At 52.5% G+C, this 71,469-nt stretch overlaps 3 protein-coding genes across 3 annotated transcripts; 1 reads left to right on the forward strand and 2 right to left on the reverse strand.

The window, feature by feature from the left end:
* Positions 1–14,843: 14,843 nt before the first annotated feature.
* On the forward strand, positions 14,844–16,143 carry ALG2 (alpha-1,3/alpha-1,6-mannosyltransferase; the record flags this gene model as incomplete). The annotated part of the gene is made up of 1 exon (XM_005856299.1): positions 14,844–16,143. A coding segment is annotated over exon 1 (1,087 nt), but the record flags the coding sequence as incomplete, so codon positions are not given.
* A 16,035-nt stretch (positions 16,144–32,178) lies between these two features.
* On the reverse strand, positions 32,179–33,137 carry NGA_2073700 (fumarylacetoacetate hydrolase domain-containing protein 1). The gene has a single exon (XM_005856298.1). The coding sequence runs from the start codon at positions 33,055–33,057 to the stop codon at positions 32,386–32,388; it is 672 nt and encodes a 223-aa protein (XP_005856360.1). The 5' UTR covers positions 33,058–33,137; the 3' UTR covers positions 32,179–32,385.
* A 4,868-nt stretch (positions 33,138–38,005) lies between these two features.
* Positions 38,006–38,279, reverse strand: NGA_2058200 (conserved protein with yshh some fused to polo; the record flags this gene model as incomplete). Its single annotated transcript, XM_005856297.1, has 1 exon — positions 38,006–38,279. A coding segment is annotated over one exon (274 nt), but the record flags the coding sequence as incomplete, so codon positions are not given.
* Between the last annotated feature and the right edge of the window lie 33,190 nt (positions 38,280–71,469).

Below are 71,469 nucleotides of genomic sequence, written 5' to 3' on the forward strand. Positions count from 1 at the left end.
CAGCGCTTGCCGCTCTGGCTCTGAGGATGTATGAGGGAATCCCGACAGGTAAAGGCCATGGGCAAGTATGTCTGTAGCAGGGAGATCGCGTACAACATCTGTATGTTTGAAGAGAGGAGGAGGGGAGGCGACGTGAAATCAACAGGATTGCCAAAAGGCTTTCAAACCTTTACAGTAATGCGTAAATAATTAATGCACCACGATGCTCTTCCATTAAGATATAAGTACTTAGCAATGACGAGATTTTCACAGGGAGTGATGGAGATGCTCCATGACTCCATTATGTAACCCCTGTCCTTCTCTGTCAGCATTCCACTGGAAGTATAAATAACATGCCTGAAAGGTTTCCCAAATCGACCCCGTAGCGGCTTAAAGTAGGAGATGATGTTACCCGCGCCTTTGTTTTCTGTGCTTGAGAAGATATCTGTGTTGTTGGCGAATGACGATGTTGTACAGGTGTTCTGGGATGCTCTCTTTGTTCTCTTTGTCCGGGAGGCTTGCTCTCAGATGCCGGCAGTGTTGTCGGAATCGAGGCCCATCTTTCGATTGCTTGACCCCTTCTAGTAAATCTGTTCTTCGATGCTTGACCAGTCTTGTCCAAGGATAGCTTGGAGAGCTCGGCAGTGATGTCGGGCACTGTCGCGTCCTCATCTTCCCACGTCGAGGGCGAGGATGCAGCGCCACCTTTGCCTTTAACAGGCTTTTCATTCGATGATGACTCATTCGGACCAGCAGGAGTCTTGCTGCCTTTGCTGTTCGCATAGCTCATGACGCGTAGATGTGGATGCCGCGTGAAAAGCGAAACCTTGTGCGGTCCTCCTCAGATGTTGGTGGCAGCGGCATCCAACTCGATGCTGATCCTCAAGCACAAAACGAAAGGGTTTTTGTGTCATTTAAGTCATAAGTTTCCGGTCAGATAGGGTCAGTGCGAGGGATCACCATGGGTTGCACGGATACTAACGCGGACCGCACGACGCGCGCGCAGTCGACACACACATATTAACCTCCCGGCGTGGCGTTCAGCAAGCGGAAACCGTTACCACTGGGCCTACGTTCCCACTTTTCGTGCCAAGATTGGCAAATACCTTACCAAATTTCGCGTCCTTTTGAAACTGTCACACTTAGAAAAGCCTGGGATATTTCGTCGCCTGATTTTGTGGAGCATTTGACCCCGCGGCTTATTTATGTCCACTATATATTCATGACAATGCGGTGCCTCTGGATTGGAAAAAAGGCATTGCACTAGCGCGGCCCCAATCACCTGCGGCGGCGCGGCGAGGAGTAGGCGGATCCCGAGAAATGGATGATAAAGAAGCGCCCTGTCGTCCCTCGATCCGCTCACCCCTTTCGCCGCAAACATCCCGTGCTTATGAGTCTAGCAACTTTGAATACCACGAAATGCGACCGCTGATGCCAATCCTAGAAAGCTCTTCCGAGACCATGTTATCCAGTCCAAGTATCGACAAGCCACAAACCGTGGCTCACACTGCCGAAACATCTTCGAACACCCTATTATCAAGAGACAGTGCTACGAGCGTGAGAAAGACGGGAGATGTAGAGGGAGTGTTTACCGATGTTGCCGATTCGAGAGGGAAAAAAGCTTTACGCAATGCTCGCCGTAAAGTAATAGCTATGGGACAAATAGTGAAAATTTTGAATACTATACAAACGGAGGACGGAGCTGGCAGCAATGGGGACGTAGTGGGCCTAAAACCATTCTCTCCACCCGACAGAACACCTGTTGAAGAACAGAGAAATGCTAGAAGTGGTACGAACGGCGGAAACAGAATCGATAGCGCTTTAAATTGTCCACATGAGACTGTTTTTGGGAAGCGCCAGAGCGCAGTGGGTGTCATGTTGGAAGCGTCCTTGAAGCCTTACGGTCCCTCGCCCTCAAGCCCATCACTTCCTCCCGCCCCGTTATCCACCCCTTCTCCTGCCACCACCTCCACCTTTGCCAGGCTGGCGCAATTGGCCGTAGCAGCCAGCTCTAGCAATTCCCAGCCCGAACTTCCATCAGGAGGCCTATCGCGGAACCCAGGTGCTGGATTCTCGCCGGGGACAGGAGCGGCAGCGGCTCGGAGGAGGTCGAGCATTGTTGGGGCCTCTTCACACAGGCCAGGGTTGGGAGACCACCATGCGGTTTTGCCCGGTAATGGGACGGGAGTCATTCCTCCGCATGGGTCCAGCAGCGCTCCCGTGCGACGTATGTCTACGAATGCCGGTGGGGCTCGGAGACCGTCCCTCATCACTCCCGTCGTCCCACCTTCGAAGAGGAGCTCCGCCGTAAAACAGAAATTCACCGTTACTGAGGAAGTTCTCCGGCAAATAAAATCGCAAAACCGCAGCGGGTCGCAGAATTTACGAGTCTGGTCGCCTCGAGCGTTGAGTGATGCGAAGAGCAGCTTGACTGAGACGGAAAGCCTAGTCAACTCCTACGTGGAGTTGGTCTGCGAAGACTTGCGGACATCGGAAAAGCGGAAATTTCTGGCTGAAGAACAAGAGAGGGCCACCTGGATCATCGATCCAGGCGCCCAGTGGCGCATTCGGTGGGATGTGATGATGCTTATATTTGTCATTTGGACGAGCTATAGCGTGCCTTACCGCGCTTCCTTCTCCACCGACAACGGGGCAACAGACATCTGGCTCGAGCTTTGCATTGACATTCTGTTCTGCCTGGACGTGATTTTGAATTTCTTCACAGCTTATTACGAGACAGAGGGTATCCTACAAACAAATTCTGGGGCCATAGCCCGACGCTATCTCCGCGGATGGTTCATCGTGGACGTTGTCTCCTCCATCCCCGTGAGCGGTTTCTCGGCTTCTTTGTCCCCGTCCTTAGCTCGACTCTTCCTGGCCCTCAAATTCGTGAAGCTCGTGCGGCTGGTTAGGCTCATGCGCTACATGGATTCGAAGGAGGTCGCCATGTTTTTCACCCCCTCTATGCTCCGTCTGTTTACTACTTTCGTGCTCTTGACATGGATTTGGCATGTTATCACGTGCATGTACTGGTTCATCTCCACCTCTCAGGGGCTAGGCAGCACGGAGTGGACACCCAGTTTCGACCACCATTACAATACCGACCTTTTAAACTATTTTTTGTGCTTTGGCTGGACCGTGCAGACTACCTTCTCCATCAGCCCCTACAACCCACCGGAAAAAATGGTCGAGGCAATTTTCACGATTAGTTGCTATCTCATCGGGATTTTCTTGAACGCGTACGTAATTGGAAGTGCTGGGTCGGCGCTTCAAAGCATGGATCACGACAAAATTGAGCAACGTCAGCTCATGGACCGCATTATTACCTACATGAAGAAGAGACGCCTTCCTGCGTACTTTCAGCGGATCATCTTGGACTTCTACAATTACATGAGCGCCAAACATTCCGAGGAAGGCATATTGACGGACCTGCCTCCCGCAATCCAGCTTCGTCTCTCCCTTCTCCTTAACCGAGAACTTGTGAAAAATATCCCTCTTCTGAAGCAGTTGGAACTGAACACGATTATCGGTCTGATGCAAACTTTGCAATCGACAATGTATATGCCAGGAGAGCACGTCTTCAAGGAAGGAGATAAAGGGGAATTTCTCTATTTCGTCAAGAACGGGCAACTGGAAATAACATTGGATAACGTGACAGTCATCAGGTAAGCAGGTGGAAGGGACTGTGTGATTGAGTGACTTATTCTGCAGCTCCCCTCATCCCGTTTTTTTTTCTTCTGTGCCTCTCCTCGTCCGTCTTATAAGGACCTTTTCGAAGCGTTCTATAAAATAGATGTGCACACGCTGTCGCAAATTCGTTGAGTATTTCTTATCCGGTCCCCTTTCACTTAACAGCAACCTTCAAAGGGGGGACATGTTCGGGCAAGTCGCTCTTACAACCGACGGTAATCACGACTTCAACGTCCGAGCCGCTGTCTATTCCGAGGTGCTCTCCCTTCCTCGAGAAGCCTACGAGGATTTGAGCGCAGAAAGCGAGAAATTCATGGAGCTGGTAGAAACGGAGGCAATCAAGCAAGAGCAGTTCATTGTCAAAGCGCAAAAGAATTTACAACGGCTGGCAAAAATGAAGCGGATGGGAGCCACGACGAACACAGGAGGAGGTGGCATTGGGGGACTTTCAGGCACTACGAGAGAACAGGTGAACAGCGAGGGCAAAGGTTTTGCCAATAAGGCGACTGTGCGGAAATCGATGCGGAAGACCAAGACGCTTTCCAGCGTAGTGAGCATGTTTACGAACACGGGAAGCAGCAAGGTGGTACCCAAGGAGGAAACAAGCGAGACACTGAATTCTCAAGAAAATATGTAAAATGTCACGTTCTACTCGCGTATGTGGACCATGGAACAAAATGCACATAGGCCCCCACCAAAAGTAGAGACTTTGTTTGTATCAAAATCTTCTCTCAAGGCTTGTGCCGGAGGAAACCGGTGGTATACGAAGGACAATGCGCTCAGGCTCTGTTAACGGAGTGAACGTGGGGGGCAAAATTGAATGAGTATCAATGCTTCTTTTGTGCTCCCAAGCATAAATGACTCTGATTGCGTTGAAACTCTAACATACTCACTTAAGCATGCTGTATCTTTGAAGATGGGCTTCGAGTCATCGGAGGCCTCAACGATCTGCGAGAGGTGCGCTTGCGGATCGTCCAAAGGAGTGTCTTTTTTCTCCTCCTCAGTACCGTTGACCTTCCCAAATGACGAGAACTGCGAGGACTTCTTCATAGGATGTCTCTCGTCGGCTGGCGCCTGATCTGCTTTCTGGGTGTCTGGGCAGATGTTAAAATATGAAAGTGTGAGAGGGCACCGGGGAAGGGAAGACGACGGGCGGGTTTGAAAGTCTCCATCGCTGGTTGTCAGGGCCTCAAAAAGGACATCGACAAGGTCATCGCGGAGGTCTAGCGCGAAAGGACGTGTATCTCCACGGTCACCTTGTCCCTGTGGTGTCATGAACGTAAAACCCTGTCGAGCGTACCCCCCACCCGGGCTGCGGGCCCTCCTGCGGCTGGCGGCCTCTTCGGCGAGGGCGACAGCACGCATGGTCCTGAGGCAGGCTAGTGCGTACATAGAATGCTCTCTTGCCGCGCCATTTGGATGTGGTTGGGCTTGTCCATGTGGATGGTTGCCTGCGAAACATGAAAGTCGCGGGGACGGGCATGGTTGTGTCATGAGCTATCCTCTTCTGCTTGGTAAGGAGGTCATCCCTGCCTTTATTCATCTTCGCATTACTTCACAAGGGCAAGACCAATTACTCATTACTCACTGCATTCTCATTGAAACACACCCCGATTGTTGTTGGCGACAACAAAGCAAAAGATGCCTAAGTCTATGAGTGACCGGGCGGGGGATATGCTTCTGGGCGCGACATTCGCAGCGAGCTTGGGTGCCATAGCTTTCTTGCTTAAATTGCGCAAAGGAAATGGAAAGGTATGTCGCCGCGGTCGAGTGAAAGCGAAAGAAGATGGTGTCGATGTTGCCTCGTCCGGGAAGTAGGCCTCGGTCGTCGTGTCAAGAGGGAGTGGAAGGGAGTGGTAGGGAGTCGAATAGTCGATGTATTGTCGGAGGACAGACTTGCAGGTGCTGAGGGCGCGAGAGTCATTTGAAGCAATGGATTGGCTTGTTGTGAATAGCGCAATACATTATAAATCATGTGACTTTCACATTACTTTCGAAGTAGCGCGTTTTATTCTCACCACGCAAGGCAATTTTTACTCCGTATAAAGAGGAGACATAGATCACTTACCTGTCTTTACCTTTATTTCTTTCCGACAGGGCACCGACGAATCGGTGAAGAAAGCCATTCTTGAAGCGCTAGATGAAGCGCGGCACTCACACCCCAACATCAAGCTTCCGCACCAGCATGAACGGAAGATGCAGGAGCGTATGCGCCTCCATGCTGTTGAAGACGACTTGCACAGCGAGGGACCCGAACGCCGCAAGGTGACCGTGCGCGTCCCGGCTACGTCCGCAAACCTTGGGCCAGGCTACGATACGATCGGGATGGCGCTTGACATGTGGAGCGAGATCACGGTGGAGCGGGCGGACCGCTTTGAGATCGTCGCCGAGGGGGAGGGGGCCGACGACGTGCCCAAGGACGAAAGCAACCTGGTGGTGACGGGGATGAAGGCTGCCTTTGCTGCGGCCAAAAAACCTATGCCTCTCCTAAAGTACCACTGCATCAATCGGATTCCGTACGCGAGAGGGCTGGGATCCTCTTCCGCTGCCATTGTCGCAGGCTTGATCGCTGGGCTGGTTTTGGCAGGGCATCAGCTTCCCTGCTGGGGCTCGGAGGAGTTGCTGCAGCTAGCGGCCTGCATCGAAGGACACCCGGATAACGTCGCTCCAGCAATATATGGTGGCATTCAGCTGGGCATACACACGGGGGAGAGGTGGACGAGCGAGCGCGTGAACACCCCCCCTGGGATCCAGCTTGTCCTCTTCATACCGGACTTTATCGGCAAGACGAGCGATGCCCGGGGCGTGCTCGACTCAAAGGTGGAACGAAAGGACGCCGTGTATAATATTGGTCGCGTGGCTTGGTTGGTGAACGCGCTTTCGACCTCGAACCTAGACAACTTGCGCTTTGGGGTCGAGGACGCCCTCCACCAGCCTCAGCGCGGGAAGGCGGTTTATAAGCACCTGTACCCATTAATCGAGGCTGCCAATGCAGCAGGTGCCAACGGCTGCTTTCTTTCAGGGGCGGGTCCCACAGTCATGGCCATCACAAGCGGGGCTTCAGGGGATATCTTTGCTCAGCGGCTCAGTGAGCGCGTGGATTGGACGGTGGCCGAGGCCATGGTTCGGACAGCAGAAGCGGTGGGGGTGAAAGGACAGGTGTATATCACTAGTCCAGCCGAGCACGGCGCGCAGGTTGTGAGTGCCGAGCCGGCTTTTTCGAGTAAAGTGGTGCGATTCAAAGGGGATGTTTGAGGAGTAGGCGAAAGGCGTGTCTCACGCAAGCGAAGGAGGATGAAGAACAGGCACAGACAGTGGGATGGCTGAATAGCCCAACGGTTTAGAAAGATAGATATGCTTGTGAACGGTGCGTGGATTTGCGTGTATGATCGAGGACGTACTTTTTGGACAGCATGTGCGCGACCAGCGGTGGATGGGGCACTTCCAACACCTAGAAAAATAATGGAGAGCATGGCACACGCGCAAAATCGCCTCTATGAAGCTGAATTGGCGGACTAACTAATGAAATTTACGTATTTACGGACCCCCTTTAATATCGCAATAATCAATCGTCCGCTTTCTTTGCGTTGACTGTCGCCGCTGTCGTCACAGCCGCCCTAGGCAATGAGACATTCTTGGGTATGCATTTGGTCGTGCGTGTTGTAGAGTCCGCTGTCTTTGCCTTCAAAAATTGTGCAAAGTATGCACTCGTGAACCGCGCATTTGGAGCCTCATCCAAAGCCACATTACCAGGAGCACTCACATAATCTTCGCGGGTCACAAAACGTGTCTGAGTCACAGCCATACGACCGCCGTGCTTCCGGGCGAAACCTACAGACTCTCGCAAGAACATTTCCCATTGCGGATCGTTAGGGTCGTGAAATATGGGATCCAGTGTGAAAGAAAAGCCTGGGTTTTCAAAGCCCTCGCCAGTTTGGCTGAACCACCCATGTGGTTTCTCTGGAATGCGCCTCACAAAATATGTTGCAGCAGCTGCAGGCTCAAATCCGTTGTTAGATTTTTTAAAAGCTGACCAGAATTCCATATATGCCTCAACGATTTCTTGAAACCTTGCTTGAGGGTATTCAAACCACGTGAAATCCAAACGAGGGCCCAGGGTTGCATTTCCAAGCGGAGTGGGCAAAGGTCCGTAATGGTTCACCATTTTATGCTTGTATGTCGTCCATTGCATGGGCGGTTTTCTTGCGCTCTTTTCTGTCAAAGGTACAGCTATTAGTCCCTTTGCAAAGGATGCTCGAGTGGTATTGACTATGACACCGAGAGTGACTTCGTCGGTTTCGACGGCTCCTGGCGGAGCTAAGACTCGCGTCTGCACGAAACTATAATCTGGATGCAATAAAAGCCAATAATTTGACGTCGGTGAGACTTGAAATGACATGTTTGCAAATGCTTCCAGGATCTCGGCTGTTGGTATAACCATGTTCGTGAAGGTCAAGAGCTTGGCAGGTCGGACTAACAGCTCTACAATAACGACTACACCTAGCAATCCCTCACTCGATTTGAACTGAGCCAGTGCCGTGGCGTTTTTCGCGTCGCTCAACTTGACAACGTCGCCTCGATGATCTACATAGGTCACACCTACAATGCTTTTGTACAGGCTTCCTGTCAAAGCAGGGTCTCCGACGCCGGAATCCTTACTGATGCTGCTCGTCAAGCTTCCCACTGTGGCATCACCGATCTCTGCTGCAAAACTTAAGTCTATCTCATGATCGGCCAGCCAGGTGTGAACTTGGATGAGTGTTACCCCACCCTGAACGACGACAATCTGACGGCCGCTAGAGTCTTCTCTAAGGGCTAAGATCTGATTCATTCCACGCATGTCTACGATGGTACCATTACTTACAACGCATGCTGTCACACTGTGAATGTTGCCGAGTGCGCGTACAGGACTTGGGTATTGTACAAAATCTCTAATAACTGATTGAATGTCAGAGATACTGCTTGGCCTTACGACCCGACTAACTCGGAATTCATAGGCATACGCCCAATTATGGAGATTGACGGCCTCTGACTGCGGAAGGCTAGAGGCAGAAAGAGGAAGACTACTAGGGCTGCTGTCACCTAGAGTCTGCGCTGCAGAAACAATAAGCAGTGTGCCTAGTAGCATAGCAACTATATGATTGGTCGATGTCATGCCTCCAGGGGCAGTGCCGCGGAAATAGCTGTGATATATAAAAAGGGCATTACGTGCCGATCACTGCGTCGGGGACATAACATTTGATCCCCAGCTTAAAGAGGTCTAGAAACAAAATGCTTCAACTTTGTCCGAATCATCTTTTGTAAAAAATCATGAACGTAACCGGGAGGCATATGACTTGTTTTGTACGCAAGCATGCGAATGAAAAGGCTGAAAAAAAAATTGGGAACGTGCTTTTTTAACCTCCTGGCTCCAACCGCCGCGGTGTGCCTGGAGCCGGAGGCGGCGAGCGCGTGATCCTAGAAAAAGGTACCAGTGTAGTAGAGTCAATTTAATCAATAGCTTGGCCATGTCTGGTGTATCTTCCTCCACATACCATCAGGTATCTTTTCGAAATGTATGCACCCCCTTTTGTCTTTCCCTTTGTGTATTTAGTAGCGATCGACGCGAAATCATGGGCGGTATCGCGCTCTCCTACTATAGTAGTCCAGGTCATGGCCCGGCTGCTGGCGTCAACAGACCTTTCCAAGAAAAGCATTCTACTTTCCCAAAACCTGTTTCATGGCAACAGATACTAACTTATATCATCAAAATGCTTCATGTGAAGCTGCTCAGGGGTAACGAGTATGGCGGCGTCAGGGGAGATCATTCTTGAAAGAGAGAGCCCCAACACATGCGCCGGTGGGATCGAAGCAGCCACGAGGAATCGCTGCAAAATCAAGCTCGATGCCTTCACAGGCCCACCTGCCTGCCCTCGAGTCCTGCACATATCGCCATCTGTTGCAACGTCAACCACTAAAGCCCCCGCCTCGCAACTGGACGCCGCCGAGAAGTGCGCGAATCCGCCTGCGTTGCACCGCCTGCATCTACTTCCCGACCGACCTACCATCCGATCATGTCAAACTGGGATAAAGCGGCCACGCTCACCCAGCTCCGGTCATATACAGGATGTATGGGCCTCAGTGACATCAGGTGCACCTGTGAAAAGCAGCAATTTGGAGACAGGGTTGTACTACGACGCCATCCACCGGCTTCATTATCATCCAGACAGAAAGCACCCGGAAAGGCCTGAACGTGTGGAAACTATATTGGCACACCTGGCGAGCCGCGGAGTGCTGGATAAACTGACTGTTCTTGGCCAGGCAAACGCGGTGGAATACGGTGTCATGGCGGGGGTGCACAATCGACATTACTTGCGGCGTCTTCGACGATGGGAAAATCGGGGCGCGGCGGCAGTTGAGGGAAGCCAGCAGGACAGGGACCAATTGTTGACGAAATTGCAAGATGAAGCAGAGCAATTTGACTCAGTTTACCTGAACGCGTCTTCCGTGACGTGTGCCCGCAGGGCAACAGGAGGCTTGCTGCTTTTGGTGGACCGGGTGGTGGGGACTGTGGGGTCCACGCGTTCTCCCGAGGGCCTTTGTCCCGCATCCACCTTATCCGATTCTGCACGTCCACATGCTTTCAACAAGGTTTCGGATAGCACCATACACGAACGCAGCACCGACGTCTCCCACTCCCCGCCCCGCCTCAGGAACGGGCTCGCCCTGATCCGCCCGCCGGGTCACCACGCCGAGTCTCACTCTGCCAGGGGCTTTTGCCTCGTGAACAGCGTGGCCGTCGCTGCCAAGCATGCACGAGAGCATTTGGGGTTGTCCAAGGTCCTGATCTGTGATTGGGACGTGCACCACGGCCAAGGGACGCAGGAAATGTTCTGGAAAGATCCATCCGTGTTGTACTTCTCAGTACACCGCCATGATCACGGACGCTTCTGGCCTGGAAGCGGGTCTCCGGAAAGGGTAGGGGAGGGGGAGGGAGAGGGATACACCATTAATGTGGCATGGAATCAAGGAGGCATGGGTGACGCGGAATACAGGCAAGTTTGGAAGAAGATATTGTTGCCCGTGGCGCGGGCCTTTGCACCGGAGCTGATTCTGGTCTCGGCGGGTTTCGACGGGGCCCAGGGAGATCCTATGGGGGGCTGCGAGATCACTCCCAGGGCGGGGTTTGGGACCATGGCGAGGATGCTGGTGGAGGGCGTCCCAAGCGCCGAGGGAAGGGTGGTGCTGGCGCTAGAGGGAGGCTACCGTCTGTCCATCTTGGGAGAGTGTGTAGAGGCCTGCCTGGAAGCTTTGACGGGCCCGAGTGAGGGGGGGGGGGGGAAGAGGACCTGCTGGGAGAGGATGACTTGAGGGATGGAAACGACGTTGTCATTCTTGAGGATGCTGCCGAGGCTATAGAAAAGACGATTGCTGTGCATGGGAAATATTGGGCTTGTCTTGAGAAGGAAGGGAAGGGGCTTAAGAAAAACTGATTCTATTAAGTCGGATGTGCATCTGACAACATGCATGTGCATGAAAAATTGTAGCTTGTGACTGCTTATTACGTGTTGTAGTAAGATGATGTGTTCTTGCCCCCCGGTACGGGCTTGGCGCCGTAGGCGGGGTTGTAAATTTTATTGTAGCGCCTCAAAATACAACGGGATGAAGCAATTTTGCAAGGGAAGAATGGGAATGGGAAGTATGGACGTAATTTTGGCTTGTGGATGCATAGATTTTCACTGGCCTCGATACATGCTTCCCACAACGTTACGTGTGAAGACCCCCACCTTATGGACCCCCATCATGGCTTTGGCGTGGGCCATCGCCCTTTTCTGGATCCTTCTTCTTTTCCTTTATTTTTGATATACCCCGTTCGAAATCTACCGACCCCCTTCAGGTTCCGGCCATTCCTTGGCGGTGACCGGACAATCCGTCACGGGGTCCCATCCTTTCTTGGAGCCGATGCCGTCGATCGCAGCTTGTGTGCACAAAAGACTTTCTGCGTGGAAGCGTGTCGCCGTCGATCCCATCAAGACGTAATGACCCGATGGGCGCTGCGTGTTCGGATCAAGGGTGGTGGTGGGGGCAATAATGACAGCTACTTGCGCCATTTGGAAATCCCCAGCATGTGCGAAAGGATGGGAGCCTACCGGAGCGTGCGGTAGAGTGGGTGGATCCAAGATCGGCATGCCCAAGGCGTCCTTGACCAATGTATCAAGCAATTGCGGGCACATATCCAACACTAGATTTCGAAGCGTCCACAGCGGGGCGGTGACATCTCCTGTTTTGTTCTTTTCAGCCTGATATTTCTTCCCTTCCGGGAGTAAGGCCAAATCCCATGGAAACAGCCACCCAAAATATGTAACGTTCTGTTCTCCGTACATAAAACCTGACACTACCGTGCATGTCTTCAGACCACTTGGAATCCTAGCATTCTCATTCAAATGTCGCCGGAAAGGGATAGGCAATGCTGCGTAATGAATATGAGCTTGATGCTGGGTTCGAAGGTCTGCTTGGTTGATACCGATGGCGACATTCGTCCGGCCCATCTTGCCTGGGATGACAGACGAATTGAATAATTGAGCTCCGTCTGCGCCATGACTTTTGTGAACTATCGGTTTCAAGTATTGGGAAGGATCCATAGCTAGGCGCCAGGCTTGTTGAAAAAGTGATGCGTCTGTACGCGTATCTTCAATACCACGATTGGGGGCGGGAGGAATAAAGAGCCAATGCGGTGTTTCTTCTGAGTTGTCCAGGCTACTCTGTGCTCGTAGAAAGGTTAAGCCAGCTTGGGTGTTTTTATTTTCTTCGAAACATGTTTGGTCCTCGCCGTTCTGTGTCTTGTGGACTGCATCGCAATGCTCCGTGATCAAGCGATAGAGTTTGCAGGGCCGACAACAGTATACACCGAGATCGCTTTCATTGTAGTTATTACCCTTAGTACGAACATCACAAGTCTGCGCGAATGACTTGAGCGATGGGAATGTGTATTTAAAAGGGAGAAAATAGGAGTCGTTGAATGTTGGAATGAAGTAGCAAGTCTGCAAGCATGTCTGTAAGAAAATATCGAGTTTGTATGGTTTGAGAGCGAAATAGGAGTCTAAAAACCTTTAATTCCCATTACAACTAATAGTGACATTCAATAAACAATGTAAGAAGAGATTTATGAAATGCATTACCTCCTCATGCGAATCAAAATAAATACTCACCCCGCACTGTAAACCCCAATTCTCCGGTAGACAGTATTGAAATTCTAGTGGCCATTTTATTCCCCTGTCGTTACATTGAACTTCATTGGAAAAGGATCCAGTGTCAGGCAAAAAACTCCTGCAAAGGCTGCTAAAAGAGAGGCAGGGACGACACAGCAGGAGGAACAAAGATGAGCAAAGAGCGAGGTTTCGGAGTTCTTGTCTCTTTGGACGCAGCATCAACCGCCTGTACGAGAAAGGAAAGCCAAGATGGTATGCGATCATTATTTTTCATTGGTTTACAAGTCCTATCTCATCAAAAAATGTAAAACGAGATTCAAGGTGTAGGCTGAGGAGGAGGATGCACGAAGGAACAAGCAGCTCAAATTTGAAAATTTAAATTGCTGAAACAAGATCATTGGGATTTCTCGTATCTCAAGAAGGCGTAACACCAAACCCAGACATGATCTCTACCCTCTCAAATGATCCAGTAAAAGAAAACCAAAGATAATAGATTAATTTTGTCTTTATGTTCTTATCATCGAAAATTTGTCAAGGGATTGTCTACGATAGCGGGACCCTCCACAAAACTATTATGCACCACAAATCGTTGGAAATGGGAAAAAGAGCAGCAGAAATCATTCGGACCATTAAAACAAGCCTTGATGACACCAGAAGTATTAGCTTGTCCGGATATATCAAAAGGTTATACGCCATACACTGATTCAAGCGGTTTTGGAGTAGGCGCCATTTTAGAACAAACGGACGACGACGGAAACAGTCGAGTGTATGTTACGCATGCCGATCTCTCACTCGGGCTGTAAAGCAATACACTCCCACAAGCCATTGTCAATCGTATGGGCAGTGTAGAAGTTCTATCCATACATTTTCGGTCGACACGTAACAATTATAACGAACCATCCCGCAGTATAAATTTGACAAACAAGTGAAACCTGACTCGCTAAAAAAAATGATAGTGTAGTCGTACCACGACAAGTCGATGGCCGAGCTTTTAGTTTCTATAAAAACTAATAATCGGATCTCCCACAAGTATGTATGGTAGGGCATGTCAACAAAAACCAATCAATATTGCAACAATTGCATTACGGGCAATTCTCGGAAAAACCCCTCAAAGTGGGAAACGCTTTGAATTAGGTCAACAGCCTACAGTCTGGGCACCTTTCTAGCGAGTGTGGTGCGGCTAGTTGTCTATAGCTGCTTCGCAAAAGAGGATTTGACAGTTTTCCACTATTCACGGTCTCCCTCGCAAATTGGGTGGAAGAATTTCCGACAAAACAGCAAACAGCATCGGAGACAGCAAGAATTAAACTTAATAATATTATTTGAAGGCACGGTTGCCCACAAGAAGCATTATCAAACATTGGATCCCATTTCCGCAACGCATAACTTAATCAGCTAACTAGATTTATGGCAAAGAAAAAGATGGACCAGCCCGTGTCGACCGCAAGCAAATGGTCAAACGTATGGGCCAACCAGACTTTCCTAAACATGCTGTCTATTTTCGCTGATGAGCGAAAACAGAACTCGGATACATAAATACCATCTTTATAATTCGCATACAAAATAAGTGTTAATGCAATTACCAAATACTACACGATCGGGATCCTACATTACCCATCGATATACTATTCGACATCCGCAACTTTTATACACTAGCAGTCCGCATTAATTCTTTGGAGGCCACATCAGTAAATCTTAGTGATCGAAACATCTTGAAAGACGTCGTGGCGGCGTTTCGTCATCAAGAAATTAGAAATTAAGTCATATTAAACTAAGAAGGCGAAGGTTGTACAGGTATGCAGGTGATGAGGATAAACCGCAACGCCAGGTTTCCAACGCAAAGAAAATAAAACACACACATAAATCAACTCAACTCAATGAAAATCATTTACGCCTGGAGATGCAAAGACGTAGTGCTCATAAGTCAGGCCCTGAAGATCCCCTTCCCAAACACTTGTTTTGGCGAGATCGGAGCTCGCTAGAAAGGAGCGAGGCAGTGCTCGACTTTTTCGTGCAGAGGAACGGGCCTTGTTCAAGCGCTATGGAGGGCATCGTTAACCGACACATTTAAGCCTTGTCCTTCCTACTATGCATAACTCTGGTAGCGCTCCAATCAAGTTTCAATCGCTTCTAAGCCCTCCCCATACACCTTGTAGGGCCGCTCGCTCAAAAAGTGCAGCGACTGTCGAGCATTGATATATGGCCAAACTTTCATGCGCTCCTTCAGATGCACCATCCGCCGATCCACCTTCTGAAACGCTCCATGTGACTTTCCTCCACCTGGATCTGGGAATTGGGGGGGCGGAGCAGCTTATTGTGAATGCTGCCGTGGCCTTGCAGCAACTGGAGCATCACGTCACGATATGGACCACCCACCATGACGCCTCCCATTGCTTTGGTGAGACCCGGGGCGCCGGGTCATTGGCTTCCCACATCCATGTTGCCGGTGATTGGCTTCCTAGACATGTACTTGGTCGCTTTACGGCCATGTGCGCGGTGATCCGTATGCTCTATTTGGCATTGGTAGTTTGGATATCGACGTTGAGCTTGAGGAAATCAAGCTGCCGACATTCAGAGCGCAAGAAGGGACAAATTGATCGTCGCGTTGATGTTGTAATATGTGACGGCGTTTCGGCCATGGTCCCTTTACTGCGTTACGTTTGTGGCTTCCCAGTGTTGTTCTACTGCCATTTTCCAGATAAACTTTTGTGCACTAACAGGGCCTCGGTTTGGAAGCGATTCTACCGCGCCCCGTTGGATTGGCTGGAGGAAAAAACAACTGGTGCAGCAACCCTGATAGCTGTCAATAGTCTCTTCACTGCAAAGATCTTCGCGGAGACATTTCCTCGTCTCCTTTCTCGGCACCCTGCTCCTGCTGTCATACACCCAGCCATTAATTTAGGAAGATTTGTGCCACCTAAAGCGGGAGCGTCCGCGTTCCCCACACATGACGCTACTCAGGAAGAGACAAAAGGAGCGGTCCGGAAAGAGGATGCGCTTCGTCCTTTCGTCTCCCTCAATCGTTTCGAGCGCAAGAAGAACATCGGCCTTGCCCTAGAGGCTTTGGCCTTGCTGCGAACCCGCCTCGAGACCGATTGGGCCGACGGACACGTGAACGGCTCAAGCTCCCTTCGACTCGTCATTGCCGGAGGCTACGACGAGGCGGTGCGGGAGAACAGGGAGTACATGGACGACCTCCAAGCGCGCGCCTCTGCGTTAGGGGTGGCAGAGAGCATTTCATTTCAGCCCTCGATTTCAGATTCCGAGCGGGCCGCGTTGTTACAAGATGCCCTGGCTGTGTTGTACACTCCAGACCGGGAGCATTTTGGCATCGTGCCATTGGAAGCCATGTACGCGGGCAGCCCGGTGGTAGCGGTAGCTTCCGGAGGGCCGTTGGAGACCGTGGTTGACGGGACCACGGGGTTTCTGTGCCAGGGCGACCCAGAGTGCTTTGCCAATGCCATGTATAGATTTGTGGTCGACCCGACATTGAAAGAAACGATGGGAGCAGCGGGCCATGTCCATGTCAAAGAGAAGTTCGGATTGGATATGTTCGCAAAGACGTTGGAAGGGGCAGTTCTGGACACGAGGAGGCAGGCACAAAGAGAGAGGGATGATGACCAGGGGGAAAGAAGGGAGATAATGATTTCAGTCACGGGAATAACGATCCTTCTGCTCGCATGTGGATTATATCACGTTTTCCATCTGTTATGACGATGGAAATAAGAGAAAGCGAATAAATACGCATATTTTAAAAACAAAATAGCGCTTACTTGCAGATTCAATAAAATACTTCGCTTTTTTCAACTTGTGTAAATACATCAGGTCCTTATGCGCGCCAAGCGACATAACGTGGTGTACAAATTTAAAGCTTGCGGCGAAAACTATTCCGCAGACGGCAAAAGGATCATGCATAAACGTAATCCAGCTTATGTTGCACGGAGGGACGGCAATGAACGACGGCAATCATTACGCCGTCCCCCGTTTTAATGCATGATGATCCTATGTCGGGCCCCGGGCATTGCCACTGGATTTATCGATTGCGCGACTGTCTTGGGACGTCGCATTTGAAATTTCATCGAGACAAGTATTCGTTCAAAGACGCGCGTGTGCCGAATGTGCTGTATTTCATTGCAGGGATGCAGTGAGACGGTAGTCGTGTGGGCCAGTCCAACCTACGATCGAATCGTTGGGCTGGGGTAGACAAAAGGAGACATTGTGCATCGACACTTGTTCCAATCTTTCCTGCCTTACCCACGCCAATTCGACAATATCTCGCATATGCATACAGGCACTCATGGCGTCGGCGCTTTTGGCCAAGAAAGCGCTGCGTCAAGCCCTGGCTGTGGGAGCACACAGCCAAGCAACAGTGGGGAGACGTTCAGGAGCAGTAATCAATAGTACTGGGAGCAGCCGACGCACACTCGCTTCGGTGAAGGATGTGACCGTCAATGTGACATTTATCAACCACGAGGTAGGGTGTATGTGTCGGGTGGCAGAGTTCTTTGCTTACACCAGGCCGAATGGAAATGGGGAGAGGACCCGCCCTTTTTTCTGATTGTTACCGTTGTCACGTAGGGCTTAAGGATAACGGTGCCGGGCCGAGTAGGCCAGAGCCTTCTGGATGTGGCGCAGATGCACGATATTGAGCTAGAGTCGGGATGTGGAGGCGGTGGGGCGGTACAGCAGAAGAAGCATTCTGAGCGGTGGACGGAGGATTTATTCGGGCGCGGTAAGTCCGAGAGTATTCTATATAGATGGACAGCTATACCCTACCTACAGATTTTCGGGGGGAACGTCGGAAGAAGGCTGTCCGTGGATTTTAGAGACACTCAAGAGGGCGAGCTTAAGCCCCCTCTCAGTGTTTGAGAGGGATCGCTGCGGCTGATTTCCTCTTGCAACCACCTTTTCTTGTGACAGGCCCTTGCTGTCATTTTTGCCACGTAAAAATCCCTTCCCCTTGGATCAATACCATTCATGACAAGCAACCAGCAACCGAGAAGGAGCACGAATTGCTGGAAGAGCACTGGCAGGAGGAAGCCACAGACAACTCCCGGCTTGGCTGTCAAGTCATGCTGACGAAAAACCTCGACGGCATGCAGGTCTTCATCCCCGATGGACCGCCTGCGGACTGTCCGTAGAGAGATCATTACAATTTGAGAGCTGCCACAGGCGGGCTGCGGGAGAGGTGCTGCTCGCTCAAGGTCGGCAACAAACAGGTTGAAACCGGGATTTGATGCAAAGTAGGTTTCGCGATATCGTTGAAGCGATCATGATTATGAATGGTAATGCTGCCGACAAGATGGAGAGTCTGTGGGCCAGGCCATGAATAAAAAAGAAAAAGAAGTGCACATTTTTTGGCAGTGTCCGTCGAACATATCGTTAACCGAGGGACTGGGGCTGAAGGATTCAGACTGATGCCTTCCAAAGCCAACATGTCCACGAGACCCATTTTCGTTTCGCAACCACTCCCTTTTAACGTCCTGTGCCGCTCTGTATTGACGAATTAGCCGTCGCATGTCTTCTATGAATACGGTGTTTGGACTGGGTCGTGTCGGCTAGTTGGGGGGGGAGGAGGTTTCCCACATGCAGAACGGGCGGCAGCTATGGCCCGCCCGTCTTCCCCCTTTCCGCTCGTTACCTTTTTCGGTTTGTTGTCGTACATATCATTTGTTCGCGAACTAAGAACGCCTGATTGCCTCTCTCACACGTCATGGGCATGATTTGACTAGACATGCTTTTTGGAAACTGGAAGCCGAGAGGGATGTGGCAGGGTGTTTGTTCCCAGCCTCGCCCTTTGTTGCAACGCTTTGTCATCCATCGAACACATTTGATGATCGTGATCGTAGACTTTATGCTCGAAAATTCACACACAGACAAATATGTCGGTCGATAAGCGCTTCTCGGTCCAAGCCACGGCGCGTTTTAGCGTCCTCGAAGCTCCAGGAGGTAGGTACGCCCCACCTGCCTATGCGCCTGCCGTGGCACCTCGTTTTCCTTCATCCCTTTTCGCGCCGTGGACGCCCCGATGCCTTCAAATGCATGTTTGCATAGTGGGAGTAACATTCAGCGGTACAGTATTATAAATTTATGGAAGGACGGTACGACCCTCTCACGCCCTGTCTCCCCCTCACTACCTTTACTCCGCACCGCCCCAGGCACACAAAGGTCTTCTACCTCTTCATCTCAAGGAGCTCATAATAATACCAAATCCACGTCTTCAACGGTCTCCCATGGGCCGCTTTCTGCCGGAGGCACCATTACACGGGGAGCAAACGGTCTTATTGAAGGGAAGGAATACTTTGTCTCCCCGCTTTCCGCAGACGCCAAGTATGCCCTGGCCCGTAGTGTGGGAGAGGAGTGCATCCAAGAGCAGGAACTGCGGTTGCTCCTGGAGAAAAAACCTCATCCCATTGTATACGACGGATTTGAACCTTCGGGACGTATGCATATAGCTCAGGGGGTGATGCGTGCCATCAATGCCAACAAACTCACACAGTGTGGATGCGTCTTCAAATTCTGGGTGGCAGACTGGTTCGCGTTGTTGAACAACAAAATGGGTGGAGACTTGAAAAAAATTCAAACGGTTGGGAGGTACATGATTGAAATCTGGCGGGCGGTCGGAATGGACATGCAAAACGTGGAGTTTTTGTGGGCGTCGGAGGAGATCAATGCCCACTCGGACGAATACTGGTCTCGAGTCATGGATATTGCCCGCATCAACAACCTGGCCAGGATACAACGCTGCTGTACGATTATGGGGCGAAAAGATACGGAGGAGATGAGTGCCGCGCAAATCATGTACCCGTGTATGCAATGTGCCGACGTGTTCTTCCTTAAAGCGGACATTTGCCAACTAGGCCTGGATCAACGGAAAGTGAACATGCTGGCCCGCGAATACTGCGATAGCGTGAAAATCAAATTTAAGCCAGTCATTATCTCGCATCACATGCTCATGGGCTTGAAAGAAGGTCAAGAAAAGATGAGTAAGTCTGACCCAGACTCCGCCATTTTCATGGAGGATTCCGAAGCGGATTTGAAACGGAAAATCAAGAAAGCGTTCTGCCCTCCGGAAGTCATTGAAGGTAATCCAATTATTGATTACGTGAAGCATATTATCTTTGGATACTACGGTAAAATTGAGATCGAATTTCAAGGGAATGTGAGAAAAGAGTACGTGGATTACGAAGAGTTCGAGGCAGACTACAAGGGTGGGAAGATTCATCCGGGAGACTTAAAACCGGCCGTGACGATGGCACTGAATAGCATTTTGGAGCCAGTTCGAAAGCATTTTGAAAGCGATCCGGTAGCAAAGAAACTGTTGGATCAGGTAAAGAAATACAAGACGACCCGGTAGGCGAACGCAATAGTGAATGAGGAGGTTAAATGAATGGGATGAGAAGGGACATAAAAATAGACTATCAACCTTTTCAGAGCTAATGTATCCTTTTCAAACTGCATTAAGTATAAAGTAATGTTGAAAATGCGACACTGCAGCGATGGATGATTCCCATAGCACATGAGAACTTAGATTGCTTTTTGAAATGGCGGTTGCGAAGCCGTTGTCTCCTGTTTTAACGCTCAGCCGTTGAAGTCAACCGACTCCGTCTCGCAGCAAGAGAGTCGCTTTCGAGGTACCAGCCCGTGTCGCGACACCTATTCGCTTATGTGGATAAGATGGTCATTTTCTGAGCTTTACATTGAAAGTTCAGGTCAATGGTGAACCACGCATCGTCAAATTATTAAATATTGTTTCTTTTTTAAAAATGTCTTTTCCCTCCCCATGAATCGCGCAATAGCCATCAAAGTAAACATTCGCTCTTTTCGATCAACAGCAGGGGCCATGGAAATTGACTTCTTGACATTCTGCATCCTGTTTTTCCTGGCTTCCTTTCTCTTAGCCTTTGTGGAACTGGCCATAAAAAGTACTCCTATAAGCCAAGAAGATTACGAAAAAACGTATGGTATCCCTCCAGGTCTTGACGATCTCGATTATCAAGACGGAGGATGGCGTTACAAGTCAAGTGGACGACTCGCAACCAAAAGTGAGATAGAAAGAGCGGGGTTAGTGTGGCCAAAGACACAACCTGGGAGAAAAGGAAATACCTCGGGTAGCAGGACAAACAACGCGCCAGAGAAACAGACGAATGTTGCAGACCCGAGCACAAATGACAAAAAGATTGCGTGAAGGACATGAAACTGAAAGCAATAACGCCCAGGTCTCATGGAAAAGATGATAACAAAAGGACGTGCTACTATTTATGTCATGCAATTCTTCGCGAAGGTTATTTTTTCAGTCATTTCATCTTTATCTTGAAGCCTTTATCCGTTAGAACACGAACTCCAAACAGTACAGGATCGGGGTGAAAAAGGCTATATACTCTCACCTGTACCCCAAATGGAGAGAAGACAAATAAAAATCACGCCATAGAATATGCACGCTGTTTCCTCATAACCTGACGATGTACATGCCCCATTTCCCGCGCTTTCTCTCGTCACAGCGTTTCCCCTGACTCCTCTCCATCGCTTGTCGTCGAACCGCCTCCCTCCTCCTCCTCCTTTTGACCATCCCTTTTCCCCATCTCCCCCAATCTGGCTTTCAAATACTCCTCCACGCGTCTGACCATGTCCCAGAGGTCACTTATGCTGTGCCAGGCCATCAAATATCTCTGATCCATACGGCACTTACAGAGCAAAGGCACTTCCCTCAGACATACCACTTTAGATTCACTGCATTCGCATGCCACAGCCGACAGGAAGCACACATGCTTACAGCTTAAACAGACCCGCTTCTCGTCATAGTCGAGAGAGGCATCGTCCATTTCCTTCAAATTGTTGGGCAGCAGCTTGGATGGCGGGACGATGTCGACTCGCAACCCTTGCCGCGTCAATTGGCTCCTCCAAAACTCTTCCTCTTTGACAATCAGCGTCAGATCGTGCAGCAAGGCTTGGAGGGACGGAATCGACCACTCAGGGCACAAATTGTGCGCCAAGGTCAAGACCAGTCGGTCGTGGGAGACGACGGATTCGCGTGCAAACCGACGATATCGCTCCATCGCCTCCCGTCCCAAAGGCAACCAGAGAGGAGGAGAGAAATTCACAGCTTCCGCAACATTAAATCCGTAGTTGAATCCCGCGTGAAAGGACTTGGGAAAAGTGACGATGAATTCCCCTGGCTCTTGCCTTGCCTTGAATACGGGAACGCCCGCGCGGTGAAAGAGGACAGGATGGAACTGATTGGTCATGTGGTGCAAAAGGTCGGGGTTGTTGGCGAACACTTCCCGCAAGAAGCCCTTCATGACCTTCTCCATCACGTCGGCCTTGGAGCCTGGGATCGAATACCATTGCTTGGCAGCCCCTCGGTGGAGGTAGTTGATCGAAAACATAAAATTGTCCTCGTTGTGCCAGCAGAAGGTAGCAAATTGCATGCCCAAATAGAGCCAGGGCACGTTGACGCCTTTCAGGGGGGCTCGGATGTACCTCAAGACGGAGCCGGGCCAAAGAGGCAGATTGTTCATGTTCCATCCGCACCGCTCGTAGTACTCGGGGGTACCCAACAGTCGTCCCCTCCCTTCCCGATCCTTCCCGATCGTCTCAATTGCGAAGCGATCCTCTGTACTGCCCTCCGACCTCGGCATCATCAGATCCGTGGCCCGTGGGAACCCACTGCCGTAGGTGAGAGTGTCCAGGTCGTTTCCGTACTCCACATCCACAACCTCCTCGGCCGCCTCGATGATGCGCCAGTAATCCCTCTCGAGATCCTCGTGGGTGGGCGCATCTTTGCCCTGACCCTGGTACCTTTCTTTTTGCCATTTCTCACTGAATTGCACGGCCATGTTCTCGTACTCCGCAAAAGTGTAGTCCTTCCCATCCGCTACGCCGGTGCCCTCCTTGAAGTATTTGAGACTCTGCAGCCGGGTTTTGACGGGGGTCTTGCAGGAGCGATGCATCTCGTCTTGAGGTGGGGGTGACCATCCGGGCGGAGGAATGATCTTGACGATGCCGAAATGATCGCCCGCCTGCTTGACACTCTCAATGAACTGGATGGGGTCTGCAAATTCCGCGAGAGAAGGCCTGAGAGAAATGTAGTGTGAGATGTGCAGATTGTAAGATATACATGAGCATCACGGCAAAAACTATGCACCAAAGAGACAGAATCCATTCACCGAGAGAGGTATGTTGGGGGGGCCCGACAGGCCTATAGGATCTCACTCCCCTTGGACGATACACTGGTACCTCATATCGACCAGAAAGTGTCCACAGGTACCCTTTCTCCCCGTTTGGGGGAGGGGGGTTGATTCATGACAATGAGCCCTCCTCCCTTTGCATCAATTTTCCGCCTTCCAACCTACCGGAAGACCGGCACCTCCCCAATCTCGACAGTATCGCACAAATGCGTCTCTATTTTGGAGTTCTCAATGGCCTGTCGCAAAATGGACTCTTCCCGCCTATCCAATCCAGCGGTCTCCCCAAATCTTGGCGGCGGTCGTCGAGAACGCTTGCCTCCATTTTCTCTGGCAACCCCCCCGGCAGATGAGACAGAAGGCAGGTTGCGTTTGTTGTTTCCTCTGGCCTGTGCCGGCGTCGTTCCGGCCGGCTCCTGCTTCCTTCTGCTGACGATATTTGAGTCGGTACTGTTTGCACTTGTCGCATCCGAGAGCTGAGTTGCGGCAGTAGCGCTGGCACTAGGCACTGGGGTCGCTGAGGCTGCCGAGGTGGAGACCCCCCTGCTTCCCTCATCCTTCCCTTTCACTACTTGGATTCCGTATTCCATGACTTCTGATCCCAACCCATTGATACGCTTGGCACTGCTCTCCTTGTCGTCCATCTTGTCGAGGCTGGTGTTCTTGTGTCGGTGACAGTCGATATCTTGAGGAGGATGGTAACTCTCGCGGTACCCGTCATAGGAGGTCTCCGGGGCCTCCACTTTCACGCTCGACATCTCTGGTTTACGGCACTTGAACGACACCACAAACAAAAAATCCGTGAAGAAAAGGGAAGGAAACTCCTTCTTTCTGGTAATGAATTGTGCCTGCAGGGTCGTGTCAAGAGCCAGGAGGGAAAAACACGTCGCGTTGTTAGGAGTGAGAATGACTCTTCAGAGACATATGATACGAAGCCTGACCCCATTTGCCTTGTGATACGATACTTCACAATATGACAGTAATGAGCGTCAGCACTTAGTTCTTTAACGTGCGGCAATGCGCCGCATGAAAAATGTGCTGATCTATCAAAGCACGAAGTGAACGCATTTGGTCTTACTGATCGCCATGACCTGGTAAACTGCCAGCTTTCATCAACGACATAAAGCTCGATTTTCAAGTCAAGTGGCTTGATGTACGTCAAAGAGACAGAGGCGCAGTTTCACAACACAAAAGCAGAACTTTCTGTACCATAGTCTGCGGGCCTGCATGTACTTTCACGCTAGGGTAGGCAAAAAAAACAGAACCTCAGTGCGCAGGGATAGCTGTGAGAGCGAGACCCGCGGCTGCATGCCATCTGGATCTGACAAGCAGTATCCAAACGAGACAATTCCGAGAAGCAAGACCCGCTACATCAGGGTCCCGTAAACTCAGGAAAATGTGGGGTATAGTGCAGTGTCTTTCGAGCGGGTTCAACTTCATTGATGAACGTGAGTGAGTCTCCCTGGGGACCAATACTCCGCCGTGCCATAATGTTAAGAGAACACTGACTGCTTCGCAGAGCGGAAGCGATACAATACTTGAAAAAGGACAGCACGAAGGCAATGCATGACAAAGCGATTTTGTTCATGTCGCCACAAGAAATACACCACACGTGCTTCCACTCGTCCCCACGCCAGGTCATTGGATAGCATGTCTTATCGCGCCGTACGTGTTTTAAAGTAAGTGACCCATCACAGTGATTTATATGAAGCGTAATGTTGCGGAGCGTTTACAATGTAGTTCTGTGACCAGATGCTGTTGGCCTCCGCATGTGTGCGTTGCCCACCTAGATTATTACGGTACCTTGCTTCTTTATGTGTTTCAGCATGTCATGTCACATCGTTCACTTCTACACCGAGATGATGAATTGCAACCTTTGGATTATTTTCATGCAAGCAGCTTCTGAAGCTCCTGCGAAAAAGTAGTATCGGCGACCCATCCTTTTTTATAGGCTGCTAGTAACTACGTGGAAGGTAATGTAGTGGACGAAGATATTGTGGTGAGAGGATGATTGATTTTCCGTGAAGGCCCGCTGTGAGAGTCTACACTCTTCTCAAGAATCTCTGAAACCATTTCTACCTACCTGTGTAACGTCCTTTTTCCGGGGGTGGCTCCCGGTCGACGAAATCAATGTGGCAGATGCTACGGCGATGGCGTTCTTGCTGTCGCGGGTACTATTGTTGCTCTCATTGTTCACCATGGCTGTCCTGCCACTGTAAGTGGTCAGACCGTCTCTCTTTGCATGATTTATGGGGTGAAACTTCTTAACTTGCGTGTTGCTACTGTCGCTATTGTTGTCGAGCAGGAATTTCACACCTACTCGAGGCCCTGCCACTCCAATCGTTTTCCTCGCAGTCGCTCTATGTGGCGCTATGCTCATCCTTCCACCTGTGCTGCCCGTGGCTTCCAGCGTCTGTCCTGCTTCCTCTGACCTTTTCCCAAACGACTTTTTTCTCGTGATGGCCTGCGGCTTCACATACAATTGCACACCGCGTTTGCTGCCGTGCCCGTCTTTTATACCTTTCACCGAATTACCATAACGCACTTGGACGATTCGTCTCAAAGGTTGAGGTTTCGCCGTTGGTTGATTACTTTTTATGAAATAGGGATGAAATATTAGGGGTGGATCAGAGAGAAGCATTTTAACTATTGCTTCGTCCATGACGTGACGTTTGCCCTCCGCTCAACAATTGGGACATCTTCAGACGATCGACAGCGTCAAAATATGCACGAGGCTGGCACAGACAATCCGTTCATTTTCACTTACTTCACTGCCATCACGATACGTTGGGTTCCGCTGGGTGCTTTCATGAACTGCTTCCTCTTGGCATCCTTTGCAGCGCTGGCCTTCGGCGTGTTCATACTAACCTGGCCCGTTCGAGAGGAATGCAGCTGAGCTGGTGCGTTGGATAGGGCAACTCGAGCAAACAAGTGAAAGAAGAGTGATGGAAGCATCGATTCAAAGTTACCCACGATCGTCATGAAGAGGGCTGCTTAACACTTTATTCAGTGCGCGAAAGATGAAGCATTCAATCGACTGATTTTCTAAAAAAAGATCCATTATTGGACTCCATTACATGTGTTTATGCCGACCTTACGTGTCATGCCGGAGTTTTGAATTTATTTGCATCTTCTTGTCCCCGACTTTTGAACGAGGAGGTCGCCCAACGCTCGAACAAAGCACGCAGTTCTGCTCCCCTGTATCGCAACCGCTACACGAATCACCTACCAAGCGTGGCTTCAAACTTGCCAAGCGTAGTGGGCAAGGGGCAAGGCCTCTTTTCGTGTTCACACAAGAAAACGCAGGCCCTAAAGACATGGTCTCCCGCTAGTAACGGTTTTCCGAGTTTTCCTCACTTTCACGGCGCAATTACTAGGTGGATTAAAACATTAGCAGAACAAAGTTTCATTCCAACATTCATCCAAATAGGTACTTATTCAAGGATAAACACCAAAGGCCACAGTTTCATTATGGTAAGCCTTTTTCGTTTCATTTTCGAATATTACAAGCATAACTATGTAAAATTTCCATTCTGGAAGTCGCAGGTGGAGGACATCCTGGAGCGCATCAAGACGAAACCGAGTGTGGAAGGGTGAGTTTTGTATGTTTATCATATTTTAACAAGGTGGAATATCTTACAGAGCCCCGCACAATCTTGCCAGCTACCTAATTGCAAATCAAACAGGCCAAGTTCTTCGCCGCTCACCAAAAATGAATGAGGACGAAGCACATGGCATGGCGACCACTATGCGACCACTAGTCTTGAAAGCAGAAAATGTCGTGAGAGATCTAGATCCACAGGTAAGACTCCCTAACTCTTCACCAAAAAGGGGCCAGAGATTTCCCTCCTTTAAGATTTCTTCCGCCCTTCTCTTTCCTTTCTTCACAATCTACATCGCTAGAACGAGCTACAATTTCTGCGCATCAAAACGAAGAATCGAGAAATTATTTCTACCATTAGTACGTTGAAGACTGTCTTTTTCATCCTTGGACTTCGTTCATATTATGCACATACCAACCTTATATATTGCAGGCGACGACTTTCTGGTGACCGTCCTACAGCGGTGGAGCCCGTCTACCGCTTGACGGCTTAATTTCCAATTTTTCTAGAAAGCAAAAAGGCTTGCAACGGCACTATGTATGCAAAGTTTGGGCAATTTTCGTTACTTGTTACTGTTGTGTCTGAACGAACGTTACTTGTTACTGTTGTGTCTGAACGAACGTTACTTGTTACTGTTGCGTCGGAACGAAGCATCGGCATGCACTTTACTAACATTTTATTGCTTGTGACGGTCATGCACAAAAATAATGCGGGAAGTTAAAGTATGTCAAATAAAGAACTTTGGATAAAGCACTAAAAAAAACTAAAATACAATGGAACATCGCCAATATGACGCGAAAACCCTTCTATGCACCACCTCAAACACACACATACGCGCACGATTACATCAAGCGTGCATGAAGGGGCCGCACAAAGTACGCTTGGAGCTCCTCAAACATGCACAAACATACAATTTCACCGGCTGGTATCATCAGTTGAAAAGTTTTATGACCCCCCTCTAGGACATGTTCATTGCACGGGGAATACCCTCATGTTCATGGACTGTTTGATCCCCGCATCTGCCCAGAGCTCATAATTTGACACGACCACTTTATCCCCCGCTTTCACCCACCCAATTTCTTTTGCCGTACGAATTGCTTCGGGTATATCCTCAACTGTCGCACCCTGCAGGTTTGGAGGCAAGACAGGGAAGAGACCGCGGAAAAGCTGGAGCTGCCGCGCCACTTTCAACTCACTACAAAAAACCATCACCGGAATTTGTGGACGGTGCTTCGCCACCGCCCTCGCGAAGTTTCCGCGCGTGGTCAAGACAATTATCAGGTCGGCTTGCAGCTCGGAGGCGGCCACCACAGTGCACAAGGCCACCGTCTCCAGCTCTTCCGAAGTCAACCCGGGTCTCGTCGTCCGCACACGGGACGTGAACGTGCGCGCGCGTTGCAAGACTGAGAGCGGGTCCACGATGGTATCAGGGTGGTCGACAGTCGTATCGGCTCGAACCACGCAGTTTCTCATGGCCTGTACGGACTCCACCGGGTATTTTCCCGCGGCTGTTTCGCCGCTCAACATGACACAATCTGCGCCGTCCAAAACGGCATTGCCCACGTCAGAGACCTCCGCACGCGTAGGCCGGGGGTTCCGCATCATAGAATCGAGCATTTGTGTGGCGACAATGACTGGCTTGCCCGCGTCATTGCATTTCTTGACCATCTAAGGGTGCGTAGAAAAAAAATTTAAAATTTGTGAGTAATGACGGAGGAAGGAATAGACTCATCCGACTCAAACCACTCTACATGCCCTAAGAACGTCTAAAAGACAACAACAAAAAAGTTCTTTCAAGGCTCTGCAAGACGTATGGCACATCTCACCATTTTTTGAGCTGTAAACACATCCTGAAAAGGCACTTCCACCCCCAAGTCTCCGCGCGCCACCATGATGCCATCCGACTCCGCCAAAATCTCGTCGAAGTTCTTGATTGCCTCGGCGTTTTCTACCTTGCTGATTACCAAGGGCCGCAAAAGCCTCGGGTTTGCCTCGGTGGGTTTCCGTTTTGCCATGAGCCGCTCCAAGTGCACAACGACGCTTCGAACGTCCGCTGCTTTCCGAACAAAGGAGGCGGCCACGAAGTCCACGTCGTTGTCCACCCCCCATTCCAGATCCGCCTTGTCCCTCCCCGTCAAGGCGGGCAATTCAAGGATGGCCCCTGGAATGTTGGTCCCCTTTCGCGCCCCCAAACTGACCGGGTTCCGGTTCTTGACCACGCACAGCGTCTCTGTGACGGGTCTCTCCGGGTCCTCCGTGGTATAGCTCCGGTGCAACGGCTCGACCACCTCCAGCTTGATGATCCCGTCGTCCAAGAGGATATTCCCTCCCTTCACGCAGGTACGACCGAGCGCGCGGTAGTCCACGAAGATCTTCTCGGGAGTGCCCTTGTCCGCCCAGGCAGGGTCGGTGGTAAGGATGACTTGAGCGCCGGAAGGGATCTCCACGTGTTTCACGCCACCCACGAAAGAACCAGTCCGAATCTCGGGACCTTTCGTATCCAGCATGGCACCGCGCAAGTTGAAGTCGATGCCGACGCGACGGTGAGCGCCCTAGAAGAGGGTAGCATGGAGGGGAGACAAGACAGCCGAGGAAGAGGTGGGAGGATGTTTTTTCGCTTGTGGAATTGGGAGCGAGAAGCTTCTCGATCGTCCCGTTAAAAACTGTCACCGGAGATGATGCATTTTCTCTTCTATGCAGGCTCCAGACGGTTTCGAATGGGACAATCGGAACCTTACAACGCGCAACATCCACTTACCTTCAGTGACCTGAAAGTCCTGAGCTTTTCCGACATTTCATCATACTTCACGGCATGCGAGAAATTCAAGCGTCCAATTTTCATTCCCTCGTCGGCTAAACTTTGCATGGTCTCTAGGGACTCCGATGCGGGGCCAATCGTGCAGACAATTCTTGTCCTGGCGTCAGAGTGGCATGAAAGGGGAGGCGACGCCGAGAAAGTACGCAATTCTATCAATCAGTGCGGCCCATAACTTGGAGTTTAGGGCAGACAATCATAAGCCTCTGGTTATATCCTAAGCTTCTATGCTAGATCATCAAGTGATTGGACACTACAACGTAAGGACGGGAGACATCCTCTCGGAGAAAAAGCTTCGCTCGACAAGCAGTTTTCACTGTCTCTTTTGTCACTCCACAATTTATTATTCCAGCATTCATTTCCCTCCCTTCATTATTCTGCATACTTACATAACTAAGCCTTGCCGTTCGTATGTTTTCCCCATCGCGTCGGCATAGATGCCTCGGGTTTGTAGTCGATAAAGGAGGCGGTTACCTTTGAGCAGGAATGGAGTTAATGATGATGCTTTGGCAAAGGCTCCCATGCCAGCGCTACGCAACAACATGGACGCTGACGAGGCCATCTTCATAAATTATGCCCGCGGGACTGTTGAAAGTAAGTTTTGTGGCGCAAAAGAGTGGGTAAGTGTCAGAAATGGAATCGTGCGGTCTGGATCGCGAGCGGATTAAAGCGAGGCTTCCTGTTGGCGAGAGGGACTGGGGTGGGACTAAATAAGGTCGACGGAGGGAAAATGCGTCTCATCAACAGAAGTTTCACAGGTTGGCAAATGTTCGCTTGATTTTGTCGAGGAATCGATTGGAGGCGATAACCAGAAATTTGGTACAGATTTTGGCGTGATATACGGGGCCTAATCAACAGGAAGACGAATCCGTTTGTGGCACGTACAAATAAGCGACATCAAGAAAGCTCGTCCGACTGAAACCAAACCACATCCATCGGTCGCGGCCTCCATGAGTGAAAGTGGACACATTGATCCTGTGGTCTTGGCCATGGTCATGGCGATCGTGACACCCATCGTGATTATGTACATGCACCAGAAACGGGCACCATCACGAAGCCGGCAGACGGCAAGCGCTGGTCCGCTGCCACCGTCACATCGAGGGTTTTTGCCCTACGTAGGCGTTGCATTGACTTTTTTTAAGGACATCAATGCTTTCTTGGACAAAAAGCGCACAGAGCATCCCAACGACGGGCCTTTTCGATTTTTGGTGGCTGGGAAATGGTGGAGTGTGGTCTACGCCACCGAGGACATAAAATTAGTGCTAAATGGCAAGGAATCGGAGCTCTCCTTCTTGAAAGGTTTCGAAGAGCTGATGGAGGGATTGCTCCCTAAAGCTTTCACATTCGTTCCTCGCCATCACTTTTTCCTTCCTTTGTTTCGGGAAGGGAACATGGAATGGTTTTGCCGCCTCCTCGCCGCTGAAGTGGAAATTCAAGTGCCGTTGCTTTTCAGGTTACCTGCATATTCCCACGATACCTTGAAAAGGCCTGTACAGTCTCTCTCTACTCCAAGTACGCCTGAAAATGCCTCCTCAAACCTGATCGACCTCTTCGAGACATGCCGCCACGTCGTCATGCGCCTCAATCTTCGCGTCCTCTTGGGTCCTCGGGTTCTGCGAGACGGGCTGTGCGAGCAGTATTACGCGGCGTTTGACACCATTGACCCCGAGAAAGGTCTGGTGGATACAATGACAAGCCTGTTGCTCGGCCCCCAAAAAAAAGAGGAGGCCTGGGCGACCCTGCGAGAAATAACACGAGAGGTACTCGAGCACTATGAGGAGAAAGAGAGCGACGCGAGGGGCGGAGGATATACAAACGATGGAACAATGAAAGCTCAGGGAGCCCAAGAGCAACAGGAAGCGCCCGAATGTGTCTTAGATCTGCTTGTCCGGCAGTCGAATGTTCCGTTGGACGTGGAGGAAGTGGCAGGCGACGTATTCGCCTTCGTCCTGGCGGCTTTCACCAACACCTACGCCGTCTTGGCATGGTCGCTCTGGGAGCTGGCAGGGAATCCGGAGGTCCGCGAACGTTTCCTCGCGGAATGCGGTCGACTACAGCAACAAAAGGAACGAGAGCAGCGCGAGCATCATCCGCGGCCCCCACAAAGCAGGGGGCGAGAGGAATCCTACCCGGAGGAGAAGCTTTTGGAACGCAATGACGAGACAGTCACCTCTTTTCTGGCGGAAGTGGACGGCTGTAAGGTAGCCAGAGCCATCATCGAGGAGGTAATCCGCCTGCACACCCCTGGTCTATTTTTCCGAAAGGTGGTCGCTCCTTCCGGGATCCTCCTCTCAACCGGTCACCAGGTCCCTGTCGGCGACTTTCTTGCCTTCTCGGCGCGCTACATCCACACATCTCCTGCCCTGCATACAAACCCGGACCGTTTCGACATTGAGCGTCACTTGATGGAGCGGGAAAAGAAGCGCGCGGATCTTTCGGCGTTGCAATGGGGCGGGGGCCGGACACCCCTGCTTGGGGGCTCGGTTTGCAGTGATGGAGATGGTGATGATCATGCGAAGAGTATATCAGGGTGGCAATGTAAGAAGAGTGACGGAAATGATAGAGACGCACAGAGGACAGCTGGGCACCAGTGACAAGCCCGTGCGCCCCGTGTATGTGGCCCTAGAGCGGGCCGTGTGAAAGGAGTATGTATAGAGCGACAGACATCACAGAGCGTTACTAAGCGGTATTGAGCAGCGTGGGCATCCACCATAGGAACTCGCCAGCCACTCCCTCTTTTTCTTGCCCCTTCCCTCAGTTTCCACATGCCCACAAGCATCGACCCTGCGGCATGCCTATGGGTGCTACAGGTTTTCTTTGACTGGCACTTTATATGTCTTGAGTAATGTACCAAGTGTTCTATACAGGAGGCCCTCGGGCGGCCTCCATTCTCCCTCCGCAAGGGTTACCCCTCGCTCGCTCCTCCCCTAAGTATCTGCTTCGACATCAAACTTCATTTGCATCAATCCCTCGATCCCTGCTGTCACTGTATCCCCCACATTGATGGGTCCTACACCCTCCGGTGTTCCTGTCAGGATAACGTCCCCCGGTTCAAGCGTAAAGAGGTGAGAAATGTAGCTGACCAGAAACGCTGTCGGATGGATCATGTGCTTCGTGTTGGACCGCTGTCTTGGCTCCCCGTTCACTTTCAGCCATAGACCAACATTATCAGGGTCGGGAACGTCCGCTTTCGCGATCATGTTAGAAATGGGGCAAAAGGAATCTTGTCCTTTTGCGACAGTCCATGGCAAGCCTTGTTTTTTGGCCTCCTCTTGGACGTCACGCGCAGTCAAGTCAATGGCCAAAGCGTAGCCTCCCACAAACTGAAGAGCCATCTCGGGTGAAATTTTCCTTGCTATCTTGTCTATAACCACGGCCATCTCTACTTCATGATGGACGGTCCCGACCTTGGGATTGAGTCTGATAGGGCTGCCTTCGAAGACATAGCTTGTGGTTGGCTTTAGGAAAAGAACCGGGGCTTTGGGTGCTTGTCCACCCATTTCCTTGATGTGCATGGCATAGTTTTTCCCCACGCCAATTATCTTTTTCCCATGATTGATAAGGGACGCCCGAATCGCAGAGGTGGCTAGTGAGGCCATGGGACGGAACGTAAGGGTGTGGTAGCGTGCGTAGGTTCAAGTGTACTCCGTGTACTAATGGACTGGTCGCTGGATTCTGTGTGCATCCATGCAGGTGTGTGTGCATGAGCGTTGGTGTTTCCAGTTATATACATGTATTAGGGGACAGAAGGACCGTGAAATGAACGCCAAAAAGGTCATAAGGATTGAGGAGGGTTGTAGGAAGCAGGCGCTTCTTCCAGACCTGGGAATCGATTCATTGGAGACAAATGACCACAATTGACATACACATGCCTTCCAATACACACCCCTTTCAACACAGGATGTTGAAAGTTCTCAGGTTAACTCCTAAGAAGCGTAGGGATGAGGTCCACACGATGCCGTACACGCCGCTTTAGCTAAAACCACAGGACTCCGACCTCCCCACCTTGCGCATACATCCCCATGACTACACTCGCTCTGCATGCCCCGTGCACACCACGTGGCGCAAGGAAAGACACTCCGCATCGATCATGGCCACGCATTGCAACATGTATTCTTTTCTTCTCTCTTTCCGTCCTGCCGGCGCGGAATCAGGCATACAAATTTGCACTGCCACAGAGACAGTTACGACGGCCACTTCCCTTCGCAAGACAGTTTTCATCCTCGTCACTGAACGTCAAATCACGAGGCACCAGTGAAGAGGATGGCGATAATAGTAAAATCAAATCCAAGGCGGATCGTGGTGAAAATTCATCGTGGCAGTGGACTGCTTCTAAAAAACCTGCGACTTCACGTCCTCCCCACCATGGTGAAGATACCTTGAAATCTCGTTGGCATTTTTCTTCTAGGACTCGCTCAGGCAGTGCAGGACAACGGAGCCAAATGTTGTTATCTTGTGACCCCGGAGACCTGAATGCCATCCTTACGATTGTTGACGCACATGACAACACTTTAAATGCCGCAGACTGTGCGCTGGCCTGGAAGTGCCTGACCACCCGGGGGCCGCAGCCCTTCTCCTCGTCATTACGTGCCACAAATCTTCTTTCTTCCATGCATCTACTCTATTTATCTCAGGACAAGCGCTTCGAACGCTTAATCCGGCGCACACGGGATCTGATTCCTGACCTTGAGCCCAGGGAGTTGGCCGGAGTTCTTCGAACGCTGCCTCGGCTACTGCACATGCGGGGGGGAGGGGAAAGCGCAAAGAGCCCCGGTAACGAAGACTTTGCCGAGCGCAGCAAGACACATCAAGAAAGGGTCGCAAGGAGTCAGAGCCGGCAGCTAGAGAGGCAGGCATCGAAGAGGATGGAGGCGTTCGTGGGCTCTCTGTACCAAGTCCTGAGGTCACGCCTGACACGAAGTATGGGCCGATTGTCAGCCCAAGACCTTGCCCTCGCCGTGAATGCGCTGAGCAAGCTTCCCCATCCCCCAGCCTCTCTCTCCTCGAGGCATAGAGGTGGGCAACAAAGGAAGACCCAGGAGAAGGCGGGGTTGGAGACAGGTAGAGGGGAGGTCGGCCAGGGAGACTTTGAAGCGGCCTTGGTGGAGGCCGTCAGCAGTCGACTCGACGACTTCACCCCCCAGGGTCTCGCCCTTATCCTCACGGCCCTACCCAAACTTTCCTACGGCATCAGCAGCACTGAGCCGACGGGCGAGGGCCGGTCAGACCCAGGCTTCGGGCAGGGGCCGGAGGACAAGGCCTTCCTCGCCCGGTATCGCGACACCGTGGCTCGCAAGCTTGCCTCGGTGCCCTTCCTCCCTCAGGACCTCGCACTCCTGCTGAACGGCTTCACCAACCTGGGCTTCCACCCGGGGCCGGAGTTCCTCCACCAGGTCTCCCAGCGTGTCCAAGGTGTCTTGCCGGCGTGCAAGCCCCAGGACCTTGCCCTCATGTGGAACAGCTACGCGAGGCTTTCTTGGCGCCCCCCCGCGGCGCATATGAGCGGTATGAGAGAGAGAGCTCTGGCGACCATGCCCACGTACCGGCCGCAGGACTGGAGCAATACCCTACAGGCCATGGGAAAGATCCACTACTCGCCCGGCGACGCCTTTTTGGCGGAGGCGACCCGGAGGATGGAGGCGGCCCTTTCTCGGTTCAACCCGCACACCTTGGTCTGCACCGTGAACGCTTTTGCATTGCTGCAGTACCTGCCCCCCCTGCGGTTCAGGCTCCGGCTCCTATCGTGCGTCCAGGAGGCTGTTGGGGCTCTGAAGGTGGAGGAGCTGTGCATCTTGCTGCATTCCATAGGGCAGCTCCCAGCCTTGGCCATGGCGCAAGGCGGGTTGTCGGGAGCAGGGGAAAGAGGGGAGATGCGGAGCCAGTTCTCGCACGGAGAGAATCAGGACAGAAACCGTGAGGATATTTCGAGCAGTAGCAGACTCGATACATGCGCCGAGGGCGAGCGAGAACCCATCGTTCCAATCCTTGTCGAGGCACTTGGGGGCCGCCTCGGCCTCCTCCGACCCAACAATCTCTCCCTGCTCCTCCGAGCTTTGGCTCGCATCGACTTGTCCCCCTCAACAAATTTTCTTAGGGAAGTTGAGGAGTGTGTGGAGGCCTCTCTTACCTCCTTTAACGGGATGGAGGCAGCCTTGACCTTGCATGCCCTGGCACGGCTTTCCCCGAGTAAAGGGGGATCTGGCGATGACCCTGCCGAGGAGGAGGAGAGGGTAGGCCAGAGGTTGCAGCACGGGACTTGTTCCCCCGTCATTCGCGCGCTGTACGAGCAGGTCTTGTCCGACCGAGGCCACTTGGGCCCCCAGGAGGTCTGCCTCGTCTTGAACAGCATGGTGCGATTGGGCAGGCCCGGAGACGAGGTGGTCGATGGGCTGTGCGGACAGATGGAGTTGATTTTGTCCACGTCGGAGCAAGAGGGCGTCGTGGCAGCCAAGGCCAACGAGGGAAGCCAAAGCAGGAGCAGCAGCGGCGGCAGGCCAAGCCGTGGGCACGCTTTGTTTGCAGTGGAAGAAGACGGCGGGCGCGCGGAGGAGGAAGGCTCTGGCTCTCTTTCCTCCCAAGGGCTTGCCTTGCTGGTGGGTAGCTTTGGACATTTGGCCTACCTCCCGTCCCGCCGGCTGCAGGCACGTTTATTGCATGTGTTGGACTGCCGGCTTCTGGATGGGAGTTTCGCACCAAGGGATATCAGCATGAGTCTTCGAGGCTTAGCCAACATTCCCTCGTTCAGAACGGGAAGGAGGACGGGGGAGCTCGCCTTCGTGCCCACCATGACCCAGAAACTCGTGGAGGCGCTGGAAGGAGAAGGGACCTTCTCTCTGAATCTGGGTCCTCAAGACGTGGCCATGGTCGTGAATGCCTTCGCCCGGATGCAAATGCGGGCAGATGACCACCTGTTGGACAACTTGGCCGTGTCTCTCTTGGATCGCCTCCCGCAAAGCGAGGGACAGGCCTTGGCATCGGTAATCAATGCCTTCGCCCGCTTGAGGTACCATCCCGGACAAGGCTTCCTGGCCGCTTTTGAAGTTGAGGTGCGACGTCGCATAGCCACATTGGATCTGTCCAGCCTCTGTCTGATTTTGTGGTCCTTGGCGGTGATGGAGTCGAGTGCCTGTAGCAGCAGTAGTATGCCCATCCGAAACGGAGCCTCGGGAGCCCGGTGGGAGGAAACTGACGGCACATCGGCCTCAGCCTTGTCTCCCGCTCTGTTGGAAGATGCCATTGCCGTGCGCTTGCTACCAGAACTCAGAGCCCAACTCTCGCGTTTGGAGCTTGCCAGGTCCGCGGTCGGGAAACAGATTGACTCGAACGAGGAGATTGATGGAATCGACGCCGAGTCGCAGAGTAGTCATGTTCCAGGCCCCTCGTTGGCGCTGTCCGGCCCCACCTTGAGCCAAAGAAGTCGTCCGTCTCCTCCTGTTCCTCGTCTGTCCCCTGCCCTCCTGACACGGAGCCTCTGCCAAATCCTCCAGGTTTTGCTCTATACCTCCTCCTGCAGCTTTGCGCCGGCAGAACTTCGTGATATACCCGGTTCCAAAGCTTTGTACAGCCTGGTGATCAGGGCGTGGGGGCACGTGGCTCATTTGCGGGAGCCGCCGGTGCCGTCGGCTTTGCATCAACAAGTAATGGGGACTTTGACCCTGGCGGGCGTCTCGTACAGGGCGGAGGAAAAAGTGTGCGAAGGCACTTTCAGCCTGGACCTGGTCTTGTTTCCCAGGGGCAATTGCCGCAATTGCAGCAGCGATCGAAATAAAAGCGTCCTGGATGGTGAAGAGGCCTCTCACTCTAGCAGAGTCGCCCTGCCCGTGGTCGTCGAGGTGGACGGACCCTCTCACTACATGGTGAACATGCCCGATATGCTGACGGGGGACACGATGTTCAAGCGCCGCATGCTTTTGGGGCAGCGCAGCCTGAGAAAGGACGAGGGGGCGCATGCACCAAGTCAGCGATGGGCGGCTGTGCTCTCCTTGCTACTCTGGGAATGGGAGGAGGTGGGGCCGCGGTACCAGAACAAAATTGCCTTGTTGCGTCGAAAGCTGAAAGCCGAAGGACTACGGCTTGAGGACTACATAAGCTGACGGGGGAACCCGTGTGGTTTCAGGGGAAAAGATTTAGCGACGGAGATCCGTGGCGGGGATAAGGGAGAGTCCCAAAGAGTGGGTGCGAGCATGAAACGCCGATTGCGCGTAAGACGTGAGAAAATGGATAGCATTTATTTGTATCTTCTGAGATGAGAATTGTATTTCTAGAGAAGAATGGCACAACTTGTACAGAAAAATGACGTGAAAATAGCATTGAAGGAATTCCTGTAACCTGGTTCAGGTCCTCGAAGTGACGCCTTTACCGTGCAGCTACGGTACAAAAACTTTTATTTCATCAGTGTTGCAAACAATGATCCCAAACCGGCCTCTCGTAGCCGAAGTGCCAGTAGAGAGAGACCCCTCTCATCAAGCTCTTCGAACCCCCGATGTAACCGTCGCATATCATCCACACCCTGATCACCTGTACAAAGCTCCCGCTCTTCGCCACGGACGCGGATTTCTTTCCAGCGCAAACTCTGTAACAAGCGAACGTAGGCTTTTACCTGCTGCTCTTCTCCCTCCACCACCACTACTCCTGGCCATCCATACTTCGAGTACCCTCCTAAACTATGAGCCAGCGCCTCTCGAATGATAAATTCCCTCTTGTGCTTGTTGATGATGTGGTGAAAATAAATCAAGCATCGGCAAACAACGAGAAATTTTGCGACGCCGCCAACACATTGCGCAGATGCGGCTTTGTGTGTTTCCTGTCCAGCTTTCTCTAGCTCTTCCAGCCAGCTTTGCATCTCTTGTATTAGAGGCAACAGATGTTCCCCCCCGTCGTGCGATAAAGATACAGATGTAAATCGCTGCATAGCTTCATTTTTGGCCAGTGTGCTCAGGTTTCCTCCTTCCTTCCACCGGATGATTGGCAAGGAACCTCGAAGCTCCGGGTAGGAGGCTGGTAACGAGATGCCTAGACGGGGGCAGGTGCCCACAGTCAAAGCGAGACAGGGCAAGTCTCTGGAGGAAAGAAATTGGACAGACTTCTTTATATCCACAGATAAGGCTGATAGGACTGCGATACGGGAGGTTTCTTCGATACAAATGGCTGGAAATGAAGGAGGAAAAGAGGGGCTCGTGGGAGGGTAAATTAGTTCGAGTGCTTCCAGCTCATCTAGCTGCCGCTGCAAACACCCACGCAACAGCGCCGAATCAACACCGTCCTCACTCCCTTCTTTCTCTTCGGTAGCTTGCGGCATGCGTCCGTCTGTGCGTGGGAGTCGCTGCGCCGTGAGAAAATATACAAGCCATATGACCAACCTCCTCTCCTATCCGGCGACCACTCCTCGCTCTGTGCAGCGGCCCTAACAGTGTACTATTCAAGCATGTCCGGATTGATCTCTTGATGTACACACGGCGTACTGTGGCTTTTCAAGGTCATTGATACCTTCTTTCTACACGCACAGTTACAGACCAGACCTAATGGTAAACAAGACAAGCTAGCTTTTACTCCTTTTCCCCCGCGGCCACATCGCCCATATCGCTTTAGGCGGGCCCATTCAGCATCATGGGTTTTCCCTTTGGCCGCCCCGACACGTCCCTCCCTATGTTGAGCGCTTTAACCCTGCTCGGCATCATTCAATGCTTTGCGCTTGCTGTCTTCGTCTTTGGCTTTTTCCTCACGCGCCAAGAAGTGCCACATTACAGTCACTGTCACGACAGCTCTCTCTGGCCCGTGGCTTCTCCACTTCACCATTCCTCCCCTCCTTCACCCTCCAAGTCCCCTTGCTGGTCCTCCCCAATTCATCCTCTTTTCGACAGGGCTGTAATTGTGGTTATTGACGCCCTTCGCTTCGACTTCATCAATCCCTACGATGAGGAAGCCCTCGCCACCCGGATTCGACAAGAAGGGACACGGGACGCCAAATATCACTTGAACAAGATGCCCGTAGTTCGAGAGCTCATGGCGACAGATCCAACGCGAGCCTTACTCTATCGTTTCGAAGCCGATCCGCCTACCACTACCGTGCAAAGGTTGAAAGGATTGACGACGGGGGCCTTGCCAACTTTCTTGGATTTTCGACAAAATTTCCATTCGCCTGCCATTGCCGAAGACAATTTGGTCCATCAGCTAAAGCAGGCAGGAAAGCGCATCACATTCATGGGAGATGATACCTGGGAGCTTCTTTTCCCCGGGGCCTTCGACCGCTCCTTCCCGTATCCGTCCTTCAACACCCGGGATCTGGACACAGTGGACAACGGGGTACGTTCCTTCACGGATGTAGGGAAGGGGAAGAGTTAGCTAGCCGTGAAGAGCCGGACGAGGAGCGATTCTGTATTAGTTTGGAAAGGACGAAAGGCCCTCCGGGGTTTCTCTGGCAAGGGCTCCGACTGACTTGATGCATCCTCTATTGCCTGTTCCCTTCCCCACCATCAGGTTCTCGCCCACCTCCAGCCTGAGTTGCAACGGTCCTTCCGCCCCCCTTCCAACCAAACGGCGTCTGAAACAGCGCCAAATCTGGGAATGGCCGGCGGTGGGAAATCCCAGGAGGATCAGGAGCCATGGGACGTGCTGATCGCTCACTTTTTAGGGGCCGACCATGTGGGTCATACCCACGGTCCCTCCCACCCAGCCATGGCCAGCAAGCTCACACAGCTAGACCGGGCGCTCCGCGGCCTGGTCGAGACCCTGGAGGGGGAGAGGAGGGCGCGCGCGGGGCGGGGGGAGCAGGTGCTGGAGACTTTGATCGTGGTCATGGGCGACCATGGAATGACCGACGACGGTAACCATGGCGGGGCCAGCCAGGAAGAGACTGAGGCTGCGCTTTTCTTGTACAGTCCGGGGAAGGAGCTCGTGGCGGGGACAGAGGATGAAGGGAGGGAGGGAGGGAGGGAGGGAGGAGGGGAAGCAGGGAAGAAGGGGAGAGGGGTCTATGTATGGCGGGACAGCACGGGGAAGGAGGAAGAAAGAGGGGGCTTGGTCGCAACGCGGTTGAATGGGGGGTCCGTTCCTCGTCGCGTCGCCCAGGTGGATCTTGTCCCCACCCTGGCCTTGCTCCTGGGAGTGCCAGTGCCGTACCCTAACCTCGGGAGCGTCATGCCCGAGTTGTTCTTCGCCGCAGCCAGACAGGGTGGGAAAGTGCGGCCAGGGTCGGGTGCAAGTCTACGCGAAGAGGGGTGGGAGGAGCACTGGGAGGGATTGACGCACGCTTTCCAAGCGAACGCCTTCCAGATGGACCGGTATTTGCGCAAGTACGGCGAAGTGGCCAGTCTCCCCGAGGCGGAAATGGCCTTCTTGGAGGCATGCCACGCCCGGGCGGTCCGGTCCCACCGGGAGGCCGTGGAGGGGGAAGCGAGCGGGAGAGAGGAAGGACTCCGGGACGCCTGTATCCACTATCGAAGGTTTCTGACCGAGGCTTTGGCCTTGGGCCGGCGGATCTGGACCCAATACGACGTCGGGCTGATGCTTTGGGGTATCTTGCTCCTAGCCCTCTCGCTCGTCGGGGGGGCGATGGTGGTGGCACCTTGTTTCCTCCCCCCCGCGATGCCGTTGTCGCGGTCGAAGAGTGTGAAGGACAGCCACCCGGGCATGCAGAGCAGAGGCAGTCTTGACTTAGCGGCGCCTGCGGCGCACGGTCATGATATTGGCGACAGCGATCTCCCTCCAAACCCTTACTGCCTGCAACAATGGCGGTTGCCAGACAACCTTTTTCTTCGCTATATCCTTGGGGTCCTGGCGGTGACATTGCTGGTAAGCTGGTCCTTCCCTGTGTATTTTTTCCAACGGGGCAACGACCACGCAGCGACCGTGATCCCTTGCCTGCTCGTCAGCCTCCTCCTCGGGGGTATCATCTGCCTTGCCGTGCGGGAGGATTGGAAGGCGGCTAGTAAAGTCCAAGAGAAGAGAGGGTGGTCTTGGCGTCCGTCTGTGCCTGTGGGAATCAGCTTAGGGCTTGTGAGCTTGCACGGCATCTCTTTGTTCTCCAACTCCTTCATCGAAAGGGAGGAGAGTGTGCATCTCTTTCTCGGGGGGAGCACGGCGGCCCTTCTATGGGTCCTACGGACGACAAAGCAAGCTGCGTATGCCGGGGTGGACAATTCGCAGGCAGGCAGCGGAGGGCCAGACAAGACTAGCTGTAAACACTCCAGCCTATATCCTGACAGCCATAGAGCCGGTTTCCTTTATCCTGCCTGGCTCATCCCGACACTCCTTGTCCGCGTGGCCTTCGAAGCAAAAGGACATGGCCAAGATGTGGTGGCACACTTCCATATATGGCCCACCCTCGCTGCTCTTCTAGCCTTACTTGTTGGGTATCACTGCCTTTCCATGTCCTGGGGCACCCCCTCCCCCTCTCCCTCCTCCTTTGTTTCCTCCTTTCCCACAAAGCGCTCCGGCTACTTGGCTGTGTCTTACCTCCTCGTCCTCCTCTATTGGATCGTACAAGTGGACGCGCAAGACCTTCCCCTTTGGCTGGCGGACCTCACGCATCTGGGACTCCCCCGCCTCCTGTACTCCGCCTCGCTCATCGCTTTCCTCACAGTCTGTCGAACGACTTACATCACCCTTGGTCCCAGCGGTTCCAATGCTGGTAGTCAGAGCAGCAGCGCAAACTTTTGCTTGGACTTGGCCGCCCTATCTCTTTCCCCTCCTCTGCTTCTTGTTCTTGGCCCCATGGCTCCTTTGAGTCTCCTTTGCCTGGGAGGGATGCTTTGGACCTTACGCAAGTATTGCTGTCCGGCCTTCGCCCTCGCATATCCCTCGTTCCCGTACCTGGTAGCTGTCAGTTTCTTGGGCCGGGCTTTCTTCTTCGCCACAGGCCATCACAGTCAGTTCAATCGCTTGCAGTACAGCTCAGCGTTCGTGGGCTTCGACGAATTCTCTTTCGTGATTGGAGGTTGCCTACTCTTTCTCAACACGTTTGGCACGGAGCTTCTCGTTCTTCTCCTTCTTGGCCATGACGTCCTCTCCTGCGCATCATCATCCTACTCCGCGTCCCTCTTACCCTCCCTGGGCACCAGGCTTCTTATTAGTGATTTCAGATGTCTCTTGACCACGCTTTGTGTCCTTTTACAGCGGCGCCACCTGATGGTGTGGGCAATTTTCGCACCAAAATTTATTTTCGATGCATGCTTGCACGTCGTGCTGTCTATGGGGTGTCTGGGATTGCTGTGGGGGTTAAGCTTGAAGGAAAACGCGTGGCGCAAGAGAGGTACCGCCGGCCCAAAAATAGCATAATAGTGCACGATTCATGTGGAGCAAAATGCAATGAATGAAACAACAAAAGAGATTCTGGACATGCTTTGTCGATTGAGCAGTGCACTCTGTACTGTGTCGTGTTTTTGGTCGGGTGTCTGGACAGCTAGTTGTCTTATTTTTCAACGTCTCCTTGACTGCCTGAACGCTCGTCATCGACCGAGAATAGCCGTAGCCTCACTCCGCTCACATTTTCATCAGTTTCCCTCGATCAAACGCACGGGCTGTCTTCACGCCGGTGGGCTCCCTTCGCCCGTCCCTATCTCCATGGATTCGCCGTGAGGGGATGCCGGGTCTCCCGCGTCTTCCCCTGGCCCTGCTGACGAGGCAGACGTCTGCGACGATGGGTTCGGACTACCTCCTCTTCTTCCCCCTTCGCCATTCTTCTCCTTGTAAAAGGCCATGCTTGCGGCAAAGAAGGCGTTCGGGTGGTTTCCCACCCCATCCATACTTATCAGACTTTCTGCTCCCTTGTGCGTTGTCTCGAAGTGCTTCATGCAGGCAAGTTGATAGTGCTGGCCTTTCGACAGTTTGATCATCTCATCCCTGTCCATCGCGCCGACACCTGCTCGTTCTAGAAGCTTATTCAAATTTGCTTCGTCGTAATGCCGGAAGGGGCACCCGTGGAATTCCCCGTGACCGGGGCCAGGGCCCAAGATGATCTTGCTGCAATTGAATGGCGTGTAGTCCTTTCTTTTCCCCTCCTTTCCAAAGTAATGCCGGATGCTGTAGGCGTACTGCTTGTTGAAAACATCCGTGGTCATGATCTTCGTGAACTCTTTCTCCCAAAACTGGATGGCGTCCTCCATTCCGATGCCCGCGCCTTTCAGGAACAGTCCATACTGCAGCCGACCCCAGTGCTTCAGTTTGTGCTCTAGTCTGAGGTTCTTGTGCAAGACGCGCATACACATGGGCATGGATCGGTCCGCGAGCATGTCCAGGTCGTTCAGATCCAAAGAGTCGCCGGTTTTGGTGCCCGAGAAGTCTTTCCCCGTGTACTGCTTGGCCATATTGGAGACCAAAGGGGCGATGCGCCCGTCTGTCAGCACGTAGGGCATAGCTCCAAAGGCCTCCAAAAGACCTCGGGAAAGAGAACTGCGGAAGCGGGCAACGATGATGCTCACCAAGCGTTCCACCGGCACATAGGCAAAGCCCCCTTCCAGGAAGACTTGTCGGTGGGCGACCAGGTCCAAGGCCTGCGTGAACGGAATGCGGAAAAACTGCGTCCGCGTCACTTCCACTGTGTGAATCCCTTGCCCGTAGCCGGGCTGTTGGCTGAAAATAGGCACCGCCTGCAGCTGAGCCTTCAAGCGGAGAACATCTTCTTTTGACACCACATCGTAGGCCAGTCCACTCTGCTCCATGAACTTGGCTCGTTCGTTACTGTCCAAACGTTCCAGTCGGAATCGAAAAAGTTCACTCTCATGCTTCAAAAACCATCGGCGCAAATCTTCCGTCTTGCAGTAGGCAATGCGAAGAATGAAATGAGATATCTGGTCCTTCCGAACCTCCTCAGCCGTACCGAGCGTCATAGGCATACAGGCGGAGATTATCTCCTCCAATTTCATTCGAAATTCGTCTCCTTTCATCCCACGCAGGCGTAAGCTTTCAATAGATCGCAAAATTTGTAGACGGTCCAAGGCGTACAGCTCAAATTCTTCCAGTGTTATTTCGGCTTGCGGTGCTGTGTTGTAGAGGCTAAGAAGCCTTGTTGGCTCCCTCTTGACTCGAGTGTAGGTAGGTTCGCCATGAATGGCGCGTGTTGTCGTTTGCATACCTCCAGCAGCGAAATCTTTCGCCTCTGTCATGGTAGATGTGTTTATGATTTCGCCATGAAAGGAGGGATGGGGTGGGGAACATGTACCTCTTCGAGTCTCTTGGCGAGTGAGCGAGGGCGGGGCAGGTCGAAACAAAGAAACAAAGGTCACGTTCTGCTGTACGATGGACCACAGCCAGGACCACAGGGCGTTGCAAATACAAAAGAAATGGTCACTGCCCATGGAGTGACCAGGTCGATACCTACACTTGTTTTTGTAAGCAGCTCTTCCCGCCTTTCCCCTTCACTTCCTGACGTTGGCGCGAAAAGGAAATAAAAACCCGACGGCACGGTTAGCCCGGCCGACCTCCCACATCCCCCGACACGCCCATGCTCCAGCCTGGTTGGAAAAAGCATCGTCTGCTTCAGGAGGCCGCTCATCCACACAATATTGCAGTGGCCCCGCCTGAAGTTGCAGCAATGCCGTAGTCGCCGAGTCATTGTCTTTTTCTTTGCCTCAATATAGCCCTCCGAAAGGAAGGCAAAATGACGTCTTCACGAATGACGAGCATCCTGAAGTATTTAAGATACGCGTATGGATAATTCAAAGGTTTTTTCCTTAAAAGAAAGCATATTACTGATTTTCAGTTGTCGATATGGCTTCTAACCTAATCCTCTTGTTCACTCCATCTCGAAACTTCCAAAACGTCACTTGTTACCTTTCCTCAATTTATTGCGACAGGGCAGACAGCAAGACGCCTTTGTCGTTCTCATGTCGGGCACAACGTCAAACCCTCATGCACCTTCTTCTGAAGCTGCAGTCAATTCTGACGGGTGGAAAATGCCCGGCCCCAACATGGATCGCCTTGCCACTCTTCTTGCCCACGACCGCGAATTACAAGATGCTATGCCTGATCCACAGGTACAAGCACGCATAGATAAGACGGCGACGACGATCGAGCTTGTACAACAAGTCTGCGAGGGTTATGCGGAAAGAGAGGCGCTCAAGTGGTGCGTGAATGGGGCACCGACCGCGGATTACACGGAATGTCTCACGTACCGCGACATCTGGAAGCGCGTCAGGGCCATGGCGACAGTGCTCTCAGGGAGAGGTTGGCTGCTAAAAAAGGACTTTGTGGCCGTCTGTGGCTTTGCGAGCCCGGGCTGGGTCCTGATCGATGTGCTAGCCCTGTATTTGGGTGCTGTGCTTGTTCCACTGCCGCTCAACGTGCCCTACGAAGATCTCAGGTCCATGCTCGAGGAGTCAGAGGCCCGGGTAGTTTTCTGTGCCGCCGAGGAGGCGCACACCCTGGTTATGAACGTATTGGCAAAAGATGGAGCCTGTCCAGGGGTAGAAGCGGTGGTGGTCATGGACTATGGGGAAGAAAGCAACGGGCAAGCCATGGTTCAAGCGCTACGTCCTGTATTGCCTGCGACCGTATTGCGCGTCCTCACGCTGGGCGAGCTGCTGACTGACGTCTCCCAAGGAATAGTAGATAGTACAGAGCGGTATGGAACAACAGCGGCCGCCAGCAGCTGCGGATTCCTCCCCCCCGCCGTTCCTGGAAGCCAGGGTTGGAGCGACGAGTCGAACCCATTGCTCGGTTTGATGTACACATCCGGGAGCACGGGGAGGCCGAAGGGCGCCATGTACACGGAGAAGCTCATGCGGGCCCTCTGGCACACGGGCTTCTCCTGGGGGAAGGGGGAGGTCCCGGTCATCAGCCTGGGCTTCTTGCCCCTCAACCACATCGTGGGCCGCGTGACCATCTACCAGGCCCTGTCGAAGGGGGGCCGCGTCTACTTCGTGCGCCGGTCGGACATGTCCACGCTTTTTGAAGACTTTGCCACGGCGCGGCCGACCAAGACGATGATGGTGGTAAGTGCAGATGAGCTGGGAGGGAGGGAGGGACAGGGGAAAGGGAGAAGGGAGGAGAGGGGTACTGGGAGAGCGTTTACTTGTAGAGGAAGCACCAAAAAAAGGTGTGTTTGACAGCCTTCACAGTTCACTTAATATATGCAATCGACACAGCCACGCATTGCGAATATGGCCTACGAGACGTACCAGCTCAAGAAAATGGAGCTTCTTCAGACCGTGGGTCTGTCGTCCTCCTCCCTGCCCACGGAGGAGCAGGCGCAAGGCAAGCGTCTCAAGCTCGACGAGGTCGAACGCGCGGCCCGGGAATACATCCGAGACCGGGTGTTCGGAGGTCGCCTCCTATTCGCCATCGTGGGTACCGCCCCTTCCTCCGCAGCCGTGTCGGCTTTGATCCAGGAGGCCTGCGAGATGCCCATGGTCGAGGGGTACGGCTCTACCGAGTTGGGGGGAATTACGATCGAAAACAGGATCAACGTCGCCACGGTCGTCAAATGGAAACTTATCGATGTCCCTGAGCTGGGCTATACCTTGAAAGACCAGCCTTGCCCAAGGGGGGAGCTTCTAGTGATGACGACGACTGGCATTCCTGGGTACTACAAGCACCCCAAAGCGACCGCCGAATTGATCGACACCGAGGGTTTCTTCCATACTGGCGACATCATGGAGCAGCGGGGTCCCGAGGAATTGGTCTGGATCGACAGGAGAAAGAACGTTTTGAAGCTGGCTCAAGGGGAGTACTTGTCGATCAGCCGTTTGGAGGCACTCTATGCGGGCGACCCGGATGTCAAGAATATTTTCTTGTACGGAAACAGCCTCCGATCTTACGTGCTGGCCGTGGTAGTCCCGTCTGAGGCCCTTGTAGCGGCGGCCAAGGCGGGTTTGGAAGACGGGAACGGCGGGAACGGTCTGAAAGGAAGTGCTCGCGACGAGCTTGCAGGGCAGGGGGAAGTAGAAGAAGAAGCGGTGCTGGCGCGGTTGAAGCCGCTCTTGCGTCAGCGCCTGGACTCGATGGCCAAGGAAGCAGGCATGGCCTCGTACGAAGTGCCTCGTGATTTTATCGTGCAATTGGCCGGATTCACGCGGGAGAACAAACTGGTCACGGACTCGAACAAACTGGCGCGTGCGCGGCTCAAAGAGACTTTTGGTCCTCGCCTCGAGGCTATGTATGACGCTGTCGAGCAACGGAAGGAAAAGCGGTTGGAACACTTGCACTCAGACCCGCAAGCATCCACAACTGACATGGTGCGGGCTGTCTTGGAGATGACGCTCGGGCTGGGGGAAGAGGTGGGCCTGGATGCTACCTTTGCGCAGTTAGGGGGCGACTCCTTGAGCGCGGTGCGTGTAACCGAGCATTTGAAGAGGCTTTGTGGGGTGGGTGTTCCTGTGGCCGAACTACTGAATCCGGCGATGACCCTAAGCTCTTTGATCCAACATCTGGATCTCAAGTTGAAAAGGGGGCAAGTGGTGGGAGCTGAAGATATGGAGGAGACCGGGGAGGAGGAAATATATCGACGCGTACATGGGCTGGGTGATGACGACGCAGTCATATTCGCTCAAGATCTGACGATCGGTAAATTTATACCGACAGCTGTACTTCATCCCCCAGAAGCAAAGGTTGCCACAGATTGGGCAGCGGGGGCGGAAAAGGGGTTTGAAAAGAGAGAGGGGAGGGTACGAGGTGTCTTGTTGACGGGCGCCAATGGATTTTTGGGTCGTTTTCTTTTGCTAGAGCTTCTCCAGAAGCTCTGCGCCCAAACGGACTATAAATTGGGCGGAACGGGGAGAGTTTACTGTCTTATACGGGGGCGTGACGAGGCTGCGGCCAAATGTAGGCTCTGGGAAGCTGTGGGGGCGTCGTTACTACAGGCACACGAAGATCGCATCGTGGTACTTGCAGGGGACGTCAGTCGTCCTCACTTGGGGCTGAGCGGCGACACGTATGCAAACCTCTTAGAAAACGTTGATCTCGTCCTTCACGCAGGGGCTCTGGTCAATCATAACCTGTCGTACCGGTCTCTCTTCGGCCCGAATGTCGTGGGAACTGCGAACATAATCAAGTTCTGCCTCGCACGTCCATCGCATCCCAAACCCTTGCATTACGTGTCAACGATTGCGGTAACGATGGGAGAGGGCGGCCCAGGAAGAGAAGTGCATGAAGGGCACCTTGGATACTGCTGGGGGAATCAGAGATTTGTCAGAAAGGGGACTTATGCCGAGGGCTATGGGGCCTCGAAATGGGCAGCAGAAGTCCTCTTGCAAAATGTGCACAAGGAGACTGGCCTGCCTGTTGTTGCCTACAGGTGCAGCATGATTTTGCCGCACTCATCATTGCCCGGGCAGATAAATGTCGCAGACGTTTTCACTAGATTGCTAGCAGGAGTGATTTATACAGGAGTAGCCCCAGCGTCATTCACGGATGGACACGGCCCTGCACCGGCTTATGATGGATCACCGGTTGATTTCGTGGCGGGCGCAATCGTGGCGATTGTCTGGAAAGGCTTTCATCGCTCGACCGGGCAGGTGGACGTGGACGCAGGACAGGAAATTGAAGCAAGCGGCTGTCGACTGTTCCACGTGATCAATCCTCACGTACAGAAGGGGCCCTCTTTGGACGACATGATTGATTGGGTCCAATCTGCTGGGTATGACGTTGAACGCATTACCCCCTATCGAACCTGGCTGGAGACTTTTGAAAGCAAGTTGCAAGCCCTCCCATCCGAAAAGCGCAACCAATCCCCCCTTCCAGTTCTAAAACATTGGCAGGATCCCTCGCCGTCGCGCATCCACGCACAGGAAATTTCGGTTGTGGACGCTTCTCGCTTCCGAGCGGCTGTCAAAGAGCTTACAAGATGGGGGGACGTACCCTGCCTTTGCGAGGGCTACTTGCTCACATGTTTGTACCAGATGTCCAAAGTAGGGTTGATCTCGGCTACGCCTGCCGTGATGCTCGCGAAATTAGCCGAAAAATAGCGGACGACATAAATGACGTGTAGTAGTGGTCGAGATCAGGAACTTCAAAGTAGCAAAATGCATATCATGCCAAAACAAAGTGGTTTTTTTATGCAAAGTACTCAGTTACATGAAACCTGTTGGAAGAGCTCCTTATTGAGAAAGTAACCATAACCCTAAAACAGCACGAACACGAGCAGCATTTAGTGGACATGCGCTTTGTACACCCTGCGGCTTAGATTTTCGCAAGTATCTTTGAGACAACACACACGTGCTAGAGCTTTTCACGCATATGTGTGCAAAGATGCCGCTTCCTATTTCCATCTGACAATCCGGCACATGTCTACTATTCTTGTCTTGGTGGGTTCCCGCCATGGGCCAGCACTGCCCGGGCCGCTTGTGCCCCGTGCACATCACCAGATCGCGGGTGCCGATCTCTGCCTTGAGGCCCCAGGCATGAAAGGTTAGGGTTAGAGTCAGGGCATCTTGGTCATTCACCCAGAATTCTGGTTTTGGGCATTCGAATCGCTGCCTGCTAGGACAGGGAGATGTCTGTACGTATATGACTTTGTGATTGAAAGTCTCGTGCTTTCCACATCAAAAAAGTTCTGTGATGTTTCAAAGCACATACCAATTTTCGGGATTATATAAAGTGGTCATTTTCCACTGTGGGACGTTCAAAAATGACTGCATGACCTTCTATCCTGGGCAACGGACCCAGATCAAGGTCGTCCTCTTGGCTCGTCCCTTCGTCACGCACGAACAGCCACCCATTCATGGTTTTCTCCCATCACGTTGACCTGTGTGTATGCTGCCGGCCTATTCGATGGGTGCGTTCGAGTGCTCGGTGTCCGTCGATGCTTGAGGTGTTGTAGTAGGCCACCAAGACCCCATGGAGTCATTTTCCATCACACGCCCCCATCATCATCGGCGTCATCATGTGGTCCTTTTCCTTCATACGGGCTTCTAATCAGGGTTGGGCACGTGCGACATGCTGCACGTCTGCACGCGTGCTGCAATGCATGCACAGGCACAGCCGACTGTGGTCAGAGCCTTTGGGTCCAATAATCTCAACAAGTAGATTTTCCCCCCCTAATGTTCGAGCTGAATTCCTCTGGCCGAAAAGCCCCCCGAAACGCCTTCAAGTCACATCCTTCGTGCACGGACACACATACACACATTTTTTTGCCAAATTGTCACCAGAAATTTAGTTTCAAAAAGGAGTGAGAAATATCTGGCAGTTGAATTATATTATTATTATTATTATATTAATATATTATTATATATTATATATATTATATACTGTCCGTCAGCGACTCGGCGAAGGCCCATACCAAATTTTCTACCCTGTGAGACGGATCAAAATTAATCCGTCATGTCAGGCCAGAGAGACTTCCCGTCGGGCAGTGGGCGTTATAGGTAAACCCTGTTTCTTAATTGCTACTGCAACAGAGGTGCCAATCGATCTACACCTGCGGAATGGTCTAAAAATCAACTACTTGGAGCAAATCTTAAACTCACGGTGTTCAGGCCTGAAAGGTGTCTCATGGCGTATGCTTTTATTTATTGTTACAAACCCACAGCGATATGCCCGCCCATGCAGCATATAGAAAGTTCGCACTTGCCAGGGCGGTCCAGGTAGCACGGTCACCATGCATGCTTTTCCTCGGTGCGCTGAGCGGGGCGATCCTGGGCAGCATTATTGGTGGGCACATGGCACAAGAAACACTGCACCCGTATACCCTGGCCGCCACAAACACCAACAGCGGTGGCGAATCCGAAGCGTGCCCGGAGTGGACCATCAGCGCCCTCACGCAAAAGCGGATGCAGCGCGACTACTGCATTCGGCGCTTCACAGGCGAGGTGCCCGAACAGGACCTTGTCAAAACAAAACTCCTGGCGCCCGACCAGACGCACATGGATTTCATTGTGTACGACGGTAATGATATCGTCAGCGGCGCCATTCGCAGCAACGGACACTGGGAGCACCATCTCTCTACGGCACTGGTGATGGTCTTGAGCAAGGTAGCCGAAGATCGGGGACTGCCCCACGAACAGGTCCACCTTCTCGACATTGGCGGCAACGTGGGCGCCCACACCGTGTACGCGCAGGCTGCGGGGTTCTCCGTGGTGTCCTTTGAGCCCCTGCCACAGAATGAGGCCATCATCCGCACGAACCTCTGCTTCAATGACCCGAAGCAGGAGCGCGTGACCCTGTTCACAAATGGATTGGGATCCGAGCCGACTCTCTGCAAGCAGTTCTCGGCGCCCAACTACAATCGTGGTAATGGTATTGTGAACTGCAATGGTTCAATACCGCAACATCCCGATGGCCAGCTCATATACCGTGGGCAAATGGAGGTCTTACGCTTAGACGACGTCCTGCTACCTTGCAAGGACGGGACGCAGCTACCGCCTGACATTGTATTTGGGGCCATGAAGATGGACGTGGAGGGCTTCGAACCCGAGGTCCTCAAGGGCGGCGAGACTTTTTTCACCAAGGCCCTGATCCCGTACATCGTTTTCGAAATTGGACGTATGCCCGAAACGCGCCGCCAGGCGGTCCTTCAGTTTTTCTACGGTCTCGGCTATCAAGCCAGCACAACAGGCTTCTTCCAGGGGCTTGGGCAACCCAAGGATCTGCCCGGCACTGAGGACGTCTATTTGGTGTTGTTGCAAGCGTAGCAGGTGAGAGAGACGGGCGGACCTGACCAAACCTGTGCTGATAATAGGACTGGGCGTGCTAGTGGAGATGTACGGGGTGCGCGGGTGGGCGCTCGAGGCCGTGCTGGCCCTGGCGGACAACTCCAACGCCATCGCGCGGTTGTGTTTTGGGCGCTCCCTGCTACTTTAATCATTCGTGCGCGCGTATTATACATTAGTGCATCCAAAATTAAGAAATTAGCATATATCTTAATTTTTTTTACAAAAAAAGGAATGAAATACCGCGCTATTCCTCTATTTGTTTTTTTGCACCCTTGTGTTCTACACAAGAATATGCACAGCAGCCAGGACACGAACACCGTGTCATTCGAAGTTCCTGGACGTTCACCAGCCTGTACGCCTGACCCGGAGCTGTACCTGACGTGTCCGATGCTGGGTTTGATTTGTACCTCATTATCTCCCCCTCCACGCGACAGGTGCAATGCCATACAGTAAAAGTGACAGACTGCATTCAGCAGCAGCAGCACTGCCACAAATGTGACGCTGCGCATCCGGACCAAGGATGGAACGAAGGCAACGGTGGATTTGCCCATGCCGCTGACACATATTCGCTAATACGTGCCTGCCCCAGGCGGGGGTGAACGGCACAAAATCACTGTTTGTGCTGATGTTTTCGGGACGCGCGCAGACATGTGGCTCCGTAACGTGAGATTATCAGCTAAACTAACGTGGTGTGGGGGGGAGAGGCCAGCGTAGACACTGTCTGACTGTCTGGACGCGAGAAGAAAAATGACAGGAGTCACGTGATCTTTCCACTTCGCCTGAAGAACAAAACCCCCAGTCATCCTCTAGTATGTGTAATGTTCTCTGCTCTATTGTGAGATTACATGCCAAACCATGCCTCCTCTGAACAGAAGATGGAGTATGTCAACATTAGGCGACCCGGATAAGTGGGGCGACTAATTAAGCATAGCCAGAGTAGATGACTCTTTGCGACGTGGAGCTCATTTACCTCACCCATGATCGTCCGGTCATGATCACAGCCTTTGCGCTGTTGAGCTCATTTTCCATGGCTATGACGATCATATTGATAGAACGGAGGCCTGGGTTCCAGGAAGTTTGCTGCGTTCTTCAGCGAGGCTAATATACGGTCAATTTGAGCTATCAATATCACCCCCTTTCTAATGGCCCAGTCAGCCGTTGCGACGATGACAAAGGCCACCTAGAACGGCAGACCTAGGGACAAGCGCCATGAGAGCGAAGTGAGGATTATTTGGTCCATAGAAATTGGAACTCGAGTTTTATAATCATTGTTACCGCTTTCACTCTTCTAACAAGTGCGTCTGCTACTCTCCTATTCTCCCACATTCAAGGCACTTCGTACTCGAAGGACCATAAAAGCTAGGGGAAATGGAGGTTCTGCCTCCTTTTTCTGCGTAAGGGCGCTTCCTGTGCCTCCTATTCGACAAAAGTCAGCCCGAAGGCGCTGTAAGGCCAGCGAACAGCATGAGAAATCTTTGGGGAAGGAACCGCCTGTTGATTGCGCTTTATGTGCCCTTTGTTGCTCTGGTGCTTTTCCATATTATGAGTCTGAAACATGCACCTCTTTTAGGCAAGGTCCTGTTTACCGGCACGAGGCCGCCTCTCAACAACAAAGTACTCGCGACGAGGGCGAAGGCGGAGATAAAGGGAGCACACGGGGGACAAGTCTTTGTGGCTGCCAAGAGAAGGACCTACCATGGTTCTCGTCCTTTCAGCAGCAATATTTCAACCTCAGGCGTTTCACATAAGCCATATCCTCGCAGTGCAGAGCAGCTTACATGCAATAAATGGGCCGTAGTGACGACCATTTTTGGACCTACTGCACTTGTGAAGCAACTTGTAGAAATGAAGGATTGGTGTGTGGTGGTTGTCGGAGATCAACAGGTGAGAGGGGATAAAGACACTGATTCAGCTATGACCTTACTCCTTGGTTGTCATCGATTAATAATACTAACTAGAATTTATGATATGATAAACCTCAATATTAATGTTACAACAACTAACCCTTGCATTACTTCACAGTCCCCTTCCACTTATGATATCCAAAGCGACAACCTTATATTCTTGGGTCCGGAGGAGCAAGGTGAGGAAGCGAGACCAGCACGATAATATTAGAATACAGAGTCATCTCCCTTTTCATTCACTGCTTGCCGTGATGGCCATTCTTGCTTTGTACCTAATACAGAAGCATTGCCGTATCACATCATCCCTCTCCTAAAATGGAACCACTTTGGTCGTAAAAACATTGGCTTTCTCTACGCCATGCACCACGGCGCCGAAGTGATCTACGACACAGACGACGACAACATTCTCAAAGTTGATAGCAGAGGCAAGCCTTTCATACCTGATTGCAAATTGGGCGAGCTTGCCCTGTCGAAGGATGTTGTCCGTTCGGGACAGTCGCATGTATATAATCCCTACCCGAACTTTGGAAGCGTGCGCGTGAAGGATGGGAGCCCTGCTTTCGTGTGGCCGCGTGGTTTTCCTGTGGATCTCATCACTGATGCAAGCACCTGGAACGTCAGTCTTGGCGTGGAGGAAGAGACCCTCGAAGGAGGAGTAATCACCATCGTCCAGAGCCTGGCCGACCACGACCCTGATGTTGACGCCCTATACCGTCTGACGAGTCACCTCCCCTTGCGTTTCCACTCGGGTGGGAGTGCCAGATTGGAGGTCATTCCTCCGGGAGTCATGACCCCATTCAACGCCCAGGCGACGGTCTTCGGCAAGGCCGGCTTCTGGGGTATGCTCCTTCCCATCACCGTGAATGGGAGAGTGTCGGATATATGGCGCTCGTACGTGACGTCAAGGATCATGTGGGAAGCAGGGCAACGCTTGGCGTTTGCTTCACCGTTTGTGACACAGGTGAGAGATGGACGGAGGACAAATCCAGGGAGGAGAGGATGTCCCAACCCCCTGACAAAAAGTCATCCCCCCCTCCCAAAAAAAAAGCTGCAAAAACACGAGGCTTGATAAAAATTCGAACCTCCCCATGCTCTAACTTATGTGTCCTACACACCCTACCCTGTGCAATCTACCGCAGTGCCGCAACTCCCATAGCTACGTGGCTGACTTCGACGCCGAAAACGATCTTTACGAACGGGCGGGCGCTCTCGTCTCGTGGCTACTTGAATGGCGCCCTGTCTCCCATTCCCTGGAAGGGATGATAGAGGAAATGGCGATAGCTATGTACGAAATGGATTTTTTGCACGACCCCCTGGACGTGGACCTGGCAATCGCCTGGATCCAGGACCTTCAGGGTATAGGAGTCGCAATGCCCAAGATGCTGTCTCAGTCCGAGAAAGGATATTTTAGTCCCCATGCAAATGGAACTGTCGGGTCCTTGAAGATTGTCAGGAGCGATGGGACCTGTGAGCAAAGCAGCGTAGCTGAACCATCTCTATGGGCAGTCCTCCCACCGTCAACCCCCAAATCAAGGAAACCCGTCGCCCTCATGGTCATGACAAAAGATGACATGAACCTCCTCTCGCGCTTCCTTGCCTACCACGGCGATGTCTTTGGCTTTGAGAACATCTATGTCTTCGACGGCAGCACCGGCCCACAAAAGGCGTTCCTCGACTCCATTGCAGCGCTGTACCCTATCCACGTCAGGCATAGCCTGGTGGACCTGAATGCAATCACCAACGAGCTAGCGCAATGGATCGACGAGATCAAAGGAGGTTACGAATGGATTTTCAAAGTTGACACGGACGAGTTCCTTGTTCAAAAAGGCGACGGACATGGCGGGCCCGTATTGTCCAATCCAGCCCTTCTGCTCCCGACGTCCAATGCATCGGACGCCACCCTAAGTGTGGATCATTTGTATGAAGCCGCTCCCGTGACAAGCGGTTCACCGACAGAGGCCGAGCATTCCATGAGCAGGGCGGCACCAAGATGGAAGCAGTTCTACAACGGTGAAAAGTTCAACATAACAGACCTGAATATTGGCAGCCACGTGCGCGGAGAAACAACAGTCGCGCGTGGTATCGCCTTCGTGCACTACCGCAGTCGAAGCTACGAGGATTATGTACAAATTGCTACTCAGACGCTTTTGGGGCATGACTACGTGAAGGCGACGGACAGCAAGGAGGAGATGATCGACAAGCTCAAGAAACTGGACGATCGGCCCTCGTGCCTTCGACCCTCTTGTCATAAGATCCCGATTGTGCTCGATGCCCTCATGAAGTATGAGGAGACGCAACAAAAATTTTATGAAAAATCCAAGGCATGGCCGAGAAATCTGAGAGTGTTTCGGGAACACCTGGGTAAGATATTTGCAAAATACCCATCAATAGTAATCAACTAATTACTAGCTCGAGGCAAGAAAGGTGTCTCTACCTTTTATTTAAAAATACGGAGGGTGGGATGGTGGTCATGTCCTCACGAAAAACGAGTGAAAGCACCGAGAGTTCCACGATTTTCCGAAAGCACCTTGTTAGAAGATAAATGTAAGGCACCGCTATGGAATTTGTGCTCTTGTTCACCTGCTGGCGTCGTGTATTCCTGTAATTGGCTGTGCAATAAATTGATCGAGCTCGGCCGTCCAACTTCGAATTCGATTTCGTGGACATCCTTCAACTCTCGACTTGATCGGCAACTTCGACTGTTTTTAAATCGGGGATCGACGATTTGCTGAGGTTCGGTTTTGGCGTCAGGGTGGGGGGGGAAAGATAATAAAGTCAAAGCACCGTTTCTTGCTCGCAATAAAAAGAAGATAACTGCACACAAAATCGAAGTACTGTTCTTATGCTATATTTGTTTTTTTTTCCTACTTTATTACTTAATTTACACTTTACTTATCTCAGAGTCAATGACTTTTCGTTCATGTCCTCATTGAATATCCTCTAGTGCGACATCTTCCTCCCTTGCTCTCTCCCTTTTTCCCTCTCTCCTTCCTCCTCCTGGAACAACTGCACGAGGAGATTGCGAGCAAGAAGAACCAAGCGGCTGGCTTTACAACGCCGGACAGAGGGGAAAAGCACTGTCGCTTCTGAAAGAGGGTATGTTTTGAGAGGGAGGAAGAAGTGGAGGAAACAGGGGCTGTAGACTCCTTTTCGTGGCCGAAGCCTGGCCTGAACGGACAACGGGCAGATATGAAAGGTGGAAGGGGGGGGCGGGAAAGAGGAGGGGAGGAGATCGAAATGCTTCTCGGCAAAACCCCCTTCTATTGAGAGAAGGCCCGTAAAGAGGGACATCATTTCTGTCAATCGTCCTCACGCGTCTCGCACTCGCTCCCTCCGCCCCTCCCCCTTTTTCCCCTCTCCCTCCCTATCCCCCAATCCTCCTTCTCTCCCGTCAAGCCCCTTGGGGCTGCGGTACAGCGCCTACAGGAAAGGGCCTGTCTAATCACAGCATCTTCTCCTCTCCCTTCCTTTCTCCTTCTTTCCACGTCTCGATTTCCTCTTCGACGTGGGCTAGGAAGAGGCAGAAGGGTTAAATAACACAAGCGAGCGAGGACTAAAGCGAGGTGAGGAGGGGGGGAAAGGGGTGGATACCTTAAGGTCTGTGCGGATCATCTTCGAAGAAGCGCGTAGGGTCGCGGTACGTCTCTTAATTTCCGCTCCCTGTTTTCCTTCTCCCTTTTAAAAATCATTCATCTTCATTCTTCCTCCCCCCTCCATCCGACTTCCTTTCCCCCTTTTTTCTTTCCTTCTTGTCAGACCTAAGACGCCGTACATCTCAAGGCCGTGGATACCGCCACCGCCCTGGCCACTTTCAGACAAAAAACAAAGCAAGCAGTACGACTCCCTGCTGCTAGAGCTCCAGGTGCCTTGCTCATGTTCCTTTCTCCTCTTCCTCTCTCCCTTACTCCCTCCCTCCCCCCCGTCTTCTTCCCTCCTACCCTGTCTCCAGCGCTTTTCCCAGGCTTCGCTAACTTTGTATCCCTCTGTCGATCATATTCCTCTCTTTCCTTCCTTCCTCTCTCGTTTTCCCCCTGTCTTCTCTCCTTCCTGCAGCAAGGACATCGTCTCCGCTATGCCTTTTTTCCTCCTTTCCAACAACTTTTCTGCAGAAGAAAACATAATTTCTTCCCAACGAAACTTTTTTTGGGTGGATGGGCAGAAGACGGAAAATAAAAATGTCTTGAAGAAAAAAAAATTATCTTTTCTTCAGTCAGAAAAACTTTCTTTGTCCACTTCGGGTATGACTTTCTTCACGAAGAAAAGAAAGTCTTTCTTCAAACAATCTTCTTTTCTTCGACGAGTCTGCTTTTCTTCATGGGTGTGGGCCACCAGGTTTAACACTTGATATGTCATCGACATTTACAAGAAGTCCCTCCCTGGCCTCGCTGCCGTGGCACGCAGCTTCCTTTGCGTGCCGGCCACCTCCGCGGCTGTCGAGCGCTTCTTTTCCGAGTCTGGCACCACCATCAGCAATCTGCGCACGCGGCTCAGCAGCAAGACGGCGGAGCCGCTCCTCTTTCTCAAGCTTAACTGGGACGACTCTTTCTACAACGTGCGGCTCGCCAAGAGGGTCTCAGCGCCCGCGCGGAAAGGCGGGGAGCACGAGGACGTCGTTTTCCTGGATAGAGACAAATTGCACAGGATGCAGAGCAGGACGTGATGGAAGTGGAAGCGGACGGGGATCGGGACGTAGAAGAGAGTGACGACGCCTTTTTTGCGCTGGGCCTCCTGTCTTCAGTGGCAGTGGGCCAGGCGGCGGCCGAGACCGGGAATGGCGAGATGGAGGACACCTGACCAGATAATTAGAAGGAGCTTTCAAGGCATAGAAGGTGGGTGCTTTATTTGACAGAGTCGTTTTTGGTAATGAAAAAGTAATGTTGAAGTCGTGAAAGAATGAAGGGAGGCGCTCATGGTACGCCCCATCCGGCACGGAACACGGCCCATCTCTCGCGCCGTTTTTGCGCTTTTTCTCGGGCCGTTCTAGCTCGCCTTCATTTTACTTTCCTTTCTGCCTTGTCTATATGTGTATGCATACCTCTTAACCCAAGAACCACCGTACATCCCAAATTTCGAACTTAAAATTTTGCGACATAAATAGACGTTGAAAAAGGGGCGACAATGTCAGGTCGACATCAGAATTTCAATGTCGTTTCAACCCTGGGTGTGGCCGGGACAAGAACACGGTGTCATTCGAAGTTCCTGTTCAACAGCCTGTACGCCTGACTCGGAGCTGTACCGGACAGGCTCCTGGGCTGTACATGATATATTTTCTTGAATCTTTGTGTCTGCTTCTCATCACTCGGCGCGGGGCTGAAGTCGCTGATAATAATATATATTATAAATATTGTATATTATTGTATAATATCATAGCATGGGCCTGGGTCAAACCCGAAAAGGTACAATTTACGCCCACTGGAAAACACCCATGATGCACTTCTTGTCTCACTGAAGCCGACTTTTTAACTTTTCTTCAGAAAAGTAGGGAAGAGTGGGCTCCGAACGTGAGAAACCAATGAGCAGACACCTGTCTGCAGACATTGACGAGTCGTGTAGGCGTGAGCGATGTGCGCCCATGGGCACACCCTTCATCAATTAATGTCTCTGAAATTCCTTTATCATAGAATACAATTGATACAAACTCACGTGCACATGCACTCAAAACCCATTCACCCTAAGAGGACTACGCTACGGCCCTTACAGTCACAAGACGGGATGGGTTTGAGCTCCCTCTCCAGCTCCTTAGCGCGCACCCAGGGGGCGGTGGGAGAGCGTAGTAAGTCAGCCATCGACGAGAAATTGCATCGCCGCCTGTGTAGGCTGCCTCGATCGGCACAACAGCAACGGTGTATGGTGATTGCCTTGGTGTGCATGTGCATTGTCATTGCGATGGCTGCCCTGCAACCCATCTTCGGGTCGCTGCACTCCCTCCTTGCCGCCCACCCAGCTAGCCTGGCCAGTCGCCCTCCAACAAGGGAAAGGCATGCCCAGAGAGGCCTTTCCCTGCCCGAGAGGCTCTCCGCGGCGTACCTGGACTACATGGACGAAACACAAGCAATGCAGGACCAAGCAGAGGCAGACGAGACCTGGATCATGCCAGAGGAGTGCAAGCAGATGACCATGGAAGTAGATTCCAGGAAGACTTTTTACAGCGAGCTGGGCCAGGACCTCTTTCTGTACAAGCATTTTTTCCGGGACGGCCAGACCAGCGACGGCAGGAAGCGCTTTTTCCTGGACATTGGTAAGATCATGCGTGGGACCACAGAAGGGGGCGGGGATCTATGGGAAAGTAGACATGTTCAAGTGACACAAATAAGCTCAACTACAGGATCCCCCGGCTCTTTTTTCTAACATTCGAATAGGCGCAAATAGCCCGCAGTCCAATTCCAACACCTTTTTCTTTGAGAAGTGCCTGGGATGGGAGGGCCTGTGCGTCGAGGCTAACCCCGACCTCGCGAAAGCGTTCGAGGGCCAGCGTCAGTGTAAGGTCGAGAATGTCTGCATCTCCAACAAGGCGTCCACGCTCAAGTTCCTCAAGTCTGGCTAGTGAGTCGACAGCGCGCAAAACTCGTTTCATTCAAAGTTTCCCCTAGATTCGTACGATACGCCGCCATGCTCATCCACTTCTAACCCCGTCATCTCTCTGTTCTTTCTTATTGTCGAACAGTATGGGCCACGTAGTTGACACGGACGACAATGCAACGAACGGTGTACAGGGCACCGACATGGTGGAGATTCCTTGCATCACCATCACAGAGCTACTGGCAAAGCACAACATCACTCATGTTGACTTTCTATCTATAGACATCGAGGCCGGAGAACATGCCGCCCTTTCCCCTCTACTTCAGCCGGACGCCCACGACATCAAGATCGATGTCATGGCTGCCGAGGTATTCTGGTCCGATGCCCAGCTTCGATGGCTGCTCTCCGACCTCGGGTTCTGGAAGGTCACAGACATTGCTCACGTGGACGACATATTCGTGCGTATGAAGTTCATGGAGCATGCAAGGGTGGACGCCCGTCCGCACTATTATCAAATGATGAAGGATACGCAGCGACAACGGGGCCGTCCTATCATCGCTCCCTGGTGATTCGTGCCCACTGCGACCACGTGATGATTGATTGAGAAGTGGAGTTCTGCCATGATGGGCACTGCTCAGATGATACGACATAGCATAGGGCTCGAATATGGAGAACCCCGCGCCCCCACTTCCTTTTCCTTGCCGTGCATGCTGGAGTAATCTGTTGATCTGCAGGCTGATCGTGCGCAGTGGTGAATAAACAAAAAAGCAACATGTCGACATTGGTCAGAGGACATCGCACAACCCACACACAAATTGATTGTTTGAAGAATGGATGTCCTGTGAGCATTGCCGCATGAATGTCCAGCGACAAATTGTTACAATTGTTGAATTGTTGAAACCGTGCAAGCACTTTGCACGCGTGCAGCACGTCGCACGTGACCACCCCTGCTTCTCATCATCATTATGCGGTCCTTTTTCCACCATACGCCCCCCTTATCATTAGCGTCATCATGGGGTCTTATGCCCTGGTTCGAAAAGCTTCAAGGCTCGCCCAAAGAGCAGGAATTCGTATAAGTCACTCGAATATATCCTTTCACACAACCATCCGGATACGCAGGCAGTCGTCAACCATGTCGGCCAGACCACGCAATAGCCCAAGCCTCAAGGGCAGCGCTGCCTGCACGCCGACGCCGTGGGCTCCAAGTGGAGGAGAGGTAGAGACGAGGATGCACGAGGCGTAGAAGATGTCAAAGAGCATCGGAAGCACCGTTGCCCGTGCCGCTGCTGCAATGGCAGCGGCGAGGGTGAGCGTGAAGGAGGGAGGGTAAAAGGGGCATTTAGAGGACATGCAGCGCGTGGGAAACGAGCTCGATGCCCTGAGGGAGGGACAAGAAAAGCTTGCGGTATCCGTGTAGCGGAGTTTGGAAATGGTTGAGAAGGCCCGTGGTAGTGTGGCGGAAGCGGAGAAGGCGGCAGGAGGGGACGTGCCGGGCTCGGTTGCTTGGGCGGGGATCACCGCGGAGGAAGTCAAGCACTGGGTTCAGGAGACGCTTTCGGAAGAGCAGGCGCCCAGGCAGGGAGGAAAAGAAAAGGAAAGAGAGGGAGGGGCAAAGACGTTTGGTCGGGAAGCTGTAGCAGCCCTGGTGGACAGAGTGCGTCTCTATGAAGCTGACGCCGTGCGAATGATCGATTACGCCGCCTCTTCCGCCGGAGGCAATATCCTCCCCTCCCTGACCTCGGCTACCTACGCCCAAGGGTGACTTTAATATTAATTTGAAGGATTGCCACATCCCGAGATCGAAGAGGATGATGCGTCAACATCTTGTCGGATTTAATGTTGGATGAGACTACTACTGCACTGTGGCAGTTTTGACGGAAAGTGAGTGACGTGAAGGCAAGAATGAGCTCACAAAATGATTTTTACGACAACAGCTTAGAGAGTTTCATCAGGGAGCAAGGCCAAGTTGCTGTTCAGGTCCGGCAAATTCTGCTTGAAGAGGTGATTTTGATGGCTTGCTCTTCTTCTGATCTTGTTTTCTTTTCGAATTGTTTCTTTTTCTGTGTTTACTCCTTTTGCTGCTGTCTATCTTGCGCTGCTTTCTGCATGTGTATTACACACAATCTAAACAGGATTGACTGCTTGCTGGTTCAACCCCCTCCGTCCTATATCACCTCCGGTGCTGTTATAGGCTCGAGAACAAGCTTCCAGCCGGTGCCTGCAAGAAACGGTAGCTCCGATGCATGCGTTGGACGACACAAAGTTGCTGGGCCACCGTAACCGGCCCACAATTTCCTATTATTTCATTCAAGTCCTCCTGCAAATTTCGGAGCTCTAGGTCCGTCAGAAACCGGCGGCTGGTCCGTTGCACGACCTGGGCGAATTGGTGGATGAGCAAGAGCAGCACTCCGAGGTCTTCGGGCTTCAAAAAGACGACACGCGGCTCCGCATTGAAAGTACCGCGCTCCAAATCATCCAATGTGCTTGCCCTGCTCACGAAAGGGACTTCCTCTTCTCGCCTTTCCTCGAGCATGGGCAATGACCCTCTGTGGCTGTCTCCTGCCTCCCCCTCCCCTTTTCCTGGTGTCTCGTCCTCGGCCACGTGGTCATAGTCGGAGGAATTTCCGTCATCGATGGACTCGGTTGACCGCTGTCGAATTGATTCCAAGGGCATCCTCGAACCTTTTCTCGCTTCTTCTCCTTCCACGGGTGTAGGAGAGAAGACGGAAGGGGCTTGCTGGTGCTGTGCATCAGATTGACCTACACTACCACCGAGGCTGAAAGAATTTGCATGGAACGCAGCGGGGCGATTGAGTTTCAAGTACTTGATTTCATTCTGAAGGCCAGGAACCAAATGCCGAAGGGCAAAGGAGGGAAATGGGGACACGGGGGAGGAAAGGGAATGAAGAGATGTTAGAATGCAAGACGGACCAAGTCGTGGGAGCACGATGGCCCTTTCCTTTTCCAAGTGCACATCCATCCAGATGCGTGTGTATTTGAGGTGTGGGTGGGGTTATTCTTTCGTACGTACCTCGGAGGCCCCCACATTGCGCAGGTTGAGCATACGCTCCATGGAAAGGAGGAAAGACCGCAGAAGCATGATGGTTTCTCCGCGGCCCTTCCTTCTGGTCAGCTTATACGTCACAGCCTTAGTGCCTTGATAGGTCCCGTACATGGCCAAGACGGCCGGAAAAATAGCCATCAGGCGGAAGTTCAGGTTGTTGCTTTCAGTTCGGGATGGTGATGGCGTGCGCGAAAGTGGGTATAAGTATTTCTGTGTAACCCCATTCGCACCCTCCCCTCCCGACTCCAGGCGACACATCCAATGCTCTTCAGTCCAATACATTACATCCCCCATCCCCCCCCCCCCTCTCCTACCTGTTCATGACATCGTCAATCCCCCGCATGGCGACCAGCAGCTCCTTCTTGATGAACTGCACCTGAATCAGGAGCATCCTGACAATTTCCCCGTTGATGATATGCCTCATCGCCTGGGGAAGCGACTGCTCGTACCTGGAGGAAACCACGGACATGTCCATGTTCGCTGCCAGGGCCCGTCGCTCTTCCTCAGGGAGCTTCGGGTTCGTGTCCCGCACGAAATCCGCCAACATCCTGGCCAAGCTCTCCTTCGCGTCCTCCAAGGCCGCCACGTCCGTAATGCTTTCGTGCTCGTTCCAAATGAGTTCCTTGGCGATCGCCCGGGAAGGCTCCGAGACGTGCTCGAGGAAAAACTCGCGTGTGCTGCGGACGGCTTGCGCCACCCATCGGGGAATGTCTCCGCGCTTTCCCCATACCCACCGGAGACTAAAGAAGAGGAAAGGAGCGGCAACGAGAATATGCAGCCATCGACGGCGCAAGAAGGAGGGGGCGCGCAAATGGGAAGTGGCTTTATGAAAGCAGGCTGCGCGCGTCGAAATGCGCGTCCTGAGGGTAGTGAGACGTGCCATGCACTCCTTCAGAGCCACGACGGAGCTGACAAAGCCTGGTTGAGCTGACGCGGGCAAGAGTTGGCGGGCAGATGTCCTCATTTCTAGCCGTCCTGGGCTTTCAAAGTCGTCGCTTAAAATGTCATCTATTAGGGCCAGGGCCTCCGCGGTCCACTCCCCCAAATACTGGACGTCAGTGTTCACAAGTTTGCGGCTTAAATGCTGCTGCACCAGGCCAGCGCCCACATTAATCTGGACCATTACACGCTGCAGATACTCGAGTTTGTCTTCGGGAGTCATTACCTCGTCTGGGTCCTGAAACCAGCTGAAGGGGCCCGCTTCGAGCCAAGCCTCTAGAGGCCTTGAGATCCGATCCTGCCAGAACAGGCAGTCCCAGTATAATGTTCCCGACAAGTCGAGTTCACTCTCGAGACAGATACGCAGCTGGCACTCTACAAAGAATGCCAGAAAGATCTGCGTCTCGTCATCTGTGAGATGGATGCGATCATGAAGGATTTTGTTGGCCTCCGCTTCGAGCTTGGCAAGTGAGCGTTGAATAGGGATGCCATGACGTGTTTGTGTACTCAATGCGTCCAGTATACGTTTGTGTCGGAAACGCTCCTTATGCCGGTGGTCAGGAAGACTGTGCGTCGGTATAGTGCGCAGGTTCACCAGATCTGTGACGCTGCTTAGCCGGGATAGAGCTATAGAAGGCGCTTGAGCCATATGATCGATTGTCGGATGGCGTTTCGCGGGGAAGGAGAAACAGTAGACAAGCGGATGTCTCGTTATATTTTAGAAGAATTCTTCTCCTCAGCGCATCAAATCTGTACACAGTATGTATGTAGTTTATTTCGTAAGGAGCGGAACGATAGAAGGTGGCAGTTGACCGTATTAGCACGCCATACATGATCGCGTCGAAGTTGCTTCAACTAATGCGCGTAAGTAGCTTCAATGCCGCCCGGTCAGATCTTGTGGAAGGAAAAAAAAACAACTCGTACCTCCACAAATATTCTTTCTCATTCCACAGACATCAGTCTTAACGACACAATATGGCGGATGATGAAGACGAAATCTTGCCCCAGGTATGATTTATGCAGATTTAAGCCACGAATCTGAACCGTTTCCTCCACCTCCTCCCTCCCCAGCCTTTCCCGGAATAAAATACATGCACTTTGAGGGATGCTCTTGTTTGTCCTGTTTCATAAAGAAATATAATTGCGTGTCTTTTAATGCACATTAAAGGTCTTGGACGTGGGAGGGGATTCTGAAGTTTTTGGACTGGACTTGCATCCTACGCAAGACATGTTAGCGCTGGGCCTTGTGGATGGCAGGGCTTTGCTGTATTCTTATCTGGAGAAAGGGGCAGTTTGCGCTTTGCACGCTGAAACGGGCGCACACAAAGAAGCTTGCCGTGCTGTCTTGTTTGAACCTTCTCTTGGTGTTCAAGTTTTTACTGCCTCCTCGGACAAGAGCATACGTGCGCTAGACATTGAGACGGGCAAGAAGGACTGGGACGTGGACGGTGCCCATCCTGACGCGGTCAACTGCCTTACTTATTGGGGAGAAGGGAGACTCTTAGTATCCGGTGACGATGTAGGCGGAGTGAAGCTGTGGGATTGCCGACAATCGAGGAAAGCCGTGGTCTCGGTCCACAAGCACGAGGATTTCATTGCCGACCTCCTGGTCCACGAGGGCACCTTGTTCGCGGCCAGCGGAGACAACACTCTATCAACATATGATCTGAGGCAGCGAAAGCTGGCAGCCCGCACCATGGACCAGGAGGATGAGCTCTTGAGCCTTTCTGTCCTGAAGCACGGCCGGAAGGTGGTGGCGGGGACCCAAAGCGGGGTCTTGCTCATCTATTCCTGGGGCGAGTGGCTGAACAGCTCGGATCGTTTCGTAGGCCACCCGGAGACGGTGGAGGCCTTGGTGAAGGTGGACGAGGAGACCTTGCTGACGGGCTCGAGCGACGGCCTGATCCGCCTGTGCTCGGTGCTGCCCAACAGGTTGCTGGGGGTGGTAGGCACCCACGATGCCTTCCCCGTGGAGGGCATGCGGCTGTCGCGAGACGGCGAGGTGCTCGTCTCGGTGGCGCATGACAGTTGTGTCAGGTTTTGGGACCTGAGTGTGTTGCAGGAAGGGGAAGAGGGGGAGGGGGAGGAGGAGGAGGAGGAGGAGGAGGGGCCCCGAGCAAGGCAGGAGAGTAAGTGGGAACGGGGCAGGAGGTGAGGCAGTCGGGAAGACAGTGAACCCGTCGAGAAGAGGGTTCAGGGGGGAGAAAGGCGAGGGACTGAGAGAGGCGGGGGGCGATGATGATGATGATGATGATGAGGAGGAGGAGGAGGAGGAGGAGGAGGAAGAGGAGGAGGATGAAGCGGAGGAAGAGGAGGAAGAGGAGGAAGAGGAGGAAGAGGAAGCCAGTAGCAGCAGCGAGGAGTCAACAAGTGGGCATGAAAGGAGAGGGAGAAAGGACAAATCGGTGCCCAAGAGATTGCGGATGACGCCCGCCGAGAGCTTCTTCAAGGATCTGTGAGGGCGTGGCGAACCGGGGCTTCTGTGTCGGTGCGGGACTCGTGGCCTCTAAAGGGAAGGGCAGGTGGGGAGAGGGAAGTTCTGAGACGCCACCCCAATCAGCGGGCAGTAGGGTCGTGAGGAACATTTATCCCCTCCTTGATCCCTGGGGGGACGCTTGCACTCTTGGAAGCAGAACGACATAGAGCATTGTACAGCGGAGAGACGCAGGCATGGGCTTGGTTGTAACGGCGCGTCAGGATCGAGCATTCTCGCACTTTTTATGCCCGCTTCTTTCTTTGGCCCTAGCCGTCCATATCGTTGATCAAAGATCCTCTTTCCCCTTCAACCTGCCCCCTTCGCTGCGCAAAGTCCCTCTCAACTCCCTCCGCCCTTCCTCCCTCCCGAATTCCCTCCCTCCCTCCCTCCCTCTTGTCCCCCTGCAGGAGCGGACAATGCCCGTCTTTCCTCAGTTTCTCGCACCACAAGTGCACCATCTCATTCACTTCGTCAAACTCGAGTCCGGTGCTGCTCAAGCGCAGGGAACGGAGAAGTGGGGCACCTCCAAGTTGCAGACCTCTGACGATTTCCTGCATGCCTGAAAGAAGGGCAGGAAAGGGAGGAGATAGTACACGATACTCTAAAACGTAAAACATAGAGTGCGATGCTATTAAAAAGCAAGGAAAAGAAGAGACTTGAGCCAGAATAGAATCGACGGCACTGGATCGAAACGTACCCTCGTAGGTGAGAAGATTCTCGGATAAGTCCAGGCACCGCAGCCGTCGGAAATATCGAGCCTCGAGTACAACCGCCACGCCTGTGAAGGCCTCCGTCTCTAAACATGCCTCCCGCAAATCCAGATCCTGCAGCCAGGGGCAGCTTCCTTGCTTGAGAGCCTGGAAGAAGGGCTTCGTGTCCTTGTCCGTCAGGGGGCACCCCCCCAGGGAGAGGCGTTTGAGCTTCCGACACGCCCCGTGCCTCCAAGCGTTGACCAAGCCCAGACACACCTCCCCCTCGACCCCGCTTTCGCCCACGTCCAGCTCCAGCAAGTTCGGCGTCCGGTAGAGGGCAGCCGTCCACAGGGCCTCCAGATACCTCTTCCTCGCCTCTTCACTGGGAGCTCCAGGCATTCCCCATACAGTGTCTTTCCCTCCGCAACCGCATGCGTTCCCCGATAGATCCACACGTAGCAAAGAAGGGCACCGCCCGCTGGCCAAGAGCCGCAACAAGTACATCAAACCCTCTTGGGACATGTTGATGGAGCTCAGTCCCAGCCGTCTGAGACGGCGCCCGAGTTGGGAGCGGGCCGATCGCTCTGGTTGATTCTGCTGCTTGATCTCCGCTTGTGTGAGACCAGTCGGATCGCTCGTTCCCCTGCCCTCCATCCACGCCCCCAAAAATTTGACGGCGGCATCACCGAGGCAATGTCCAGATACGTCCACTTCTTCCAACATGGGCCAAGCGCAGGTGGCAACCACGCCTTGCAAGAAACGGAACAAGCACGTAGATCCTTGATTGAGGGGCCTCGGAGAGTATTCGCCGCGCTGCCGGACACGAAAAACTTGTAGGAAAGCATGAGGACGCGATGTAGGTGACAAAAGAGCGCTGGCAAGGGAAGAATATTCCCGAGGACCAAGGTGGACGAAAGATAGGTCAAGGACACGTAGACCTGGTAGAAGAGGGATGCCAATTTGCACGGCTCGAGAGACGGCACTATGTCTCGCAACGTCTTGGCGAACGCAAACCTGGGTGACCAGGGCACGGGCAGGATCTCGTAGTTCTTTGCAGGTCGCAGCGAGTCGGAGAAGCTCTCGGGTTGTAAGGGCAGGAGAAATGTAATGGTGGAATAGATCATCAATGCCGATAAGGGTGGCGAAGACACGTGAAGATGAGAGAGAAGCTAACTCTCGGGGTCCAGCCGAGGGTGTAAGGATTGCCAGCTGCCTTCGAGTGAATTGCTTTTGAAAAACCATCAGTCCTCGTCTTGAAAGAAAGAGAAATACGGGGACGTACCAAATAAGATGAGGCCGGAGGTAAGAATGTTTGATGTGGATGAAGGTACGACAACAGAAAGTTTCGTCGCGAGAAAATTTGCCGACTTTTCATGACTCCCGCTCATGTATCAACATATCAATTTATTCCCCGAAAAACCTTTAAAAACCGTACTTACTTCCCCATGCCTTGACGCGCTAGCCGGTGTGTTACCACCTGCATGTTCAGCGAGGTCAGCGACCTGGACGCCGCGGAGAGGCTGTGCCGGCTGAGGTCTTTTTCGTCATCCTTCCTCCTCATCTGGACGCATATGAGATCTTTTACGTCATCCTCTCTTCTCATCCCCCCACTCCCTCCTCCCTTCTTATCACCCTTCCTTTCCACCGGCGTGCTCCCTACGTTCACTAGTGGTGTGGCTGTGTCTCTGGCTTTGACTTCTTTGGGCCCTGTATTCGCACTTGCCACTGCAAGTTCTGGTTTTGGCACGAAAAATACCGTGTGTGTGAGGATGAGGGTTGCGATTGATTTCTTTCGCGTTGGACGGAGGCGCTCTCATCACAACGTCTCCCTCCAGCCACACACGCCCTCTTCGCTGTCTTTCACCTCCATCCCACCCTCTTAATTAACGCGTTCCTAAACCATTCCTTCGCATACCACATTCTTGACACACGTAAAATTTCACAGTGCGCGATACTTCTGAATTGGTTGCTCCGCCGTAATCAATCATGGTAAGTGTTTGCAAGAGGTCGTGCGGAGGATGAAGAGGTGCCTGAGAACGATAGATGGAAAGGGTCGGGTGGCCTTGGTGATGGCATTGTTTTCAGAGCTTTCCGAACATAGTCTTGTATCTGCAGTATTAATTGATGTATGCAGTGTGTATGATCCCACCCAGTGCCTTTATGCAGCATGGGATTGTTAAATAGATATGAAAGCATAACCGGTAGAAAAGAAAGAGAGATGAGACGCTTGGTAGAACGCCATAATCTATGCGTTATATGAGGAGATACAAGCATAGGCTGTCACTCAATATGTAAATGGGAGAAGAAGCGTATGTTACTTGTAGATCAGGGAGACGTGTGGATAAAGCGCGCAGCGATTTGTCTTCCCCTCTCCGTCTCGATACCTTTCTGCTCGGTAACAAACTGACATGGACTCTATCTTATATAAATCACAACGTTTGTAGGCGCGCGGTCCAAAGAAGCATCTCAAGCGGGTCAATGCCCCCCGGCACTGGATGCTGTCCAAAATGGACGGCATCTTCGCCCCTCGTCCGTCCACCGGCCCGCACAAACTTCGAGAATCTCTTCCCCTCATTCTCATCCTTCGTAACCGGCTCAAGTACGCCTTGACCAAGGCCGAAGCCAATGCAATTTGCATGCAAAAACTAGTCAAAGTTGACGGGAAGGTGCGAACTGACCTGAACTTCCCTGCCGGCTTCATGGATGTGATCACCATCGAGAAGTCTGGGGATGAGTTCCGTCTGCTCTACGATGTGAAAGGGCGCTTCTACCTGCAACGCTTGGAGGAGGGCTCAGAGGAGCGAAATTTCAAGCTGTGCCGCGTGAACAAGAACGAAATGTCGGCCAATAAGATTCCCTACATTGTCACACACGATGGGCGCACCATCCGGTACCCCGATCCTTTGATCAAGATGGACGACACGGTTAAGGTCGACATCCGCACCGGAAAGATCCTGGATTTCATCAAGTTCGATCTGGGCAATTTGGTATATCTGACCCGCGGGCATAACACGGGGAGGGTAGGGATGATCCAGCACATCGAGCGCCACCCGGGGTCCTTTGACATCATTACGGTCAAGGATGCGCAGGGCCACACGTTTGCCACGCGCCGACAAAATGTGTTTGTTATCGGACAGGGCAACAAGCCCATGGTCTCGTTACCGAAGGGGAAAGGCATCAAACTTTCGATCGTGGAGGAGCGGAGCGCGAGGAAGGGGCAGTAAGATGGGGGAAGGAGGGTAGGGGGACGCCGGGACGGGGGGGACGAGTCTAGGAGCCGGGGTCAGTATTTGTTATGCTCTCGGCAGTAATGGCTCAGGTGCCTAGACTCATTGTTCTTGTGGTGTGAGAATAACGGGGGATCGTAGTCACAGGACGCTTGGTCAGTTGGCACGGTGCTTGCCTACCTCTCTCACGGACGGACATGGAGGAGGTTGAAAGGAACTCATTGACACCAAAAAGAAATAGGGGACGAGTTGACGTCATCGATCGCGACCCTGTCGAGCGCCATGTGAAAGTTCTCATTCATTTGACCCAGGCCGCGTGAGCCAGCCATGCGTCGCTTCCTGCCATCCTTCGTCCTCAAGCACACTCTCACTTGACCAGCACCCCCGCCACTTGCACGCTGACAGGCCATTGAGTGTCCATCTCTAAGTAGTTCAAACGCTCCACCCGATCGAACAACTTGACCCCTTCCCTGTCCCTTCCACCCCCTCCCTTGGTCTCTCCTAGAAGCAGATCGTCCGTGTGCCGGACGAGGTGGCAGCCGTTGACCAGGAAGGCCTGGAGCGGGTCCATGATCCCTTGTACCCGGTGGAGCACGGGGTGCTCCTT

The sequence above is a fragment of the Nannochloropsis gaditana genome, assembly GCF_000240725.1.
Source record: "Nannochloropsis gaditana CCMP526 unplaced genomic scaffold scaffold009, whole genome shotgun sequence".
Lineage (NCBI taxonomy): Eukaryota > Eustigmatophyceae > Eustigmatales > Monodopsidaceae > Microchloropsis > Microchloropsis gaditana.

Bases quoted from the DNA above. Each gene is read 5' to 3' on its own strand.
- NGA_2073700 (XM_005856298.1), bottom strand. From the start codon at position 33,057: ATGGCCTCACTAGCCACCTCTGCGATTCGGGCGTCCCTTATCAATCAT.